This window comes from Ovis aries, chromosome 2 (assembly GCF_016772045.2).
Source record: "Ovis aries strain OAR_USU_Benz2616 breed Rambouillet chromosome 2, ARS-UI_Ramb_v3.0, whole genome shotgun sequence".
NCBI lineage: Eukaryota > Metazoa > Chordata > Mammalia > Artiodactyla > Bovidae > Ovis > Ovis aries.
This window is the reverse complement of record NC_056055.1, coordinates 246,480,342-246,538,672: the sequence shown is the minus strand read 5'-3', so window position 1 is coordinate 246,538,672 and position 58,331 is coordinate 246,480,342. Positions and strand designations below refer to the sequence as shown.

General features: G+C 48.4%; 2 protein-coding genes across 6 annotated transcripts; one reads left to right on the top strand and one right to left on the bottom strand.

Moving 5' to 3' along the window:
- The first annotated feature begins 8,651 nt into the window (after positions 1–8,651).
- OTUD3 (OTU deubiquitinase 3) lies at positions 8,652–43,842 on the top strand. 5 transcript variants are annotated; one of them, XM_027965588.2, is made up of 8 exons: positions 8,652–9,015; positions 18,608–18,756; positions 23,952–24,064; positions 30,112–30,234; positions 34,955–35,086; positions 35,768–35,864; positions 37,856–38,034; positions 38,907–43,842. In XM_027965588.2, exons 1-8 carry the CDS (start codon positions 8,795–8,797, stop codon positions 39,078–39,080), a joined length of 1,188 nt encoding a protein of 395 aa, XP_027821389.1. In that variant the 5' UTR covers positions 8,652–8,794; the 3' UTR covers positions 39,081–43,842. The 5 variants fall into 5 exon arrangements, with proteins under 5 accessions (XP_027821389.1, XP_027821388.2, XP_042100622.1 ...); XM_027965587.2 differs by having other exon boundaries at positions 38,894–43,842; XM_060411485.1 differs by lacking the exon at positions 8,652–9,015 and adding an exon at positions 9,030–9,308 and having other exon boundaries at positions 38,894–43,842.
- A 3,187-nt stretch (positions 43,843–47,029) lies between these two features.
- On the bottom strand, positions 47,030–53,460 carry PLA2G2E (phospholipase A2 group IIE). The gene is made up of 4 exons (XM_027963998.3): positions 53,227–53,460; positions 52,219–52,357; positions 51,918–52,024; positions 47,030–50,112 (listed from the first exon to the last, which is right to left on the bottom strand). The coding sequence occupies exons 1-4, from the start codon at positions 53,264–53,266 to the stop codon at positions 49,970–49,972; spliced, it is 429 nt and encodes a 142-aa protein (XP_027819799.1). The 5' UTR covers positions 53,267–53,460; the 3' UTR covers positions 47,030–49,969.
- Between the last annotated feature and the right edge of the window lie 4,871 nt (positions 53,461–58,331).

The window sequence follows — 58,331 nt, the reverse complement described above, 5'->3', positions numbered from 1 at the left end:
GCAGCAGACACGGGATCGGGACTTAATTCAGCCTGACCACTCCGAAAGTCTTTTCTTCTTCATCTACCCTATGCTGAGGGAGTGAGACAAAGGAGGCGCTGGAGATTCAGAGAAAGATGACGAGAGAGGAAAACAAGAAGGACTGGAGGCACCCAAGGGGAGCAGCCACCACCAAGAACAGGGGCCACAATGGAAAAGAGGCAGAGGGCTGACAAGGCTTCACGCATGTGTGCACACACGCACACCACCACCACCACCAACAGACACAGAGGACGCCCAAAAGAGACAGAGAGAAAAAAAGACAAAACATTGATTTGACTGTATCATGCAGGCCCTTGGTTGTGGCGTGTGGGATCCAGTTCCCTGACCAGAGATCGAACCCAGGCCCCCTGCATTGGGAGCGCAGAGTCTTAGCCACGAGACTGTTGCTGCTGCTGCTAAGTCGCTTCAGTCGTGTCCGACTCTGCACGACCCATAGACGACAGCCCACCAGGCTCCCGTGTCCCTGGGATTCTCCAGGCAAGAACACTGGAGTGGGGCTGTTAGGGACGTTCTAAGACTTTTGCTGAATAACATTCTTCCCTGTGGCCTGCTAAGAGACGGAACAGAAGGCAGTCAAACCGTGCTGCATTGCGACATCAAGCACAAAGGGTGAAATGAAAGACCTGGCCTTGGTGCTCTCTTCCCTGAACTTGTCCTTTGAGACTCTGCCAACCAGCCAACTGCACAGAGCAGCCACCTTGCCCAGGTGAACATGCAGAGTGGTTCCGGGGGCGGGGTGAGGGGCCGTTCTTTGTTCAGAGTATTCGATGTCTACATATCCGCTGTATGCCCATCAAATGGAATGACGTGTCATTAAATTTAATACTAAAAAAAATCTGTTAGTTTGGACATGGCTGAGTTGACACTTGACTTTGCTTAGAAAGCCGTGTCCTGGGACTTCCGCGGTGGTCCTGTGGTCGAGACTCTGCCCTTCCTACACAAGGGGCATGGCTTCTATCCCTGGTTGGGGAACTAAGATGCTGCACGCTATTGAGAGGCAAAAATTAAAAACAAACAAACAAAAAAGCCAGGTCCTCACTGGAAGAGCAAATTAACAATACAATGAGATTGACCTGGGGGTGGTACAATGGGAAAGGCAAGAAACCAAGATGCTAAGAACGCTTAGAAGACTTAGGGAAACGCAATATGCTTATCACCAATTCATCTTACCTGATAGAGCAGGTCCCCCAAAACTCTACTGAGCTTCAGTGTGAAGGAAAGAATAGATTCTATTAGTTCAGTAAAAACAATTTTGTTATATACAAAATATACATCCATATTGCGCTCATTAAAAAAATAACATATCAAGATAAGTACACTACCACTCTTTCCTCCCTCCTCATTCCTGTCAATTTGGTCTTTATCTTTCCAGACCTTTTCCCCACATATTTAAGAAGAGCCAGCATGGACTTCCCTGGCGGTGCAGTGGTTAAGAATCCTCCTGCAATGCAGGGACACGGGTTCCATCCCTGGTCGAGGAGCTAAGATCCCACACATGTCACGGGGCGACTAAGCCTGTGCCTCACTCCCGAGCCCATGCTCTCGGGGCTGTGTGCGGTACCTACTGAAGCCTGTGTTCAGGCTTCTAGAGTAACTACGCTCGAGCCCACGTTCCGTATGAAGAGAAGCTACCGCCAGGAGAAGCAACGAGGGACAGCCCAAGCACAGCAGTAAAGACCCAGCAGAGCCCAAAGTAAATAAATGTAAATGAATAAAATAAAGAGGGAACAGTCAGCCTCTGTATCCGGGCGTTTCCCACCCATGAATTCAGCCAACGGTGGATCCAAGGCTGGTTGGATCTGCGAGTGGGGAGTCCGCGGTTACACGGGAAGGACTGCGTTACAGCCGCGTGATACGATGGAGTCGAGCGCCTGTGGGCTTGGTGCCACGGGGGTCCTGGAGCTGTCTTCCCCATATTCCGAGGAGTGACCGTACACACGTAGAGTAGAAAACATTTAGTTCTTCTGTTTCGTTGTTTTCTGCAAAGATTAGTGGAATGGATTGCTCGGCCACACGCCTTTTCATTCTGCCAGCACTCGGGAAAGCTGCCCATGTGAGCTCATCTAGGCCTACTTCATTTTCCCTTCGCCGTCCTTTTACATGGTTGCCTCGTATTTCACCAATGGCTGCTTCATAGCTGCAGAAGCTCTTTGCCTGCTGATGGGTTTTACTCTATTTCTGATTACTTTCTTTTACTCACTGCTATGCCACCTCCTAGTGCTTGGGTGCGAGATTTGTTCTAGAACAGTTAACGAGACGGGGCATTTCTTAGTCACCAGGCATTTAAATGTTACCAGAGACTGCCCAAATTGCCCTCCCAGTGGCCAGACTAGTTTACCTCCCAAGAGTAGTGTGTGAGATTTCTCATTTCCCCATACTCTCAGTGTATATTCTTGCAAGTCTTAAAACTGCATTTCTTCACTAAAATTCTACTTTCTTGTTAAGTCATTAAGTCATGTCTGACTCTCTGTGACCCCATGGACTGCAGCACACCAGGCTTCCCTGCCCTTCGCCATCTCATGGAGTTTGCTCAAACTCATGTCCATCGAGTCAGTGATGCCATCCAACCATCTCATCCTGTCGTCCCCTTCTCCTCTTGCCCTCAATCTTTCCTGGCATCAGGGGCTTTTCCTATGAGTCAGCTCTTCGCATCAGGTGACCAAAGTATTGGCGCTTCAGCTTCAGCATCAGTCCTTCCAGTGAATATTCAGGGTTGATTTCCTTTAGGACTGACTAGTCACACTAAAATTTTTTTTACAATTAATTTTATTTCGCTGTGCTGGGTCTTAGTTGTAGCACATGGGTTCTTCAATCTTCCTTGTGGCATGAGGGATATTTTCAGTTGCAGGATATGGGATCTAGTTCCCTGACCAGGGATCAAACCTGGGGCCCCTGCATTGACAGCATGGAGGCTTAGCCACAGGACCACCAGGGAAGTCCCTAGTCACACTTAAAAAAAAACTAATTTGGACCAAATGCCAGTCAATGAGGTTCAATGATTCTTTTAATTAATTCTAGAGAAGCTAGAATTAGAACATTCATTTTAATTCACTAGTCCTCCCTTCTTTGGCCTTTAGATACAATTGATAAGCAGTATTGACTTTCACTCAAAGGGAGACATTGTTAAACACAGGCCTGTGATGACAGAGGAAAGACAAGCTCGTTCAAAATTCTAGGCATGGCCTGATAGGTCAAGGGCTTCTGCAAGAAACGATTTTACAAGAAGGGCTGTAATAGGGAAGAACTAACCTGACTGCATATTAGATCTGCTTTTTACTTTAACCTTTGATTCAGTTGCTTTTGCTTCCAGTTAAGAATATTGCCTATAGCCTGAAATACACAAGACAGCCCATTCTCAAGGCTCTGACATTTAAGGGTATACCACTTCTCTACTCATACAGAGAAAAAAAGTCGCAGGACAGAGAATAAGATTTGTCATATGGATGGTTTACAGGAATATTGTGACCTGACCTGTGTGGACAGCCGCAAGAACAAAGGATTTCTACACTAAGAAGTCTGGAAAAACCAACTAAGACCCTCTCTCACCTTGTCTTTGAAAATGGAGTTTGGAGTTTTGGGGGCTCAAATCACCCATCTCCTTGGGGCTTCCCAGGTGGCATTAGCGGCAAAGAACCTGCCTACCAAAGCAGGAGAGGCAAGAGACACTGGGAAGATCCCTGGGAAGATCCCCTGGAATAGGAAGTGGCAATCTGCTCCAGCATTCTTGCCTGGACAATTCCAGGGACAGAACAGCCTGGTGGGCTCTAGTCCATGGGGGTGCAGAGAGCGGGACACGACAGAGTGAGTGTACACGCCCGCGCACATGCACTCGCATCTCCCTGCATGGCCCTCAGTGAAGCTTTCTCTGCTCCAGACTCCGATGCCTTGGTTTGTTTGGCCTCACGATGCATCGGGCGCAGGAACTTGTGCTTGATGCGCAAGTCTTTGCAATTGCCAGTATTTCCACAGGTTCTGCCTTCCCGCGTGTTTGGTGGAACTCTTCTTTTGTGGAAATTCTTCTTTCCTGGTTTCTGAGGTTTGCAGTGTCACTCTTTGCCCTGAGCCCAGGAGTTTTCCACAAACAGAGGGGCAATTCAAACAGCTTAACTATGCTGGTACCTACTGCTGACCTGGGGCTTTACATTTTTATGTCATTTTTACAACGCTTCCTCCCATTCTAACGTTATCTTAGTCGTTTTGCAGACTAGAAAGCTGAGGTTCAGAAGTTAAATAACTCATCTAAAATGAAACCAGGATAGAAACCCAGGCCTACCAGGCCCTAAACCTTTATGCTGCATTTTAATGCAGAGAAAGTGCAGATAGTAGCCTTATCTGACAACAGATACAGTAGAAAGCCAGTATCGACAACAATTATGGGCGGGGTAAGGGAGTTAATAATGAAAGAAATTCAGGTGTTTTGTAGAGCGCTCTCCGTAGTTTAAGGAAAAGTTACATGTGTGGTATAACACCGTGGTTAAGAGCATATACTCTGGAGCGAGGTGGCCTGGCTTCAAATCCTACCTCTGCCACTTCCTGGCTGTGTGACTTTGGGCAAGTTACTCGACCTCTCTGTGCCTCAGTTTTCTCACCTACAAGGTGGGGATTAAAAATAACACACGTTTCATTAGGTCAGACAGAGAAAGATAAATATCAGATGATATCACTTACACGTGGAATCTAAAAAAAGGGTACGAATGAATTTCTCTACAAAACAGAAACAGAGTTACAGATGGAGAAAACACATTTATAGTTATCAGGGAGTCAGGCAGGAGAGGGATACACTGGAAGACTGCGGTTGGTACATACGCACCGCAAAATATACGGCAGACAACGTGAGGACATGCGGCATAGCACATGGAACTCTACTCCACACTAATGGCCTAAACGGGCGAGGAACCTAAGAAAGAGTGCACAGACATATATGGATAACAGACTCACTGTGCTGGGTACCTGAAGCTAACACGACATCGTAAATCAGCTCTCAGTTCAGTTCACTTCAGTCGCTCAGTCCTGTTCTGACTGTATGAAACCCCATGGACTGTAGCCCGCCAGCCTGCTCTCTCCATGGGGATTCTCCAGGCAAGAATACTGGAGTGGGTTGCCATGCCCTCCTCCAGATGAGGAATACTCGGTCGGTTCAGTCTAGTCGCTCAGTTGTGTCCGACTCTTTGCGACCTCAGGGACTGCAGCACACCAGGCTTTACTGTCCATCACCAACTCTTGGAACTTCCTCAGACTCATGTCCATCAAGTCGCTGATGCCATCCGACCATCTCATCCTCTGTCGTCCCTTACTCTTCCTGCCTGCAGTCTTGCCCAGCATCGGGGTCTTTTCCAGTGAGTCAGTTCTTCGCATCAGGTGGCCAAAGTATTGCTTTTTCAGCTTCAGCATCAGACCTTCCAATGAATATTGGTGTATGTACTGCTTTCTCAATTTGGAACCAGTCTGTTGTTCCACGTCCGGCTCTAACTGTTGCTTCTTGACCTGCATACAGATTTCTCAGGAGGCAGGTCAGGCGGTCTGGTATTCCCATCTCTTGATGAATTTTCCACAGTTTGCTGTGATCCACACAGTCAAAGACTTTAGTGTAATCAATGAAGCAGAAGTAGATGTTTTTCTGGAATTCTTTTGCTTTTTCTGTGATTCAGCGGATGTTGGCAATTGGATCTCTGGTTCCTCTGCTTTTCCTAAATCCAGCTTGAACATCTGGGAGTTCTTGGTTCATGTACTGTTGAAGCCTAGCTTGGAGAATTTTGAGCATTAGTTTGCTAGTGTGTGAAATTAGCTATACTCCAATACAATTTTTTAAAAAAGTCCAGTTTCAAAAAACCCCCCCCACATTTCACTGGGTTGTTGTAATGATTAAATAAGGTACTATTTGGAAAGCAATAGAATAATGCCTTATATATGGTAAACACTATAAAAGTTTATCATTACTATCATTATGATTGTATGTGGTCTTCACTGTTACTCCCATTTTATAGGTGAGGAAAATGTTAAGCAACTCACCCACGATCATGGAGTGAGTCAGTGATAGACTTGGACCACAATCTGGGTCTCTACCATCCTGTCCAGGGGTTTCCAACTCCTAGCACTGCCTCCCAACTTAACTAAATGTAAGCAGAGGGGTTGCTGCAGGCCTTGGAATGTCTGTTGCAATTAAAGACAGGGCCAGGCATAATTCACGTTCTCTCTGAGAATGAAAGGGGGATCCGTAGAGGAGCAATTTCAGGAACTTCAGAGAAGCATGTGAAACATTCCGCAACAGTTCAGTCCCACTCTGTTTCACGAGCTTTTCCCAGCACGTGAATCCGTCTTCCCAGGCTACCACTCCTCTTTCTCTCCATCCCAGGCTCAGCATCGCATCACCACCACCTGTCTTTGCGCAGCCACAGGAACTTTCTGCCTGGCATCCTACCTTCAACACATTCTCCTAACTAAAGCCAAAGATGTATTTTAAAGGTAAGCCCACTCATGTCAGTTCTGGATGAAGATGCTTCAGCGTCTCCCCACGGCTCTAAGGTCTTGGACTAAACCCTTTCCTCTAGCCTGCAAGACTGGGCTCAGAACGGACCCTTCCTTTCATTTCCTATCTCATAACTCAAGTTCTGGGCTCCTTGGTCAAACTGAACTTCCCTCAGTTCCTCAAAATAGAGCTCTGGTGTTGGACACACAATCCTCTCTCTTTTAACCGTCTTAGTCTGGCCAAGTCCTACTGATCCTCTGAGCTTCAGCCCAGAACGCAGCTCTTCTGGGAAAACTTTTTGCATTTTTCACTCCACTTTTTGCACTCTTGATAACATATGTCATGCAGCATGGAAACTGCTGTATCCTTGCCTATATATCTCACTGGAATCTGGGCTCCTTGAGGACAACAGCCGCGCCTCTTTGATTCATTGCTATACCTGCATCTAACACAAGAGCTGAAGATAAATACGCTAGTTGAAACTGAGGAAACGGAGGCTATTCCCAAAGGGGAACTTGTAGGCAGAGTGCGAAAATAAAATGATTAAGGCCAGAAACTTTAGGAACATTTCCAGAAATGGTGAAAGAGGCTGTTTGGAGGGTCAAGAGGTAGGCAACACCATGGCAACACCTGTGGGAAGAGACAGCGTTAAGAAAGAGAGCCCGGAACGAGGCAGAAGAGGGGTTCTGCAGGGGGGAGAGAGTGTTAAGAAAGAGGGCCCAGAATGAGGCAGAAGAGAGGTTCTGCAGGGGAGAGGTGATTACTGATGGAATTAGCTTTTAGGGGAGCTTGGAAAATCCCATGGATGGAGGAGCCTGGTAGGCTGTAGTCTATGGTGTCACTAAGAGTTGGACATGACTGAGTGACTTCACTTTCACTTTTCACTTTCATGCATTGGAGAAGGAAATGGCAACCCACTCCAGTGTTCTTGCCTGGAGAATCCCAGGGATGGGGGAGCCTGGTGGGCTGCTGTCTATGGGGTTGCACAGAGTCGGACACGACTGAAGCGACTTAGCAGCAGCAGCAGCAGCAGCAGCAGCAGCAGCAGCAGCAGCAGCAGCAGCAGCAGATGTGGATTAGGATTACCCAGCTACTTTGGTTTGCCTGGTGCTGTCCCCGTTTTAAAATCGAAAGTCCTGTGTCCAATGAAAACCCTTGGTTCAGGCAAACCTAGGTTGGTGGTGTTAGGGTGGAATCCAGATTATTAGAGGAGCTAGTGGTTCTGGACAAGGGCTACTTCTCTCTGAGTTATGAGAGAAGGCAGAGAAGGAGAGAAGGGCAGGATTAAATAAAGGGTGTGGGCTGAGCCATCAGGCTTCCCTGGTGGCTCAGATAGCAAAGAGTTCAGTCGCTCAGTCGTGTCCAACTCTTTGGGACCCCATGGACTGCAGCACGCCAGGCCTCCTTGTCCATCACCAAATCCCAGAGTTTAGGCAAACTCATGTCCATTGAGTCGGTGATGCCATCCAACCATCTCATCCTCTGTAGTCCCCTTCTCCTCCCTCCTTCGATCTTTCCCAGCATCAGCGTCTTTTCAAATGAGTCAGTTTTTCCCATCAGGTGGCCAAAGTATTGGAGTTCAGCTTCAACATCAGCCCTTTCAATGAACACCCAGGACTGATCTCCTTTAGGATGGACTGGTTGGATCTCCTTGCAGTCCACGGGACTCTCAAGAGTCTTCTCCAACACCACAGCTCAAAAGCATCAATTTTTCGGCATTCAGCTTTAAGATAGTAAAGAATCAGCCTGCAATGTGGGAGAACCAGGTTCCCTCTCTGGGTTGGGAAGATCCCCCTGGAGAAAGGAATGGCAACCCACTCCAGTACTCTTGCCTGGAGAATCCCACGGACGGAGGAGCCGGGTAGACTACAGTCCATGAAGTCGCGAAGAGTAGGACACGGCTGAGCAACTCCTCAGCGGCTTTGGAATCTTTCCCTGTTCTGTTCCCTCCGGTCCTAGCGGCGCCGCAGTTGGCAGGACCGCTCACCGCTAGGGGGAGGAGCGGCGCAAACGACACGGCTGCCCCTCTAGCTCTCCCCGACGAGCTCTCTGTGGCGCTCGTCAGCCCGGCCAGGCCGAGGGGGGCGGGGTCCCGCCACGTGACCGAGGCGCCCCTCCCCCCGCCCCCCCGCCGCCCGCCCTCAGGCCGGCGCAGGCGCGGTGGTCGCGTCGCCGTCGCCGGGCTCCGTAGCCCGCGCCGCTTCGCCTCCTTCGGCCCCTGAGGCGGCCGCCCGGGCGGTCCTGCGGCTCTTCCTCCTGCGGCTGCGGGCCGCGGGGGCCGAGGCCATGTCCCGGAAGCAGGCCGCCAAGGGCCGGCCGGGCAGCGGCAGCCGCAAAGCCGAGGCCGAGCGCAAGCGGGACGAGCGGGCGGCGCGCCGGGCCCTGGCCAGGGAGCGGCGGAACCGGCCGGAGTCCGGCGGCGGCGGGGGCTGCGAGGAGGAGTTCGTCAGCTTCGCCAACCAGCTGCAGGCCCTGGGGCTGAAGCTGCGGGAGGTGCCGGGGGACGGGTGAGGCGCGCCCGGGAGCGCGGGGGCGGGCGGCGCCGCGGTTCGCGCCGGGGCTTGGCGGCCGTCTCCCTGCGCCGGCGGAGCGCGGGGCCGCGAGCCGCCGGCGCCCCCCCTCGAGACGCGCGCGGCCTCCCCCGTGGCCCTCGTGCTGGCGAACTGTCGGGGGTCCCGACAGAAGGTCTCCCCGAGATCGGTGCCCCGGAAGCACCTCCTCCCCGGGCAAAAATAGGGTGACTCTCAAGCCGAGACCTGAGGGGATGAGACGGGGCCAGTCGGGCCCCCCCCAAAAAAAGGTGACTTTAAGCCAAGACCTGAGGGGATGAGATGGAGCCAGTCCCGCCCCCCCCCAAAAAAGGTGACTTTAAGCCAAGACCTGAGGGGATGAGATGGAGCCGGCCTCCCCCCAAAAAGGTGACTTTAAGCCAAGACCTGAGGGAATGAAATGGAGCCGCCCCCCCCCAGCAAAAAAAAGGTGACTTTAAGCCGAGACCTGAGGGGATGAGATGGAGCCGCCCCCCCCAAAAAAAAGGTGACTTTAAGCCAAGACCTGAGGGGATGAGATGGAGCCAGTCGCCCCCCCCCCAAAAAGGTGACTTTAAGCCAAGACCTGAGGGGATGAGATGGAGCCAGTCGCCCCCCCCCAAAAAAGGTGACTTTAAGCCAAGACCTGAGGGGATGAGATGGAGCCAGTCCCGCCCCCCCCCAAAAAAAGGTGACTTTAAGCCAAGACCTGAGGGGATGAGATGGAGCCAGTCCCGCCCCCCCCAAAAAAGTGACTTTAAGCCAAGACCTGAGGGAATGAGATGGAGCCAGTCGCCCCCCGCCCCCCAAAAAGGTGACTTTAAGCCAAGACCTGAGGGGATGAGATGGAGCCGGCCGCCCCCCCCCCCCAAAAAGGTGACTTTAAGCCAAGACCTGAGGGGATGAGATGGAGCCGGCCTCCCCCCAAAAAGGTGACTTTAAGCCAAGACCTGAGGGAATGAAATGGAGCCGCCCCCCCCCAGCAAAAAAAAGGTGACTTTAAGCCGAGACCTGAGGGGATGAGATGGAGCCGCCCCCCCCAAAAAAAAGGTGACTTTAAGCCAAGACCTGAGGGAATGAGATGGAGCCAGTCGCCCCCCCCCAAAAAAGGTGACTTTAAGCCAAGACCTGAGGGGATGAGATGGAGCCAGTCGCCCCCCCCCAAAAAAGGTGACTTTAAGCCAAGACCTGAGGGGATGAGATGGAGCCAGTCCCGCCCCCCCCCAAAAAAGGTGACTTTAAGCCAAGACCTGAGGGGATGAGATGGAGCCAGTCCCGCCCCCCCCAAAAAAGTGACTTTAAGCCAAGACCTGAGGGAATGAGATGGAGCCAGTCGCCCCCCCCCCCCCAAAAAAGGTGACTTTAAGCCAAGACCTGAGGGGATGAGATGGAGCCGCCCCCCCCCCAAAAAAAGGTGACTTTAAGCCAAGACCTGAGGGGATGAGATGGAGCCGGCCTCCCCCCAAAAAGGTGACTTTAAGCCAAGACCTGAGGGAATGAAATGGAGCCGCCCCCCCCCCAGCAAAAAAAAGGTGACTTTAAGCCGAGACCTGAGGGGATGAGATGGAGCCGTCCCCCCCCTAAAAAAAGGTGACTTTAAGCCAAGACCTGAGGGAATGAGATGGAGCCAGTCGCCCCCCCCCAAAAAAGGTGACTTTAAGCCAAGACCTGAGGGGATGAGATGGAGCCAGTCGCCCCCCCCCAAAAAAAGGTGACTTTAAGCCAAGACCTGAGGGAATGAGATGGAGCCAGTCCCGCCCCCCCCAAAAAAGGTGACTTTAAGCCAAGACCTGAGGGAATGAGATGGAGCCAGTCCCGCCCCCCCCCAAAAAAGGTGACTTTAAGCCAAGACCTGAGGGGATGAGATGGAGCGGGCCGCCCCCCCCCCCAAAAAGGTGACTTTAAGCCAAGACCTGAGGGAATGAAATGGAGCCGCCCCCCCCCCCAGCAAAAAAAAGGTGACTTTAAGCCGAGACCTGAGGGGATGAGATGGAGCCAGTCGCCCCCCCCCTAAAAAAGGTGACTTTAAGCCAAGACCTGAGGGAATGAGATGGAGCCGGCCCCGCCCCCCCCCAAAAAAAGGTGACTTTAAGCCAAGACCTGAGGGAATGAGATGGAGCCAGTCGCCCCCCGCCCCCCAAAAAAGGTGACTTTAAGCCAAGACCTGAGGGGATGAGATGGAGCCAGTCCCGCCCCCCCCCCAAAAAAAGGTGACTTTAAGCCAAGACCTGAGGGGATGAGATGGAGCCGGACCCCCCCCCCCAAAAAAAAAGGTGACTTTAAGCCAAGACCTGAGGGGATGAGATGGAGCCAGTCGCCCCCCGCCCCCAAAAAAAGGTGACTTTAAGCCAAGACCTGAGGAAATGAGATGGAGCCAGTCAGTCAGAGAGCAGGGCCATATGAAGAGCAGTCAGACAGGCGCAAGGAGGTGTAAGCCCCACTTGACAGGATGCTTGGACTCCTTTGATCCCTTACTGTTGGGTATTGCCCTCCTGCCACACTCAGGAAATTAGGCCTGAGAGGGCCTGTCGTTTGCTAAGTTGAAGGCAGTTTCTCTTTAATTCTTCCTTGCATGGACTTCAGTTTCTCCTCTGTAAGCAGTGGCGCTTACCTAGCATTGCTTGGGGGGTTTAGACAGAAATCTAAGTCCAGCTTTGTAGGTCTAGCTTTTTGAAAGAACACGGGGTAAACACTTGGGATAGTAGAAGAGAGAGAGTGGATGATGGGAAGGAAAAATGACCCCAGGAAGAGGGATATGGATCCAGGAGTGTGGAGGAAAGAATAAAAAGGGTAGGGAGAGGTGAGGAGATCAGTTAGCATCCCCATTGTGGGGGTAGGTAAAAGGGAGTCTGGTTGCAAGAGTGTGGCACTGTGGAAGAGGCAGTATTAATAACAGCCTGGCTATTGTTTCTTCCTTCATTTGGGGGCTCAGCTAGGCAAAGAGGCAAGAATAAGATGAAGCTGAAGACCACACAGAATTGCCTTAGCCTTAACTGTGGAAGAGGGGCAAGAAAATGTTGTTTGGTTTCCATTATGTTGCACCTTATTAATCAAGACTGTGTATGACCTGGCCTTGATTTACCTTTCCCAGTTTTCCTACATATGTGCAGTGTTTTAGGCAGATTGGATTTAGAGCTTGATTGCAATTTGTTCGCCACCACCTAACACAGTGCCTGGTACATTAAAGGCATTCAGTGCATTTTTGTTGAATAAATGATGATAAGAATATCATAGAGGAAGGCTAGCTAGGCCCTTAGCAGGGCCCCTCAAAGAGGTGTTTTCTTAGTGGAGTCGCTACAGTTCAAAGGTTGCTTTGCTGGGTCTTGATTTTAGCCTAATACTTGATTTTTGTCGAATATAGTTTATTAAATATTCTGGGCATTAGCCACTCATAAGCACAAGACATTGGTTTATAAACCGAAGTATCAGTTGAATTTGGTGGGTCTGAGCTGGTGTCTGGTTCTTCCTTGCAGATGATTGGATTGCTTCTGTCTGCTATACTGGGGTTGGTATTCCCACTGTCAGTGTGTCCAGGAAACTGACATACTCAACAGAAGGTTGCTTGTGAGCAGGAATTGCAGCGCAGGGAGCTGTGAAGTCTTGAGCTAGTTCTCATAATGCCGTGGGGACTTCGGGAGTGCTACTTCTGCTCCCCTGCCCCTGAAGAGAGCGTATTTCTTTAGTTAATTCAGGAAACATTGGTTGAGGAAGGTGCTGGGAATACATTGCCTAGTAAGAAAGAAACAGGACAGCAGGTCTCACACATTCTGGTCTTAGGATCCCTTTACCCTCTTAAAAATGAATGAGGGCTCCAAAGAGCTTTGGCTTATGTGGATTATGGTTATCAATGTTTACTATATGAGAAAGTAAAGTAAAGTAAAAACATGGTACGCAAACGTTATATTAGCTTTCAGAGTGATAACAGATATCGTATATCAAGTAGCCTCTAGAAAACTCCATTGTACACTTGTGAGAGAATTAGAGTGAAAAGGATAACTAACATTAGTTTCGGAGTCAGAACTCTGAAAAGGTCTCAGAGACACCCTCCCTTCCCAAACTGGGTCATGCTTTAAGAGTGAATGGTATAAATACTTAAAGTACAAGTTGATAGATTCTTTACAGTGACTGATTATAGCATACTATTGAGAAGAAAGCGGCCAACACTCCCTGAAGTGGCCAGGGAAACCGCGTTCATTCAGCACATGTTCATCGAAACCTACTCTGTGCTAGGTGCCTCTCAGAGAAGGTCATTCTCAGACTGGGCCATGAAGGGCCAATAAAAATACGCTAAGAGAGCATTCCGGACTGAGGGGTAAAATGTGTAAAGGCACAGGAGCACTTTATTTTTGAGAGATCTGCAAATTGTTGAGTCTGACAAGGCTGGAGGCCAGCTTGACTGCAGTGCTTATGTCACTCCCTTCTGACATCCCTGTTCTTTGGACAGTGTTAGGTCAAATGGTAATGGTAATTCCTCCTCTGTGGGCTGCATGAAGCGAACCCCTTTCCGTTCACAAGTTCTTCCCATGGGTGCCATGCGGTGGGCTGTTAGTCCTCTGTAGTATTGTGTCACTTTTGGATATGGTGAAGACAGGCTTTATCACTGTGCAGTGGATGGTGCTTCCTGTTTGTTACGGGTTAGTAGATATCAGTGGATTATTTTGTTTGTTGATATTTCTTGAGTACTCTTGGTGAAATATGAAGTTAGGTAATGAAAAAATAATCAAGTCTCCACTCTTCTGACTTTCCATTCTGGTCTGATAAGAATATTGAATAGCCTGAGATAGCGTCTCGCTATATAAATGTATTCATTGTTGGCAGTGTGGCATTTGTAGCATGCTAGAGCCTTTGGGTGCTTGGGAATAAACCAGCTGGTATTCTGTAACGTAGCCTTTATGTGAGCTGGATCAGTGTAGCATGGGTTAATCAGGGAGCCGCTTATAGGGTGTTGTAATGCTTCATGGGCCACCTTCATATTTACTGTGTTGTCTGAAGGTGAAAAGTGAAAGTGAAGTCACTCAGTCACGTCTGACTCTTTGCGGCCCATGAACTGTAGCCCGCCAAGCTCCTCCATCCATGGGATTCTCCAGGCAAGAATACTGGAGTGGGTTGCCATTTCCTTCTCCAGGGGATGGACCCACATAAATTGGATTCAGTTTCAAAACAGGAAATATTTTAACCTTGATGTGGTCCTTAAAAACATGATTGAATGTAGCATGAATAGAATCTCTAATTGGATTAAGCAGTACAATATTAACATTTCTCTGAGCTCTATCCGGTTGTGTCTTCCTAAATGTAGCCTCAAATTACAGGACTAACTAGTAGTGTTCTAATATCAGAGCATTGAAGAATCATTAACTTTAGCTACTTATTTCTGTCTCAGACAAGTTGTTTTATTTTTAAAGTTTTACCTTGCTTTTATAATGGTAGGATTTTAATGACAGAAGGGCATCTACAATATCCATTAGTTCCTGCCTCACGTGTGTAGCAGCCTCATCTTTTGGGTCTTGCTCAGTGGTTTTCCACCTTGGTGGCACAGTAGAATCACCTGGGGAGCTTTAGAAAAAAAAAACAATGAATGGGCTTTGCCCCAGATCAGCCGCACCAGAACCTTGGGCCTTGGGGCTTGGTTGTGAATAATTGGAAAAAAAAAAAAGTCCGCATGGATTCTAAAGTGCAGTTTTATTGAGTACTGCTGATTTAGAGTCTAGATCCTGGTGTTGCTCAAACTTTACCATAAAACAGAATCACCTGGAGGGCTAATTAAATCCTTAGTGAGACTAGATTGCTGGGTCCCAACCCCAGAGAGTTTGACTCAGCAGACCTCGGGCGGAGGGCTCAGAATTTTCATTTTGAACAAGTTCTCAGGTGATGCTCAAGTTGCTAGTCAGAGATCACACTTTTGAGAGTCAGTGATTGAGCCCATCGCTGCCTGATCGAAGTCAGAACCACATGTATAATTTGAAAATTTTTCAATAGCCATATTAAAAACGTAAAATGAAACAGATGAAATTAATTTTAGTATATACGGCAAGCCACTGTATCTAAAATGTCATTTCAGCCTATAGTCAATGTAACAAATTTTAATGAGATACTTTACATTTAAAAAATGCTGTTCAAAATCCAGTATTCAACACTTAAACACACATGAATTTGGATTAACCACATTTCAAGTGGTTAGTAATCACGTGTGGATAGTGGCAACCATATTGTATAGCACATAGGTGGACAGTTCCTGAGGCTTGACAATAGAAATGTACAGAAACCTTAGTCTGTGCAGTCTGTCTGTGTAAAACTAACACAAAGTTGCCTTTTGTTTGTCCTTGTCTCTGTAGCTTCCTTGTTTTGGTTTTAGTTTTATTGTACAAGGATAATATCCCTTTCACCATAACAGTTGGAGGCAGCATTCATGTCCCCTGGAGCCTTCTTCAGGCTGAAGGTCACCAGGTTTAAAGCCACATCACCTCACTTGAACATACCTTAAAATGTACCGATCAGAATTACATCTAGTACTCTAGCAGTGGTCTGACCTCCAAAGTGAAAGTCACTCAGTCGTGTCCAACTTTTTGCAACCTCATAGACTATAAAGTCTGTGAAATTCTTTAGGCCGGAATACTGGAGTGGGTAGCCATTCCCTTTTCCAAGGGATCTTTCCAAACCAGGGATTGAACCCAGGTCTCCCACATTGCAGGCAGATTCTTTACCAGCTGAGCCACCATGGAAGCCCAAGAATACTGGAGTGGGTAGCCTATCCCTTCTCCAGCGGATCTTCCCGCCCCAGGAATTGGACCAGGGTTTCCTGCATTGGAGGTGGATTCTTTACCAGCTGAGCTACAAGGGAACAAAACCTGACCCGCCGCCCATTTTTCTGCGTATTGTACTATTACTGCCCCCTGTTTGTGTTTTAAGTCACTTCAGTCATGTCCAACTCTTCAACCCTATAGACAGTAGCCCACCAGGCTCCTCTGTCCTTGGGATTCTCCAGGCAAGAACACTGGAGTGGGCTGCCATTGCCTCCTCCAGGGGCTTTTCCCAACCTGGGGAAGGAACCCAGCCCTCTTCTGTCTCCTGCATTGGCAGGCGGGTTCTTTGCCACTAGTGCCACTTGGGAAGCCCAACTGCACCCTAAGAGCCCGTCAATTATTTTCATGTCTGTGTTGCAGTATTGTCTCATGCTAAATTATTGAGCACCCAAAGCCCTTGGGTGCTACTTGTGTGATTGATGACTTTTGTATGTGCATCTGTGGGGATAGTGGCGTGGCTCTGCAGTGGGGAGGACAGCGGCTAGGCCTGTTGCTGGCCGTCACAGCTGGCAGGGAGAGCAGTGGCAGTGCTGCTACCGGCCTCTAGTCGGCCGAGGCCAGAGATGCTGCTGAACACCATCCCGTGCGTGGGACAGAGGATTGTCCAGAGTATCAGCAGTGTGAGGGTGGAGAGGCGCTGCTCTAGCGTAGTAGGCGAGGCGTGGGCCCAGAAAGCAGCGGGGGTCTCCTTGAGGCCCTCGGGCACTGGCCGCACTGTTCTCATGAGGATGGTGAGTGCTCTTCCTGGGCTCCCTGAGGGAACCCAGGTCATTTGCAGTGTTGTTCACATTTCCTGTGTCATTGCCTTATAACTGTTAGAAAAGGAAGTGATTCATCTATCTTGATTTTTCATTTTGACTATTTTTAGTGAGCTCGAGGAAGTTTTTTTTAAATATAGAAAAGTATATTTAACATTTTAAGTAAGTTTGACACATACTCCTAACTACCCAGGGATAACTTCACTAACATTTTGGTGCCTGGCATTGAATCCTGGTTGCACCACCTCCTGATTTTGTGACCTTGGGCACTTTACCATAGGGGGATAGTAACTGTGTCTGTCTCATAGAGTTAACTGTAAGGACTAAATGCTTTTAGTATGAATAAAGTGTTTGGAACAGCCCCTGGCACGTTGTCAGAGCTGCTTAAGTGGCGCTTCCAGTGCTCTTCCTCCGCGCGCGTTTGTGTGCGTTTCTGCATGCGCGTACACGGTGTGCAGGTGAAGGCGGTGGCGCTTCTGCAGTGTACGGTTTCACGCCTGCTTTTTTGACTCGTGTGTGGAATATCCGCCCCTGTTACTGAAAGTTCTTAGGAAACATGTTACTTTCTTAGAATACCATGAATTTTGAGATATCAAATGTAAAATAACTTTGTATGTAATTTTTTGCCAAATCGTACCTCTTAAATGGAATTTAGGAGTAAACTAGTGGTAGCAGTTGGTAAAGGTTTAAGAACAGTTTGAGAGAGAAGCTTAAAATTGAGAACATGTTATCCATTGGCTTCCTTTTTCCCCCTGTGGTTGAAAAAAGACCACCATTGTTAGATTTTAGCAACAGACCCCTCATTCTAGTGTGTAGAACTCTTATGTTCTAGTTCCTTCTAGAATGTTGCCCTAGATAGATGCAGAGTTTCTTGGATTCTTTTGTTTATAGAATCTGTTGCCTTTTAAATCTCCCTTCTTACCTGCCAAAAAAAGAAGTATAAATCCTTATATGTTTGAAGAGATTCCTGCCTCTCCAACTTTCTGTTGAAAACTCACTTTTCTAAGTTGAAAATAAAAAAAACCTCTGTCGCCAAACACTTAGGTCTAAAGTCCTTTGAGAAGTGATGAGTTTATATTTTGGAATTAGAATGTCATAGATTTTCATTTGGAAGAGTGAACAGTCTGATGTGAAAGTGGGCATCTTCAGAAGGGCTCTTTCCTTAGTTTTGAGGATGCCAGCTTGTGTTTCAGTCTCTGTGTATCTGGGCTCTGTGTTTGTGATGTAGTTTGGAATTTTAGAAGCTGTTAAGGGGTGTGAAAGTAAACTCTTAAGATTTATTACCAGCATTTTAATTCTAGGAAGAAAACAAAAGGAAAGCTAGGAGAATTTTCATCTGGCAGAAGTAGAAACATCACTGTGGCTCCTTGAGTGAGAGGAGAGGCACCGGGAGGGAGAGTGAGCTGTGAGCTGCACCTGCGGGCGGCCCCAGTGCTTTCCTTCCCACGCCTTTCTCCACTGTGTCCTCAGGACTCAAAACAGGATGGAAAGTTTGATTGCTTCTATTGGGAGCTTGACAAATTGCTGTGTTTGTGATACTTGTTAGGTGAATGATTAGTTAGCTGTGCAGCCATAGTGGAAGGGCTTTCAGAAAAGAGATAGTAGATACGATTTACCATTTTGGAAGGAGATCTGGGCATCATAGAGAGCCCTTAGATGTGGAGTGGCCGTGGTGTCTGGGCCCTGTCTTCAGGTGGTTAGTAAATCACCAACTCCACTTGTTGAGGCAGTGGAGGCTCAGAGAAGTTCAGTATCTTTCCTGAGTCAGCCAGCTCTTAAATGGGGAGTAGGATTCTTGTTTGTTGCCTCTCAAAAAGGGAAGGTGGTTGAATATCTTCCCTGGTGCTCTCCTGCCCCTGGTATCTGGGAAGAATCCTGGACAGTCGGAGAGCTGAAGCTTTATCTCTTCTCTGTGTGAAAGATTACCTTGGATGGCCTGCCATGAAGCATCATTGTTTTAGATGAACTAAGTTCATTTTTAAAAGGTCTTGACCAGCATTTTTGTTTTGATAGCAACTGCCTATTCAGAGCTCTTGGTGATCAGTTGGAAGGACACTCACGAAATCATCTCAAGCACCGACAGGAGACAGTGGACTACATGATAAAGCAGCGAGAAGATTTTGAACCCTTTGTGGAAGATGACATTCCTTTTGAGAAACATGGTAGGTTCACCGTGGGACACTGGATCCTCCAGGAGTGACGCATTGGGTAATCCGCTAGCATCCCCGACCCTCCCAGCTAGGGGTTTGATTACGTAAATTATGACATTTTTTTATTCAAAAAATATTTGTTTGTCTGTTCTGTAACAGGCAGCATGTCAGGCTGCTAAGAATCAGTACGTTTAGATGTAGGTGCCATTAGTAAAAGTGATGATAATTAACTTGAAAAGTGACTCTCTATTTGGGGTGGAGGGGAAGGGAGAAGGGGGGAGCAGGTTATGAAACTGTGTTTAGATTGATTCTGTTTTTCAAAAAGTTTTATTTTTGGCTGTGCTTTGTCTTCGTTGCTGCACACGGGCTTTCTCTGGTTTCAGTGAGGGGGCTACTCTTCACTGCAGCATGTGGCTTTCTCACTGCAGGGCCTTCTCTTGTTGCGGAGCGCGGGCTCTGGACGCACAGGCTTCAGTGGCCGCAGCGTGCAGGCTTGGTAGTTGCGGCTCGAGGGCTTTGGAGTGCAGGCTCAGTAGTTGTGGTGCACGGACTTAGTTGCCCCGCAGTATGTGGGATCTTCCCAGAATAGGGATTGAACCTCTGTCCCCTGCATTGGCAGGTGGATTCCCATCTACTGCGCCCCTCGCGCAGTCCAAGATTGACCCTATTTTTAAAAGGTGTCTTTATACAAAACAAATTAGGAAAGGTCTGTCGTTGTTGTCTGATCCTTGCGACCCCGTGGACTGCAGCATGCCAGGCTTCCCTGTCTTTCACTACCTCCCAGAACTTACTCAACCTCATGTCCATTGAGTCGGTGTTGCCCTCCAACCATCTCATCCCCTGTCGTCCCCTTCTCCTCCCACTTTCAGTCTTTCCCAGCATCAGGGTCTTTTCCAGTGCGCTGGCTCTTTGTATCAGGTGGCCAAAATATTGAAGCTTCAGCATCAGTCCTTCCAATGAATATTCAGGGTTGATTTCCTTTAGGTTTGACTGGTTTGATTTTGTAGTCCAAGGGACTCTCAAGAGTCTTCTCCAGCATCACAGTTTGAAAGCCTCAATTCTTTGGTGCTCAGCCTTCTTTATGGTTCACCTCTCACATCCATACATGACTACTGGAAAAACCATAGCTTTAACTCTAAGGATCTTTGTTGGCAAAGGGATGTCTTTGCTTTTTAATACACTGTCTACATTTGTCATAGTGTTTCTTCTAGGAAGCAAGTGTCTTTGAATTTCAAGGCTGCAGTTTCATGGCTTAATTTCATGGCTGCAGTCACCACCTGCAGTGATTTTGGAGCCCAGGAAAATATAATCTGTCACTATTTCCCCTTTCCTACCCTTCTATTTGCCTCAAAATAATGGGACCGGTTGCCATGATCTTAGTTTTTTGAATGTTGAGTTTTAAGCCACGTTTTTCACTCTCCTCTTTCACCCTCATCAAGAGGTTCTTTAGTTCCTCTCTGCTTTCTGCCGTTAGAGTGATATCATCTGCAAGTTTGGAAAGATGCTCACAGTTTATGGTTGTTTAGTTCAGTTCAGTTGCTCAGTTGTGTCCGATTCTTTGTGACCCCATGAATCGCAGCATGCCAGGCCTCCCTGTCCATCACCAACTCCCGGAGTTTACTCAGACTCATGTCCATCGAGTCAGTGATGCCATCCAGCCATCGGTTGTTAGTTATGGTTTATAACTCTTGGCTCCAGTTATTTTTCAGAAACCACTCTCTGTCTTTCAACAACTTCTATTAAGGGGAGATAATAGGACCTAATTTCTAGGGAGTTTTGGTAAAGAGTAAACTAGATTATGCAATTAAAATAAGTTCTTAGTGCCAGCCATCTGGGGATCCTGGGACTACTGAGTATTTAAATTATCTTCTGTAGATTTTCTGAGTTTTAAGTGATCATGAATTACTTTTATAATCAGAAAAATCAGTAAGGTCATTTTAATTTCTCCCCCAAACCCAAACACAATCTGATTTCTTTGAGGCAAGTCAGGGATTTAAATTAGTACTTTAATAGGCTCAAATCTAGTAAGAAAATACTTATGAGTTTTAAGCTTTGATTCTGACAATTATTTACTGAGACTGCTGTGCTAGGTGCTAATATATCTATGTTTTCATTGCAGGGCTCAGTCTTATCTGTCTCAGGAAAGAGAATCATTCTGTGTTTTGGAGTGCTGACTCTGGGAACCAGTCAGGAGTGGGTGGGGGGAGAGACTGTGAAGGGGCTGAGGTGGAGGGCTCTGCACATTGGTGAAGGGATGAGCACGTTTCCACCAGGGCTGTTCTGGGGATGATGAGTGAGTCCAGACCAGCCCCCAGTTTGGTAGTGTAATTGACAGGCCTCACTGGAGGTGGCGGGGGCCAGGGCCAGTGTTGGTAGAGACAAAGATGATTTTGAAGTTGTGCTTGAGGAATGGCTAGCGTAGCTGTGCTTTAATAAAGTAAAAGGCAGCAGAAGGAACACATTGAGCAGGGAGCTTTTCCCATTCATCACTGGGAAAGCACTCATTCATTAGGGACAAGCAGCAAGAGAGACACAGCAGTGAAACTCCACTGAGTAGTTTATTCTAGTCACTGAGTTCTCACGGTCCTCTTCCTGGATCATTTTTTGTCCGGCAGGCACCAGTTAATTAGATGGTCACCAGTTTATAGATTAAATATGGATATATGGAGCGAGTTTTGTTGTTTAATGATATATTAAATGAGTTGAGTCATTGATTCAATAAATGTTTTATGTGAAGAGAATCTTTGGTTTGTGAGTAGGAATTCTGCTTTGACCCTCTTCAGTGAAGACCACGTGGTAGGTTTAGGGGTGTGGCAGGACCTTAGATGTGCAGGTGCTGTGTCATGGTTTGAGTGTCCCAGTGGGTAGTGGCTCTGATTGCCACAGCAGACAGAAATGACACCTGGAATTCTGCACGTTCTCCTTGTGTGTCACTGGAAGCCTAGACGTGCTACATTTCCTGCTCTTATAGTTATGTGTTTTTAATGTCTCCCTCGTTACACTGTGAGATTCTTGAGGGCAGGGACTGTGTCTGTTCCCCACTGTGGCAATGGCTGGCACATAGTCGACACTAATATTTGTTGATAGAATAGTTGAGTGCTCACTTAACTTTTCAGGACCTGGTTATCCTTGCCTCTGACTGTGTCTTTTCTTTGGTCTATGGCTTTGGAGAATCAGCATCATCTTTTCCCTAACTAAACAGATACCCACCAGAAACCTGAACGTTCTCAATGCCTTCTCATACTACTTACTTGTGAAGTCTAGTCACTTTTCCTCCAATGTATTTTTCCTCATTTCTACCGCCTCATAGAATCAGGCCTCTTTGACCGTTTGTCTAGATTTCGCCAGTACTTTGGATTGGTCTTATTGCCTCCTGACCCCTTCACTTTGCTTTCCATGTGGAATCCAGAGAGGTGATCTAAACATATATCAGATAGGTCTTCCCCTGTCTAACACTTGTAGGCAGCTCCCCATTGACCTCAAGAACGTTCCAACTCTTTAGCCTTTACGATCTGTGATTTTCTTGTTTGCCTGGCTTCTTGATATTTCCCAGTATATTTTCTTGCTCCCCTGCCCTGCCATCTCAGCATTCTAAGTTCCTGCCAATACTGTGCAGTCCGTAAACTCACCGTGTTCTGTTTCTTGCTTCTGCTTGGAACATCATCCATTCCTCTTCTGTTTGTCTTTTACCTGCCCTTTGAGAAGCACTGTAGTTGTCTCAGCTGAGAAGCTTATCTGGTACACGTCCCTTCCCCTCCCCTCCCTCTGTTCAGACTGGCTTATGTTCCCCACCTGGAGTTAGCCAAGCTGCAAGGTTTGAAGACACAGTCTTACTTGAGACTCCCCTGACTTCTGACACGAGCTGCAAATTTGTGGTTTCTCAGAACCATTCTCAGGTTTGATAATTTGCTAGAAGGACTCACAGAGCTCATTGAAGTCTGTTATACTCACAGTTACATAGTGTATTACAAGGAAAAGATCCAGGTCAAGTTAGCCAAAGGGTAGAATCATTGGAGAAGACTCTTGAGAGTCCCTTGGACTGCAAGGAGATCCAACCAGTCCATCCTAAAGGAGATCAGTCCTGGGTGTTCTTTGAAAGGACTGATATTGAAGCTGAAACTCCAAACTTTGGCCACCTGATGTGAAGAGCTGACTCATTTGAAAAGACCCTGATAACTGGGAAAGATTAAGGGCAGGAGGAGAAGGGGACGACAGAGGATGAGATGGTTGGATGGCATCACCGACTCCATGGACACGGGTTTGGGTGGACTCCGGGAGTTGGTGATGGACAGGGAGGCCTGGCGTGCTGCGATTCATGGGGTCGGGAAGAGTCGGACACGACTGAGCGCCTGGACTGAGAATCTTGGAAGGTTGTACAGTGGTAAAATATCGGAAGGTTACACAAAACACGGTATTGTCAACCAGGGAGCCTCACCCAGACATCAGTGTCCAGCATTTTTATTAGGGTGTCATCATGTAGATGTTATTGATTGATGGCCTAAGTGGTTGAAGTCATTCTCTAGTCCCTGAGGTCTTTCTAGGGTCACTTGACCAGAGAGGTCCACCGAAAGTCACCTCATGCATAAACTTAGCATAAACAGTTAGATGTGGCTGAGGGGCCCACTGTGAATAATAGAGACACCCCTGTCACTTGGGAAATGCCAGGGTTTTAGAGGTTCTCTCCCAGGAGCCAGGGGCAAAGGTCAGACTTCTCTCTGTGTAAGGCCAGATGCTTTACTGCGTGTTTCTTTCCTGAAGCGCCTGCATATCAGCAGTGTCTGTCTTCTTGTTGTTTGTCCCCCACTGGTTGTAAACTCCTTGAGGGCAGATTGTGACAGGCTGTATGATGGAGTGGCCAAGAGCCACGATCTTGGAGTCAGGGTGCCTGGGATAAAACTGAGCTCCGCTGTATACTGACTGGTGACCTAGGACCCAGTTACAAACTGCCCCCTGCTTTAGTTTCCTCATCTGTAAGATGGTGTGTGTGACAATACCTCTTTCACTTCTTTCAGATGGCTGTTTTGAGGGTTAAAGGTGATCTATGAGATAGACTTAGAGAACGAACTGTGGACATGTACAGACTGCTAGACTCTGACAAAGCTATTGGACTTCTCCAGGCATATACCCTGATTTCTCATTTTTGGAACTAAATAAATACCAAAGCATTATAAGGACTTTGTTTTTCTTTCCTATTTCCTTCCGTACAGTGGCCAGTTTGGCAAAGCCTGGAACATTTGCTGGCAATGATGCAATTGTAGCGTTTGCAAGAAATCATCAGTTGAATGTGGTGATTCATCAACTTAATGCCCCTTTGTGGCAGGTAGGTCATCTGCTGAGGAATTTATGTGAAACCTTTATTTAAAAATTATCTTTGGGGATATCCTAAGATAATGGGGCTTGACTGATGATATTGAACTATGCAGGGTAGCTTGGACTGTGAACCTCACCAAGCTTGTGGTGGCTTGGAATTAAACCCTGCATTACAAATGGAGTCTGAAGTATAATTCAGAGACTTAAAATGCCAGAAATATTACTCAACAGTTAGTTAATTGGGTGATTTGGGGCAGAGACCCTAATGTGGAAATAGCATAGAAAATTTTGTAAAAATCTCTGAATGAGAATTCAGAGGATTTGCATACAGATTCTAGTTTGAATATACCTGTTCCATGTGTATATTTTTGTTTTTTAGATGGAGAGAAACAAAGACCAAATTGACTATAATAAACTGTTGCTAAAAAAGAACTTTTGAACAACAAAATTTCATGGCCTAGGGCGTCAAGCTCTGTCTGTGCTCTCCCCAGCTAGCCATAGCATTCTGATGGTGTTTCTGCAGCAAGTAAGACTTCTCAAGTGTTCAGTCTGTGCTGTGGGATGGCAGAGCATCATGTTGAGCCGCTTAGGCCTCCCTTCCCCTCCTCATACTCCTTCGCCCTTGCCGTTGGTATTCTAAGTTACCATTGCTGTTCTAAATTAACCCCATCTCCCAAACAGTCCATCAAACCAAACATTCTGGAGCATGGAAGGTCAAAGGTCAGGATGAAAATATACACAGACCACCCCTTGCTTGCCCTCCTTGCACTTTTCATCCTGTCGCTCAGCTCCTGGAGACTGGTCAGGTGGTTCCTATCAGACCTCCTCCTTCCCCTTCTCTTCTACTTCACCATTTCTAGCTCTTTTTACATTAGAAAGTAAAACATAATGATTATAGAACAATTTGAAAATTCAGAAAAGCCCATAAAGGCAAATAAAAATCACCCAATCACACTTCCTAGAGATAATTGTTGTTAACATTTTAGTGTGTATCTGTTATTCACACTCTTCAATATAAAAACATTCGTATATAACTGCGAAGAGGCATATCATGGTGTCACATTTTAAGAACTGGTTCAGTGGTAAAGAATATGCCTGCAACATGGGAGCTACAGGAGACTCTGGTTCTATCCCTTGGTCGCGAAGATCCCTTGGAGGAGGAAATGGCAGCGCACTCCAGTACTCTTACCTGGGAAATCCCATGGACAGAGGAGCCTGACAGCTACAGTCCATGGAGTTGGAAAGAGTCAGACACGCCTGAGTGACTGAGCATGCACACACACATAGATAGATACATCGTACATATATACCTACACACACTACATATCCCTATATATCATATTATTACACAGGTAACAGTGACCTTTTTTCCTTCATTGTTTTCCTGTGAAAAGTGAAAGTTTTAGTTGCTCAGTCATGGCCGACTCTTTGGGACTCCATGGACTATAGCCCGTCAGGCTCCTCTGTCCAAGGGATTCTCCAGGCAAGAATAGTGGAGTGGGTTGCCATTTCCTTCTCCAAGGGTACTTCCCAACCCAGGGATCAAACCTGTGTCTCCTGCACTGCAGGCAATTTCTTTTTTGTCTGAGCCACCAGGGAACCCCATTTTCCTGTACCACCTGCATATATATGCCTTTGTAAATTGCTTATTCCTTTGCCTAGCTGTTGCTCTTTAAAAATAAAGTCAATCATAGAGATATAACTTACATATATCAAAATTCACCCTTCTCTGGTGTATAGTTTGTTTTTTGGACATAGTCATGTAAATGTTACACTACCTCAGTTCAGTTCAGTTCAGTTGCTCAGTCATGTCCGACTCTTTGCGACCCCATGAACCGCAGCACACCAGGCCTCCCTGTTGATCACCAACGCCCGGAGTTCACCCAAACTCATGTCCATTGAGTTGGTGATGCCACCCAACCATCTAATCCTCTTGTCATCCCTTTCTCCTCCCACCTTCAATCTTTCCCAGCATCAGGGTCTTTTCAAATGAGTCAGCTCTTCACATCAGGTGGCCAAAGTATTGGAGTTTCAGCTTCAACATCAGTCCTTCCAATGAACACCCAGGACTGATCTCCTTTAGGATGGACTAGTTGGATCTCCTTGCAGTCCATGGGACTCTCAAGAGTCTTCTCCAACACCACAGTTCAAAAGCATCAATTCTTTGGTGCTCAGCCTTCTTCACAGTCCAACTCTCACATCCATACATGACTACTGGAAAAATCATAGCCTTGACTAGACGGACCTTTGCCAAAAAAGTAACAGCTCTGCTTTTTAATATGCTATCTAGGTTGGTCGTAACTTTCCTTCCAAGGAGTAAGCGTCTTTTAATTTCATGGCTGCAATCACCATCTGCAGTGATTTTGGAGCCCAAAAAATAAAGTCTGACACTGTTTCCGCATCTATTTGCCATGAAGTGTTGGGACCAGATGCCATGATCTTCGTTTTCTGAATGTTGAGCTTTAAGCCAACTTTGTCACTGTCCTCTTTCACTTTCATCAAGAGGCTTTTTAGTTGCTCTTCACTCTCTGCCATAAGGGTGGTGTCATCTGCATATCTGAGGTTATTGATATTTCTCCCAGCAATCTTGATTCCCGCTTGTGCTTCTTCCAGCCCAGTATTTCTCATGATGTACTCTGCATATAAGTTAAATAAGCACAGTGACAATATACAGCCTTGACGTACTCCTTTTCCTATTTGGAACCAGTCTGTTGTTCCATGTCCAGTTTTAACTGTTGCTTCGTGACCTGCATACAGGTTTCTCAAGAGGCAGGTCAGGTGGTCTGGTATTCCCATCTGTTTCAGAATTTTCCACAGTTGATTGTGATCCACACAGTCAAAGGCTTTGGCATAGTCAGTAAAGCAGAAATAGATGTTTTTCTGGAACTCTGTTGCTTTTTCGATGATCCAGCAGATGTTGGCAGTTTGATCTCTGGTTCCTCTGCCTTTTCTAAAACCAACTTGAACATCTGGAAATTCACAGTTCATATATTGCTGAAACCTGGTTTGGAGAATTTTGAGCATTACTTTACTAGTGTGTGAGATGAGTGCAGTTGTGAGGTAGTTTGAGCATTTTTTGGCATTGCCTTTCTTTGGGATTGGAATGAAAACTGACCTTTTCCAGTCCTGTGGCCACTGCTGAGTTTTCCAAATTTGCTGGCATATTGAGCGCAGCACTTTCATAGCATCATCTTTTAGGATTTGAAATAGCTCCACTGGAATTCCATCACCTCCCCTAGCTTTGTTCATAGTGATGCTTCCTAAGGCCCACTTGACTTCGCATTCCAGTATGTCTGCTACCTACATATAGAATATACCACTACTTATATATTGAATATTTCCACTGCCCCATGAAGTGCCTCATGCCTCTTTGTAGTCACTGGTCCCTTCTCTTCTTCCCCAGATTCTTATAACCACTAATCTCATTTGTCTCTTGTAGCTTTGCCTCTGGGTTTTCCCTGGTAGCTCAGCTAGTAAAGAATCCGCCTGTAATTCAGGAGACCCTGGTTTGATTCCTGGGTCTGGAAGATCCCCTGGAGAAGGGGTAGGCTACCCACTCCAGTCTTCTTGGGCTTCCCCGGTGGCTTGGACAGTAAAGAATCCACCTGCGATGCGGGAGTCCTGGGTTCGATCCCTGGGTTGGGAAGATCTGCTGGAGGAGGGCATGGCAGCCCACTCCAGTATTCTTGTCTGGAGAATCCCCAGGAGAAAGGAACCTGGCGGGCTAACGTCCATGGTGTTGCAGAGCTGGACACGACTGAGCAACTAAGCACAGCACGGCACGGTTTTGCCTTTTCGGAATGCCATATAAGCAGAAATATATCACTGTTTGTGTCTGGCATAGTGTCCTTCTGACAGTCACACTCCAACAGGGTAAAGTAGCTACTGCCTGACAGGTGAGGACTCTCACGTCCCAGGGACGAGGCGAGCTGGAGGAGACGGGATCTGCGCGTGCTGCTCGCTCTCTGGGGCAGTGTTGTCGCGCGTGCTCCCAGGAGAGCCATCGTGTTTACTGAGGCACGCTCTTCCTCCGGATGCCTTTGAGTGAGGAAGACTGGTTACCTCCTTCATTGTCCCAGTTTTTTGTCCTTAAATCTTTACTGCTTAGCAGAAGTCATCAAAATCATTTGAATATACAGCATAACGATCCTATTCTTGAAGGAGTATACTCTGTGCCAACTTAGTAACTACAGCTTGCCTATTGCTCCATCAATAGCTTTTTTAAAGTTTCTTAATTTTCTAGGTAGTTGTGGAAGATACTCTTCATAGTTAGACTTTTTTTTTTCTCTTAAATCCATGTATTTCTATAGTGTTCCCTGTTATGAATTGCTTAATAGTCAAAGTATGTGTTTTCAAAATAAATACATTTTCTGTATATTGGAACTATCCACTAGGTTTCCCCCATCACCCCATACCCCTGTGAAGCATCTTATAAAATTTGAGAGTTAAAACTGAATTGGTTGCTACTCTCATGAGTAGGCAGCTTCCCTGGTGGCCCAGAGGGTGAAGCGTCTGCCTGCAATGCAGGAGACAGGGGTTCGATTCCTGGATCAGGAAGATCCCCTGGAGGAGGAAATGGCACCCCACTCCAGTACTCTTGCCTGGAAAATCCCATAGACTGAGAAGCCTGGTAGGCTACAGTCCATGGGGTGGCAAAGAGTCGGACATGACTGAGCGACTTCACTTCATGAAGTCATGAGTAGGAGCTCTTATATCAATAATGAGGAGGTTTATACTCAGCCTACTTTTTCTTTTTTTTGGCTGCAGATAGAATATATGCTTCTGTAAACAGTATAGTCACGTGTAAGGTAGAAAATGAAAGTCCTCTGTGATCTTCCGCACCTTGAGCAGCACCGTTAACAATTTGGTGACTGGTGCTCAAGTTATTTTTTCCTCTGGATAATACATAGTGTGTTGTTATTTAAATATGTAAGTGCTGTAGGGATGATGTCACTCACAGATTCTGTTGGCTAATTTCCTTTCCAGTAGTCTTCCTGGGAGATGAGCAGTGCTCTCTATTTTGTATGTGTCAAAACCAGACTCTGCACTTTGAGACCTAGATACTCTACCTGGAGAAAACTTCTGTGATTCTGACTTCTAGACCTTTGTGGTTCCTGTTTGTTCCATGGTTTTGCTCTGTTTTTAGACCACAGATACTATTTAGTAATAATGTCTTAACTGCCTATGACTTTGCACAAAGATAAGGAGGTGCTGATATTTGGGGGATTTAACAGACAGTCTCAGCTTTCTAAAGGACAGAGTGAGGATTACTGTGGAGTTTGTGTGGAGGTGGTGGTTTGGGGGAAGTGCCCAGGCTCCATCGCTGGGCGTGTGTTTCGCATGACTCCTGGGAGCACTGTTCCGGCTGGGTGGTGCTCCAGGGGCACGGTCACCCAGCACTCTGTGAGCAGTACCTCTGGGGTGTGCAGTGCAATAGTGCTGCTCGACTGTGCGTAGTTTTGTTTTGAAATTGATACAGATGGGACGTTTGTGTGTTTCTCAGTATGTGTTTGGTGAAAAATCCTGTTTTTGTTTTAAAGACAGGGTGGATTTTCTGTGAAGCCTAAGTATCAGGTCCTTCAATTTTATGGCCCCCTTTCAAGGTCTTGGGAAGGGTGATAGCAGTTTTATGTTTGTAATTTTTTATTTTTTTTCCCTCAAAGAGTCCCCCAGTTGTCTGAGATGCAAGGCTCACACATCTGCATCTGCCTTTGAGCCTTCCTTCTTGGAAGGAGCCTGAGCATTTGAGGGGCTGAGGGGTCCTGACCCTCCTGAAACTTAGACTTACTTAACTTTGTGGTGAATTTGCCCCTGGTGTTTGAACATGCCTTTTCAAATGGCTTTATTTCCATTTAGTTGCATATTAAGTACATGCAGTCATACACACATGAGTGGGAGAGAGATAATTCAGACCTTGCTTAGGATACATCACAGTGATGCTCCCAGGCGCTGTTACAGAGAGCCTGTGGACTGGGCGTCCTGGGAGCCAGGTGGCCTTGCTCTTCCAACGTGGACACTGCAGATCCTCGCTGGCATCTCCTCTCCCTCTGCCTGCAGATCCGAGGAACAGACAAAAGCAACGGGCGGGAGCTGCACATCGCGTACCGACACGGCGAGCACTACGACAGCGTGCGCAGGATCAACGACGACTCGGAGGCGCCCGCTCGCCTGCGGACGGAGGTGGGCGGGGCCGGCGCCCTCTGCTCCCAGCCCTGCAGGGGCCCGGCCGGGGCTGTGCCCTGGAGCCAGAAGCCAGTCAGGTTTTCATAGAAAGGGGCCTCTAAGAATCTGTGGGCTTGGTTTTTATTTTTAAACTTTGTTCATTTGGGGGAAGGCAGCGGATAAAATTGTCATTCTTCTGCTTTCCCTCACAGTGATGGCTTATAATTTATATATAAATTATAATATAATTTATTATAATATAATTTATATAAACATTTAAAGTTATTTCCATGTTTTGAAATTGATTCATGCTTTATATCTAAAATTTGGAAACTATAGAAAAAGTAAAGAAGAAAATAAAACATAACACAGAATCAACATTTTGTTACTGTTTTCATATTATATAGCTTTTTCCTATTATCTCATGTGTCTTTCCTCACATGATTAGACACTTTCTTTGTAATTTAAAAAAATAAAGTGAAAGTCACTCTGTCACCCTGGTTTACCTCTGGTAAACAGTGGATGCACCCACTGTTATTAGTCTATCATAAAACTACCTAGAGATGTTTACGTATCAAGCATTGTGTGGGTTTGTGCGTGTAGTCTCGCTTTGCTGGAATGCACTCTCCTCACCCACAGTTGTAGCATCCTCTACATAGCATTCTGCACTGCAACAATGGAACATATCTCAAGAGTTTAATTCATAGCAGGACATAAGAAACTTCCTACATCTTTTTAAATGGCTCCATAGTTATTTAGTGTGTGGATGCATTATAATGTGCTTAAATAGGCCCTTCGATGGACTTTTAGATGACTTTCAAACTTCGTTTTTACAAGCAACATACAGTGCCTTACATGCATGTCCCTTCACACATGCGCGGGTGTATTTGTGGAGTAAGTTCTGGAAGAGTCTTGCCGCATCAGGGGCTGTGTGCATCTGTAACTTGGTAGGTGTCGCCAGGTTGTTCTCTGTAGCAGTCCTGCCAGTTCACACTCCCACTTGCAATGTGTCTCTTCTGTACCTTTGCCAGCGCAGTGTGTTATCCAGTTTTTAAATCTGTGTCACTTAGGGAAAAAATCTTAACATAATTTTAATTTCTGTGTTTCTTATTAATGAGCTTATGTATCTTTTCTTGTGTTTAAAACCAGTTTGTACTTTGCTGTGTGTGAACTGTATGCTTGTTCTTTATTTTTTTCTGTTCAGTCTTCTTAATGATTTTTGGGAAATCCTTTATGTACTAGGGAAATTAGCCTCTATTTGTGGTATGAGTTGCAAAATTTTTTCAGTCTGTTATCTGTCTTTTTATTCTTTCTCATATTGTCTTTCCTATGAAGGAATTTTAGAGTTTTATGTGGTTAAATTTATCTCATTTTCAAGACATCAGGTAAATGTCTTCTGAGTTTTGGGTCATAATTAGGTAGCTCTTTCCCATTCTGAGTTTAAAAGAATTCTTGCATAGTTTATTTTAGTACTTCTGTATGTTCATTTTTTAAAAGAAAATTAGGTCATGTCTCTATTTGGTACTTAAATTGATATACAGATGTGAGTGTATGGATTCAACTATATTTTTCCTTGTTGTTACTTACTTGAACCCAAACTGTTTGTTTTTATAATTATACATCTTTTTCTCCATTGATTTAGTTTGCTGATTTTTTCATATACTAAATTCCCATATGTAGTTGGGTCTGTTTCTAGACATTGATTCTAGTCCACTGTTTTTTTCTGTTCAGATGTTCATGTGTTCATTGTTTTAATTAAGAAAGTATATTTTAAAAAATCTAGTAGAATTTTTCACCCATCATTACTTTCTCTTTTTATGGTTGCCTGTATATTTTTGCTTTTTTGTTTTATATATGAATGTTAGAATAAGTTTGTGTAGCTAAAAAGTCCTGGTAATATTTCCTTTTATTGTAATCTCATTAAATTAATAAGCAAAAGTTGACATCTGTATGATGTTGAATCTTGCTAGCCAGGAACCTGCTAATCTTTTTGTTTGTTTAATTGACTGTTTTCGGTTATCTGCAGGAGCGTTTTTTCATATAGTTCTATCCCATTGTTTGCTGACTTTATTCTTAGATGTTTTGTGTTTTCTGTTCCTTTTGTAAGGAAAGGGTCTTTTTTTCCCTTTACATTTGTATTTATGAAATTTGATAACAAAATTATGTTATGTATATGCTCAGCTATCCTACAGAGTTTTCTTTCTTTTTAATTGAGGGAAAGTTCACATAATGTAAAATTCACCATTTTCAAGTGTACGATTCAGTGGCACTGAATACACCCACAAAGCTGAGTAAACACTTCATCCAGTTCTAAATAATTTTCAACACCCTGAAAGAAAGCCTGGTGCCCATTAAGCAGTTACCGCCCATTCCTTTTCAGCCCCAGCCCCAACCAGTCTACTTTCTGTCTCTCTGGATTTACTTTTTCTGGACTTTTTTTATAAAGGGAGTCACACACTGTGTGGCTTTTCATGTCTGGCTTTCCTTAGCGTGATGTTTTTAGGTTCATCCATGTTGTAGCACATACCATTTCTTAGCTCCTTTGCAGGGTCGAGCAGTACTCCATTTTACTGATACACCGCATTTTGTTTATCCTTTCATTTGATGGGCCTTTGAATTGTTTCTATTCTTTGGCTTTTGTGAATAGTGCTGCTGTGATTATTTGGGTGTAGTATTTGTTTGAATACCTGTTCTCAACGTTTTGGGTGTACAGTTGACCTGTGAACAAGGGGTCAGGGTACCAGTGATGCACAGCTGAAACTCTGTGTGTAACTTACAGTCCACTTGCAGATCTGAGCTTCTGTATCTACAGTTCTGCGTCCTTAGGTTTGGCCAGTCGTGAATCATGTAGTGCTAAGGCATTACTCCTGGGAGCGTCTGTGTCAGTGGGCCTGCGCAGTCCCGGTCTGTCAGCTGTGTATGGGAGGTGCTGGGTCCTGTGGTGACTCTGTCTTTAGCTTTTTGAGAAACTACGGCACTGTTTTCCACAGTGTGTAGCTGTTTGGTTTCATGTTCCCACTAGCGGTATATGGAGGACTTCACTTTCTCTCCATCCTCACCAGCACTTGTTGTTTTTCCTTCTTTCTTTTTAAAATCACAGCCAACCTACAAGATGTGGAGTGGCACCTTGTAGTTCTGGTCTCCATTCCATAGTGATTAATGGCGTTTCGCACCTTTTCGTGTGCTCATTGGCCGTTTGCTTGTCTTAGAAGAGATGTCTGTTCAAGTCCTTTGCCCGTGTTTTAACTGGACTTCTTGTGACTTGGTTGTTGAGTTCTAAAGAGCTCTTTATTCTGGACACTAGACCCTTATATGACTTTCCAGAATTATTCTTGTTTGAAGTAGTGTTTTTTTGTTTGTTTTCTCTCTCTTTTAAAGGTGTAGAATTATCTGCAAATGGTGATAACTTTTCTTCCTTTCCAGTTTTGTACTTCTAATTTTTCTTTATTGGGGGGCTAATTGTATTGCTGTTCTCCAAGACATTGTTAAATAATCAAGGTGGTAGTGAAAATCCTTGTTGTGTTCCTTACTTGAGTGGGAATGAAGCTCTGTTCTGTAGGTAATTTAACTACACCCACACTCAGAAACCTGTAGTTGTTTCCAGTTATTCACCACCCTTCATGGCAGTGGAATGAACACTTTTACGTAAATTCTTTCTATCTGTGACATTATTTCCTTTGGATAAATTTCAAAGAATCTTGATACACATAGCCAAACTGTTAGGGTAAAATTTTAGAATAGGTTTTGCTTTTTATTACACATTCCATGGAATATACTGCACGTTGCTGGCTTCCACTTGCCCTTTTATAGACAGAAAGCAAAAGTGTCCTTGCTTATGTTCCACTCACTGCATTAATAATAGCAAGCAGAGAGATAAAGTGATTGGAAGCCATGGACGGATGACTTTAGCTTTTCTGAAATGGGCTAACGTCATACAGTCCTGTGGATACCAAGTGAGCAGCTCTTGGTGGCTTTAGAATTGGGCCTACGGGCTCCCGGGAGTGTGGTGGTAGCACGGGAAGTTTCCGGAGTCATGCTCATCTGTGATGATCTGGTCTGGACGGGAGCTCCAGCATGCCACAGCTTGCTGGTGAACAGACAGGGCCTCGGGAATCAGGTGAGAGTTGGGTGTGTATCTCTTCAAGGTGAGCTGTCCTGCTGGAAGAGCTCTTTGGGTGCTCCTGTAGAAGACTGATTCTGTTACTAGGCTCACAGCTCTGGAATCCAGCTGAGACAGGTGTGTGCTGCCCGAGTCAGCACTCATTGCCAAAATGTTGGTCTCTAATGCCATACTGAACAGTTTATCCCATATCCTGGGCCTTCTTTTAAAAAAACAGATTTATTTGTGCAGGTCTTCGCTGTGGCACGTGGGATGTTTGATCTTCACCGCGCCTTGCAGGATCTTCAGTTGTGGCTGTGAACTCTTGAGCTGTGGCATGTGGGATCTAGTTCTCTGACCAGGGGTCAGGCCTGGGCCTGCTGCATTTAGAGTGCGGGGTCTTAGCCACAGGACCAATAAGGAAGTCCCTGGGCCTTTCTTCTTAAATACTTCAAGTTGTGGCCTGGAATCTCTGTGTGAATGAAATTTAGCTTAGTGCTTGCTGTTCCTTTAAGATTGTTTCTGAATGTTTTTTCATATATTTGAATGTTTTGAGATGATGGAGTGTTTTCCTGTATTCAAGATTCTGAAGATAGTGTGCTAGAGTTCCATGATTATCACTCTTTCTGTGTCCTTCAGTTTCAGATGCTTCATCAAGATGAATCAAATAAAAGAGAGAAGAGCAAGGCAAAGGGAGTCGACTTTGAAGATGACCTTCGAGATGAAGTAGAAGATGCTGTCCAGAAAGTTTGCAGCGCAACTGGGTGTTCCGTTAGTATTTGTCATGTGGTGACTGTGATTTAGCAGCAGTCCCTGACCTTTTTGGCACCAGGAAGTGGTTTCGTGGAAGACAGTTTTTCCACAGATCCAGGGGACCTGGGGGATGGTGGTTCTGGGATGATTCAAGTTCATTACATTTATTGTGTACTTTATTTCTAATCTAACACCACCGCCGATCTGATAGGAGGGACTGGTCCGTGGCCTGGAGGTTGGTGATCCCAGGTTTATAGACAGGCATTGTTGAAAACCCGTCTGTACAGGTTTAACTTATTGAGAAACTGCCACACTATTATGGCCTCACTCTAGCATGCCAACACCCGCTGAACCAAAGCAGGCCCATGGATATTTGTAGTTTGATTTAGTTATGTAGTGTAACTTACTGAGAGCTGTTCATTCATTTCTCTCTTGTTTTCCCCACTTTACCCAGTATTGTTCAAAATCCTAAGAAAGTGTGTGGATTTATTATTTTCTGACTAGTGCAGTTTTGTATGAATTCACTTTATTAAACAATTATTTCAGGTGTTCACCTTACTGAGAATATTAAGACATTTTCTAGATGGAAAGTCTTGAAACCTTGCCTCAGTTACATCGTTTTGTGTATCAAATTGTTGATGTAGAGATGGACAGGAAAGTATACCCAGATTCTGACGTGTTCCTTTGTTTCTTTCATAGGATTTTAATTTGATAGTTCAGAACCTGGAAGCTGAAAATTATAATATTGAATCTGCGATAATTGCCATGCTGCAGATGAACCAGGGGAGAAGAAATAGTAAGTCTGTGATTGATATTCTTAAGCTTTCAAGATGATTATGTTGGTGATTTTTCAAATATTTGATTTTAATATTTTTATTAATAATTGGAGAATAATTGCCTTATAATGTTGTGTTGGTTTCTGCTGCACAACAGCATGACTAAACTGTAAGTATGCATATATCCTTCCCTTGTGGGGCCTCTCCTCCGCAGCCCCACCCCTCTAGGTCATAGGTCATCATAGGCCACCAGGCCGAGCTCTCTGTGCTGTGCAGCAGCTTCCCGCTAGCCGTCTCTTTACACAGCTAGTGTGTATACATCAGTGTCACTCTCTGTTTGCCCCACCGCCCTTCCACAAGTCGATTCTCTGTGTCTGTGTCTCGATTCCTGCCCTGCAACTAGGTCATCAGTGCCATTTTTCTAGATTCCATGCATGTGCATTAATAGATGGTATCGAGTTTTCATCTTTAATCAACTGGCAGGGAGTTAACTGTATTGTCATTTACTCATTTAGCAGTTGCTTACTGAGTACCTTGTGTTTGCAGGTGGGTTTTACTGGGTGCTAGCTCTGCATCAGGGAGCGTGTAGTCTGGGGGTGGAGGGGCATGGTGGAGGCAGGTGAGTAGATTGGCGTAATCATATGTGATGAAGTTGGGGTACAGGGTGCTAGGGGGTGCGTGGGAAGGCCACTTAGCCAGTTTTGGAGGAGTGGACAGTGTCAGGGAAGACCTATCCTTTTAGAAAGAAGATTCCATTATAATGCCAAAATGATAAATGGAGAGAAAAATTACTTTTCTGGTGGAAATATCTACATTACTAGCATCAGTCAACTGGTGATAATTCAGAATTTTTCTTTGCTTAGTTCAGTTCAGTCACTCAGTCGTGTCCGACTCTTTGTGACCCCATGAATTGCAGCACTCTAGGCCTCCCTGTCCATCACCAACTCCCAGAGTTCACTCAAATTCACTTTGTCCATCGAGTCGGTGATGCCATCCAGCCATCTCATCCTCTGTTGTCCCCTTCTCCTCCTGCCCCCAATCCCTCCCAACATCAGAGTCTTTTCCAATGTGTCAGCTCTTTGCATGAGGTGGCCAAAGTACTGGAGTTTCAGCTTTAGCATCATTCCTTCCAAAGAACACCTAAGGCTGATGTCCTTTAGAATGGACTGGTTGGATCTCCTTGCAGTCCAAGGGACTCTCAAGAGTCTTCTCCAACACCACAGTTCAAAAGCATCAATTCTTCGGCGCTCAGCTTTCTTCACAGTCCAACTCTCGCATCCATACATGATCTTAAACTGAGTTTTAATTCTGTGATTCAGAGGAAGGAAAAAAAAATGTTAATATCTGTTTTTGCAAGTTATTTATTTTGAATGATTTCAGTACTCATTGCCAGACATTTTATGCCAGATACTGTTCCTGGCATTATATTAATAGTTTTCTGATTGGGTATTTTATTATCTTCCTTATATGTATGTTGTACCTTCTTAGAAAGCTAATCCATGTGATTTTAAAGCTGCGCTATATAGAGTCTGTGCTGTTCTGTATGGAATATACTTGACAGGTGGCTAAGTGAGACTGAGGAACTAAATTTAAAATTTTATTTAACTTTATTTTTAATTTAAACAGCCACATGTGGCTAGTAACCACTGTACTGGAGAGTACAGTTTTAGAGCTTATTTCCTTTCTATTTTAGGGGTACAAATGAAAGATTTCCCCCTAAAAATTAATGTTAAAAAGTGGCTTAAACTGATGAATCAAAGCACTCAGCTGGTAGGAAGCTGATGAGAGGACTAGTCAACGGGTTATTTTAAAATTTATCTTCCAAATTTTACCAGTAATTTTTTCCTTATGTTCCCCACTGTATTGACTTGATACTGGAATTTTGCCTCAAGGAAACTTGCTCTCTGAATGACAATGATATAGGGAGCCAGGTACTTTGAGTCTTTTAACACTTGTCACAGTGTGTAACTATCTTAGGTTTTTAGTTTAACAAACCGTCTTTCTTTGAAAGATGCAGAGGAGAACCTTGAGTCCAGTGGTGGAGTGCTGACGCAGTGTGGTCCTTTATGGGAAGAGGGTGGCAGTGGCACCAGAATCTTCGGAAATCAGGGTGTAAATGAAGGCAGGACTGAGAACAGTAAGGCCAGCCCTACTGAGGAAAACAAAGCAAATAAAAACCAGCTCCCAAAGGTAGGCATGATGGGGTTGCCAGGGTAAATGGGGAGTGAGTGAGTGAGTGAAGTCGGGGCTCTGTAATTTGGCAGCAATGGCGGGAACTTGGAGCTCGTGTTCGTATGTGATTTTATTTTGATTTTATAAAGTGGTTATTGTAGGAAATATGGGGAGTCATGGGAGTATATGATGAAGTGGAATGAACACCCCACTTGTCCCGTTTGGACTTTGCAGTGACGCTTGGAAGGAAGTATACTCAGTTCCTGCTCTGTAAACACAGATCGGCTCCTCCTCCTGCCTGATGTCAGAGCATGTGGGTGGCTTTCTTGGCTGATCGTGTGACTGTGTCCCATTTGTTGTAGATGCCGTCACCTTCAGTGAACACCTTGTGTATAAATCTTTGTCTTTTGCATTATTTGCTTGGCTAGAGTCCCAGAAGGAGAATTAACAGGGTTAAAGGGCATGGGTATGTGGATCTTTTTAAGATCTTCTGGAAAGTTGTAAGATGCTTCCAAGAAAGGTTGTGCTTCTCCCTTCCCAGCCCAACTCTCACAGGCAATATATGACACCATGGCTTTTACTGGCCTTGGGACTTCTTGTTAAGATTTTTACCAGGAAGTTCTGAGCTCAGAATGTAACGTAATGTAAAAAGTCACAGGCAGAGGGTGAGATGCAGTAAGCTTGTATGGATTCTGTTAGGATTCCCTGGGGCATTACGCACAGAAAGGCATCCTGTGGCATTTTTGAGCATTATCTCCAGCTGGCCTAGGGTTCATGTTTCTTTAGGTTATTTTGAATGACTTTATGAGGAGAATGGAATTGGCTTTATCTGCTAGCCTAGCACGGGGATATACATCTGTACTGACTCACACGGCAGTCTCCTTTCTCAGGTCACGAACAAACAGAGACGAGAACAGCAGCGACTGGAGAAGAAGAAACGACAGGAGGAGAGGCACCGGCACAAGGCCCTGGAGAGCAGGGGCCACAGGGACAGCAGCAGGGGCGGCGCGGACGCGGGCGCCCAGGTCACCTTGGTGAGGACCTTCGCGGCTCTCAGCATCTGAGTCTGGCCCCCTGGGAGCTGCGCGCAGCGAGTGGGAAGTGCAGGGCTGTGTGCCAGGCTTCCCAGTGAGGCCGTCCTTTACAGAACAGAACCCAACCCACAGAGTCACTCACTGAGTTAGTTTCCTTCGGCTGCCTCTTTTTTGTTCAGAGTTTTGTCCAGTGATGTGTTTTATTTAATGAAAGTGCAGTGAAGCCGTTCATGTTCTGTGTTTAAAATCCGAGTTTGAGGGGTGGATAGTTAGGTAAAAAACAAACAAAAACCTTTTAAGTGTGGTTTTATTTGCCCTGAGAATTTAGAGTTTGGGGACCCTGGGATCTTTCCGTAACACTTGGGGTGCGTTTTGCTCTAATTGTGGATGAGATAGTTTAGATTAACTGCTAGACATTCAGAGGACAAGCTTCCTTTGTTTCTGTTTCATTTTCAGACAGACATTAATATGCAGGATAGTTTATAAATGATCTCCAACTCAGGTACATGTTTAGAATTAACTTTCTTCTACTCCAGGTTAATCAGAGAATAATTCAGGAATTGTTTTTCCAAAGTAATGTGATAGGGAGGTTGTGGCCTGTAGTCAGGGTGGCAACTAAACAACCACATTTCTCTTTCTGATCGTGGTGTTCAGATGGGATTGCAGGTACTGCTGGTTCATTTGTACTCAAGCCATATGATAAATAGGCCTGACTGTTAATTAGGCCTGGGCCTTGCTGGAAAATCGGTAGTGTTGCTGAGTGTTTGATACTTGTTTCTTGATGGCAAGAAGGTGTTGCATGACTGCTTATGATTCAGGTCTGGGATTCTGGAAGCATGCAGTCCAGAATCCGTAGTTGTGAAGGGAAAGATCACGAGAGTCTCAGGTTTTGCACAGGAGGAGTCTGAAGAGTTCTTTTGTTTTGTACGGAGAGAGTGGAAGACTTGCTAAGGTTTTTCATGTTCACATTTTAAGTGAGTGTCTTTCTTTCTTGCTATTCTAGATTTAGAGAGATTCCTTCAGAGGAAAAGTATCTTGAGCTGTTGCTTAATTTGTTAGTATTGTGGAAATGAAATCCCATAAAATGCTGCACTTTCTTCTTTCTAGTTAAGCCCTGTTTGGGATTTTGCTCTTGGAAAAACTCTCCAGCACCCTCTAGAAGTCGTTAGGGACTTAGGTTAGACCAGCTGGGCCGAGGAAGCACTGTGGCTGAGGCCCTGCAGTGGCTGCGCAGTGCTGAAATAGTCAGGTTTGGGCAGTGGGAGGCATCATTCCTCAAACTGAGTTAGATGGATGTGAACTTTAAAATTAACCCTTGAAGTGGCCAATCTTGGACCGTTTTTGCCTTTCGAGGACCAAATATTGGAAGAAATAATATATGCTGAACTGAAAGGTGAACTACTGGTTTTCTCCTCCATCTCAGATTTCAAAATTACAAGAGTTCCAAGGCAAAAAGAAAGCAATAGGAAGGTTTTGACATGTGTAGACACATCATTGTGTGGGCTGCCTTTGGATTCAGTGGGTTGTCTTTATCAGCAGGTGGTTTGCTTTCTTCGGTTTTGATTATGTATTTTAATTCTCTGTTTGTTGGCTTTGGTAACTTTTTGTGCTTGGAGCCTCAGTAGCCTCTTGGGGGTGCCCCCAGAACATGCTGGTATAGTACATCAACGAAGCAGGTCTAGAAACGGCATAGCATTTTTTCTTTGCATGCCGCAGGGTCCTGAGTTAGAGCTTCTGGCGCTCAGTGTGAGAAGGTGAGCCGTCTCTGTTGCCTCGCTGTCTCCAAGGGAGCGCGGGCCAATGCTTCAGGCTCTGTTCTCCTGGCTTTCCGCTGTGGCCGAGCATCTGAGTGAGCACTGTTTCTTGAATGTTTGTACTGTGAGGATTCAGGAGACCAGATCCTCTCACACGATTAAGCAGTTAGGAGTCTGAAATAGCTGAGGGAGACCCATGGTCAGGAGTGGTAGGATTGCTTTAGTTCACATGGTTAAAGAACGTGGCCTTGGGCTCTGTTGGGTTTTAGAAGTTGCTAAAGAGTTACTATAGAATATTGGGTGCATTTATTTATGAATTACATAATTCTGAGAATGGGCTTCACTTTTTCTTGGGTAAAGTAACTGGTTTTAAAAACTAATCTAGTGGCTTCAGTTACTATTTCACAGTTTTTCAGTTATAATTGGTCTGTGTTCAGTATGTTAATTATTAGGGATGGGGTACATGTATCCAGCTTTAGTGATATCTTCTAGCTAAGGGTTTAAATTTAAACTTCACTGCCTCCGTCCCACCAAAGTATGAGGTAGATGGAATCCATGTGTTAGTTGGTTCCGTGAGAGGCTCTGGAGAACCATGTTATTGGCAGCCAAGTGGGGGCCTGGTGTGTTGATTGGTCCTGGCCGCCTGGTGGTGGTTACCTGGTGCCGTTGCTCAGGGCACTGCATAGTAAGGAGTGAAGCGTTCTTAGCCTCTGCGGCTGTTAGATGTTTGTTCTGTGGGATTATCTCGGTAGCTTTGGTCAGGAGAAAGGGGATGGGGTGGTGGTCCATAGCTGCTTACTTGTCTTAGAAGCTGTACATAAAAGTTGTATGAATTTTTTTTAAAGGTCAAAATAAGAAATAAAATTTTAGTGGCAACAGCTTTGTACTCGAGAGGTAGATGTATTAGAACAGCACAGAGCCACAACTTCTAAATTAACATAGTTGCCACCAGGAGGTGTTAGAAGTTGTGTGTGTATATTTGATTTTTCAATAATAGTATATGCTTTTAGGAGTGAAGTCTGGCTGAAGAATTGTGGCAGAAAGGAGTCTCAAGGGTCGAGCTTGTCTGTGGTTCCCCCTATAAGCTCTGAACACACTTCCACACCCCGTGTGATTCCGAGGGCTGGTGAAGTGGGAGCTCTGCTGTGGGGCAGCCGGGGCCGGGCTCCGAGGGGGTGGGTTCTGATGAGCCGCCGCCTCGCCCAGGGAGCTCTGCTGGCAGGAGATGCTGACTGCGGGAGCCGCGCCTGTGTTCCGTAGGTGGGGATCAGGCAGACTTGGCGTGAGGCCGTGCTCGCCTTGTAGGAGTCCCTGTCGTCAGTGTGCAATTTCTCTCTTTCTGGGAAACTCTCAGACTGCCTGGGTTTTACCGGGTCCACATGGAACGCTGTCAGTTTACCTCTGTGAGACGTTCAGCTCAGCACGCGCAGTCGGTTGACGGAAACTCGGCTTCCTCGTCAGGGCTGACTCACTCAGCCTGGCCAGAAGGGCCAGTGTGGGCAGCGTGACGGTGGAGCTTGGTTTCGGTGCCGTGGCCGTGGGCCTCTGACTCCGCTTGGGGTAGACGCGTAGCTCTTCACCTTTTTACCTCAAGGCTCTGTCTCTCTGTGGCAAACCTTTAGACTCAGAGTCTGATGCAGTTTGTTTATTTTTGTTTGTTTTGATGTTTTCATTGTTCACTGTTTTGTTCATCTTAGCTTTCAGAACAAGTGTTGCTCAAACTCTGGGGCCTTCTGACAGTTGTTCTGAGGTGATTTGATAATGGCACTTTCTACAAGATATGTCTTTCTGACTGTAAAGCAAATCGTATGTTTCGTTAAGTTGAAGATCTCGGTTTTAAATGATAGCCAGTCTTCTGCCGTCGCCTACGAGAGAGGGGACGGACAGTTGGTTTGCAGCAGAGACACTGACACCAGTCACAGAGTGCGTGCCCAGTACTGAACTCAGCAGGCGCCCAGAGCCCGGCCCTGGGCAGGACTGGGGCCCTGTCCACTGCCTGGCCCCGTGTGTCCAGGGTAACGTGCCCTGTGAAAACCTCAGGCTCTTACCATTTCCTCGGAGGGATTACCTTCTAGAGTCCTGCTCTCGTAGTGCAGACTACTTTGTAACTCGATTAAAGTGTTCAGCATCCTTGCAAAGTTACTCAAGAAGGAGCTGATACCAGTGAAGAATAATTTCTGTGAAAGCATGAACGGGTGTGTGGTGACCTTGCTGTGAGCAGGGCGTCCCCCGGTCCAGAACCGCTGGTGCTCACTGTGCCGCAGCGCTGGGCAGTCACGACCACTGGGCGAAAGCTCGGCGGCCCACCCTCCCTCTCCCAGCTCGGCATCCACCGGGGCACCGTTGCCTGTCTTCTGTGATGGGGTTTGCGTGTGGCCCCAGACCTCGGCCTGCGTGCCGACCCCTCAGCCGCAGCGGAGGAGTGCGGCTGTGGGCTCCTCCCATGGTTCATCTTCTGGGGGGAACGGCGCTCGGCCTCCCCGGAGCGACCCTTCCAGCATCCACCAGCAGCGAGCTCTGTGAGGAGGAGGGAGGGGCTGGGAGCCTAACGGCAGACCTCTGTGTTCCCTGTGCCAACGGGGAGGCGCTGGTGGGCGTTAGTCCCTTGACGAGGGAGGGCAGGTGGGTCTGTGGAGAATACTGGAGCCCCTGTGGCTCAGCCACCTTCCCTTTTTCCCCTAATTGCACTATACTTGCTCTCGCTGCAGTCCGGAGATACCCAAGACCTCCGTGGGGTCATGACCCAGAGACTTAGCAAGTCTCGCCTTATCCATGGAGCTTGACAGGGAGAAGCGTGGCCGTTGTCTGGCATCCGCAGCTCATTTCTTCCTCCTTTCCTCGCGTTGTGTTACTCTGAACCATTCTGTTTTTTATTTACCAAAGTACTGTACTTGGCTATTTGCAGTGTTTCCAAAACCAAATGTTTTCTTTTGTTGTGTCTTTAACCTTCAATACTTGGTGCAATAGAAGCTGCAGAGATGTGCCACTTTATCTATGAACTGGAGTTTTGTATACCAATAAATTCTAGTTTAAAGACAGTTTCGAGTCGTCTATGTCACTGTCTGACTGCCGTTTGGTGGCACGAGATGGAGAGCCTGCCGGTCCTTCTCAGAGACTTTGCAGGAAACTGGGCCTGTTCTGCCCAGGGACAGTCGTTTGGGGTCTCACTGAGCTCCAGTAGCTGATTGCAGCTTCTGTCCAGGTGAGTGTGGCCGCGCACCTGGGAGGCCTCCTCCACTTTCTGCCTGGTGTCTTAAGAACATCTCTCATAGTTAGCAGTTGTCTAAATACAGAGCAGCTGTCTTTTGGCAGCCCTGAGGGTTTCTCTAGAGCTCTGGGGCTTGGTTTGACCCCATTCCAGGAGGGATCGCCTTCCCGCAGACACACGTGGGCAGCAGTGACTGCACAGGTTACCTGGAAGAGGTGCTCGGGACGGGGAGGGGCAGATGGCCACAGAGCGCCAGAGGCACGGGCCCTGGGCGAGACCGTCGGGGCCGGTCCCGAGGCCAAGGCCGCGGCCGTGCGGCCGGTGGTTTTGGCCTCTGGGTTCCCGCCTGATCTTGTCCTGTGTGCTCGTCCAGCAGCCTGTGGGTGGGCCCCACGGTACTTTGACACCGAAAGGGCTCTGCTGCCACCCTGGGTGGGTGAAGACCGCAGCAGCTGGCGAGCCGTCCCTTCCCTCTTGATCACTGTCCTCCCTGTGTGATGTTTGCCTCGTCCCATGACCTGGGGACCTTGGGGTACACAGATGCTATCCAGTTCCTGAGCCCGCGAGGCCCAGACGCCAGACCCTGCTCACCCGACTGAGAATCTCTCTGAAAGATCTGCTAGGACCTGAGTGCTGCCCCAGTGTAGGGTACTGCCCCCCCAACCCTGGGCGGAGAACGTCCATGGCCTCCTTGGTGGTGTCCTGTGGTTTGCTGGGGGCCGGGGGCCGCCTGCTGGGCTGCATGGTGGTCCTGGGGCTTCCTGCCTGGGTCTTGGTGACCTGTGAGGTCGGGTGAGTCTGCAAGGGCGGAAGTGTCCTCAGGCCTCAGAGGGGACAATTAAAGGGATACAGTTTGCTGTTTGTGTTTTCCTCCAGGCTGTTGCTTACTCCGCGTGAGGGACAGTGTATGGTGTCAAAGGCTGAGATGCCATAAGGGGAAAGTGGCTGTTCCCCTGTCCCCTCTTGGCAACTGGTCATGGTTGTCTAGAGGAAAGCAGGGTTGAAAAACCCAGCATTAAAGTTACCTGTTCCCCAGATAGGCAGAAAGTGTGTGTCAACCTTGAGATACAGCCACAATTTGTCATAAATGCTCTGCTCCAGTATGGGTTTAGCTAGACTGCTGGACCGAGCGGGCACTCAGACCGCAGTGTTGCAGTGATTTAGAACTTTGTATATTAAATAGGATCGAGACCAATCCTGCTGATTCATGGATTCTGGTTTGGCAGCAGAAAAACTTCTCTGTCTTGGCGAAACTTGTCTGAAATTCCCTGTGTAGAGGGACTTAGGTGTATCAAGATATTCGGTTTTTGTTCAGTTTATTCACCAATCCGAACATCCAGGAATTTATCGTTTACTGAACCTGTGCTGTGTTGGAATCTTTATTTCTGGGCATTGAATCAGACATGGACCTTGTCCTCAAAAACCTTTCAGCCCAGCAGTGAAAGTGGACACAACTATGACCCAAGAGAAGACAGGCCATGATAGGAGGTACTGATAGGAAAAGGCTGCGAGTTCAGAAGGGATGGGAGGAAGTGTCGTTTAGATGAGGGATGAAAAGGGAAATAGGAGGTGTAAATGGGGAGTGAGGTTTTTGGGATCGAAGGGCCAGCATCATCAAACCCCTCGAGTGGGAGAGTGGGATGTCCCATGAGTTTGGGACAGAGTTTACTAAGGAGGGACAATTCATTTGGAGGCAGACTGGGGACTCCTTTCTTCAAACGCTTGTCACATGTCTTTTGCTACCAGAAAACTATTGCTGCGCTTGCTGAATGAATTCCAAACATCAGGCATTCCCAGTGCCTCCTGACCACCTGCAATCGGTGTTCCAAGTCCGCCTCCGTGTGTGTTTTTGACCTTGGCACACATCATAGGTAGCGGCCCTCCAGGAAGAGGCTGCGCACCACCTCTCAAGCCAATTTTGCCTCACTGCCTCTGTAGGACATATGTTCAGGGCACAAAAGGTTAATGATTTCTAAACACATGTCCACTGAAGATAAATGAGCACTCAGAGTAGTGAGCCAAGGGGCTGTTCAAATAAATTAGTACAGTGTTTATCATGTGTATGACTCCACTTCTGTAAAATCACCGTGATCATGTATCTGTGGATTCAGTTGAACAGATACTTAGCATCCGTCATGTGATGGATTAAATAGAGGAGAAAAAAATGCAAAGTGACCTAGCACAGATGGCGCTCTCTGAGGCTCCAGGCACTTTGGATAAGTTGTCTCATTTAAACCTTATACCACCCGGTGAGGTTGATGGTCACGTCCCCGTCTTACACAGGAGGGAATAAATGATGGGTCCAAGATCACAGATTTGAATTCAGGGCAGTCTGCCCGCACCATGGAGGAACCCAAAGTGAGAGCCCAAATAACTGGGGTGAGTATCCCTAGGAAAGGTAAGAACACATTGCTTGGTCCTTCAGAGGAGGGCAAGACCTCCTCCAAGTGGAAAAAGATGGAAGAGGCAGCATTTGAGATGTGCCTCCAAGCGTGCGGATGTGAACGTGGCGATAAGGAGTCTGGGAAGAGGGAGCCTTCTAGGTTGAAGGAAGCTACTGCGGAGCTACAGAGGGAGGTGGGCCTGTTCTGGCAGTGGTGAGGAGCATAGAGAAATACATGTGGCTGGATAAAGCTCCTGAAACCAAGCTTGAATGCCAGGGGTTGGTGGACAATGGGGAGCCATAGATGGTTCAGGGCGGAAGAGTAATGTGATAGAAATCAAACTGGGAAATGAAGCTGGGCTTGGTGGACTGGATGGGAAATGAAGGGCTGAGGAACATTTGGTTCTGAGAGCCCGATTTTGGCTCCATTGCAACACTCGCCAGTGAAGAGTGACTGGTGTTGTCTGTCTGGAGGTTGGCCACGGCAGACTTGTCTCTGCCTCCTGCATTCAGTGCGGGGCCAGGGGCATAGTTTGTATGAAAGTGTATTGAGGGAGAGAATGAGATTTAATACAGTATTCAGTTCTCCAGATACTACAAGGGACCCTAAGGAAGCAGACAAATGTCCATGAAATCATAATTGAACTCTTTAATTTGGAAATTCCAATGTGATTTGATTTCTAACCACTTATTCAGCAAGTTATTTGATTGAACACTTGGTTCATAGCTTATGCTAGGGGCTCCCTTATGGCAGAAAGTGAAGAGGAACTAAAAAGCCTCTTGATGAAACTGAAAGAAGAGAGTGAAAAAGTTGGCTTAAAGCTCAACATTCAGAAAACTAAGATCATGGCATCTGGTCCCATCACTTCATGGGAAATAGATGGGGAAACAGTGTCAGACTTTATTTTTTTGGGGCTCCAAAATCACTGCAGATGGTGATTGCAGCCATGAAATTAAAAGACACTTACTCCTTGGAAGGAAAGTTATGACCAACCTAGATAGCATATTCAAAAGCAGAGACATTACTTTGCCAACAAAGGTCCGTCTAGTCAAGGCTATGGTTTTTCCTGTGGTCATGTATGGATGTGAGAGTTGGACTGTGAAGAAAGCTGAGAGCCGAAGATTGATGCTTTTGAACTGTGGTGTTGGAGAAGACACTTGAGAGTCCCTTGGATTGCAAGGAGATCCAACCAGTCCATTCTGAAGGAGACCAGTCCTGGGTGTTCATTGGAAGGACTGATGCTGAGGCTGAAACTCCAGTACTTTGGCCACCTCACGTGAAGAGCTGACTCATTGGAAAAGACTCTGATGCTGGGAGGGATTGGGGGGCAGGAGAAGGGGACGACAGAGGATGAGATGGCTGGATGGCATCACCGATGTGATGGACGTGAGTCTGAGTGAACTCCGGGAGTTGGTGATGGACAGGCAGGCCTGGAGTGCTGCAATTCATGGGGTCACAAAGAGTCGGACACGACTGAGCGACTGAACTGAACTGAACTGATGAACCACCTGGGGGTCTTGTTAACCAGCAGGTCTGGGATCAGGTCCACGATCCTGCATTTCTAATAAGCTTCCTGAGCGGTGAGGTCTTGAATGACACACTGCTGCTAACTGGCAAAGCAGAGGGCTCTACCTGGAACCTCCAACAACATCAAGTTCAGGGTTCTGCTTTCCTCTTTTCAGTCCTTCCTACCAAGTCTACAGCTGGAAATCAAGGGTATGGGCTGTAGAGGCACACGAACAGGATTTAGATGGAATCATCGACTCGTTCACCAAATATTTATTGATTCCTGGGAAAACGGGCTGCGCCGAGGCTGGTCCTCAAGTTCTAATTTCCACCCCGTCAGATGGTTAAACAACTGTGACTTCACCGGGGCCTCCTCCCAGCGATAGGTCCCGCCCAGAGCACCGCCCAAGTCAGACCCTTCATCCTGTGCTCGTGTGTGCAGTGGCACCGTCATTCTGAGATGTCTTTAAGGGCTTAGTATTTCTCAGCTTGTTTATTACTGAAAATATGGGAGGACTGATTTCACCAGCCCTGAAGCACACTTTGCCCTCCCTGACAAAGGGAAATCCAGGTTTAAACCAAATTTGTTTCCTCCTGGCAGCCTGAACAAAATGGACACCAGAGGGCGCCTCAGGACCACTCTGCCTAACAAACGCGGTCCTCTCTTCCCCACCCACCCGCGTTGCGCTTGAAGACCTCATCTCCTGGTGATTTTTCACACAGGATTCGAGTCAGTCACAGTAGCAAAGCACAGACATCTGCTCCTCTCTTGTGTGGCCAGCTCAGAACTTCTTCACCTTTTAAAATTTATGGTGATTATCCTTTCGGTGGCATCAGGCTCTTTCCTGCCCTCAAAGCCCTGGGTGTTGCACACACGGCAAGAAATGGAGAGAGGGAGTGAACGTTTATTCCCTGTCCGCCGTGAGCTTTGCCTGTGCAGTGCATTTTTACATGCTTTATCTCATTGAGTAGGCTTATCCCAACCCTGGAAGATTTTATCAGCATCTTACAGTGGAGTATCATGTCTATATTTAGCAGTAGAATCTGCTGAAGTTTATTTCTTCCCAGGGAGGCTGCATTCCAATTTGATGGGAATCCTTTGGTGCATTGAATTGGCTCCAAAGTCAGCCTCAGGATGCCAGATGTAGGATGTAGAAATCTTTCCTCGTCCCCTCCCCGTATCTGGAGCCGGGCCTGGCATGGGTATCCTCACAGCTGACCTTCCCTGGGCACTCTGGGTTGTTCATGCTGACAAGCAGAGGGGCAGAGGGGCAGTGACTGATACCGACTCATGAAGAAGAAGGGCCACTGGCTTGGGAGTGAGGACATCCCTCCAGGTAGAACCTTCCCTCTCTGACCTCTGGGGTGCCCCTCTGCCAAGGGAGGGCTTTGAATAAGCCAATTTGAGAGCCTCTTTTCCCTCTAAGCCAGAATTCTAATGGGAGGGATTTGAAGCCTGATGACATGGTGGGGACAATATTTTTAGGCTGGTATTTTGCGTGCTTTTCACATTACGCCATATGGCCAGAAATATTTCTGCTAGAGACTGCCATTATTATCTTGGATAAGACAGTAACACGTTAGAAAAAAAGAGAATCACAGAAACTCACTGTAATGGAAAACTCAAAGGACAGAGTGTTGGAACTGTCTGCAGGGGCCACCCGAGCCAGACCCATGCTGTGTCCCCGTGCTTAGCACATTGCTGGGCGCTCAGGAAACACCGGAGCCAATGAAGCCGGAGACTGGTGAAACCCTAGGACAGAATCTGAGGGCCAGTGTTAGGATCCTGGGCAAACATTATCCACATGTTCAGAAGAGGGGACTGAGATCCCAGGGGATGGGTTGTAGAATCTTCTGGGTGTTCCAGGGGCCCCTCTGCCCCCGGTGTGGCTCTTTTTGAGGGCACTGTGGCCAGGGAGGCCAGGGATGGTCCAGGGCTGAGTCTGGGGCCTCTCAGGGAAGGATGGGCTTATGGGAAAGGAGTTTTCCGGTGGGGAGAGCCTTTGGTGCTAACCCTCCCGAGGCCTGGGGGCCCTGGCAGGCCTCAGTGGGAGGCAGACCGCACCCTTAGCAGGGGGGGGTGGGCCCGGTGCACAGCTTGTTGGGGTAATGGGCGTATTTGCGGTCGTAGGTGCCCAGGTTGCGGCGAAAGCAGAGCGCAGCCTTCTTGTCACACTCGCAGGTCCGTCGCTGGCAGCTGGTTCTGCCGGCTGGATGGGACGTGGGCAGTCAGGGCCCGGGAACTTTGGGCCCGCCACTCCCAGCCACATGCAGGGGAGCGCGCTGGGGTCCACATTCTCCACCTGGAAGCCCACGCTCCCTGGGGGGATGCTCCAGGGTTGGGTGAGGGAACGGGCAGGGTGCTGAGGCCCTTCTGGGGCCAGGGACGCTAGAAGCCTGGAGATTTATCTTTGCTGTTCCTTCCTTTCCCAAACCCACTCCACTGCCCTGAGCCCCTTCCGCACGGGGAGACCACCTGTCCCAGCCCTGGGACGGCTGTGTTTCTGGGCAACCCTTCTCCCACGTAATGGACTGCGTATGGTACCGGCAGCCGTGAACCAGAGAGGAAAACTACTGAACGGCAGCAGCCCGATCCCGGGTGACCTGGGTGTGCCCAGAGGGCCTGGAGCTGGGGCCTGCGCCTGCCGCCCTCAGTGGGGATGGAGCCCGCTTTCCCAGCATGTATCTCAGGGCGCCCCCTCCACGTGCGCCCACACCCAGCCTGGGGAGTGGTGCGGACATCAGCTCTGTGGGCTCCAGGGGCCCCAAAGCCTCCTCTTGCCTCTACCACCTCTGTCTGCCCTCAGGGTCTCTGGTTCCTTTTTGTCCCCACGAAGACGTCCCCCAGCTCAGACATGTCCAGCTTCCTCAGGATCTCTCGCGAAGGTCAGCCTCATTTCCCATCCAGGTTCTCCTCTCACCTGCTCTTTCAGCAGAACTCAGATTTGGCAGGGGCTTAACAGCTATGTCAGCTCCCAGGAGCTGGGCTAAGCTGGCAAGTGCTAGGTTAGGTCTCCCTTTTACAGATGAAGAAATAGGAGCTTTTGAGGGGCTCTATCGCTTGCCCAGAGCCACATGGCAAGGGCTCGGGGAGGGGGCTCCCCGAACCTGTGTCCCATTCACCTGACCCCTCCCTTCACTCACCCTCTCAGCGCTGTCCCTAACAGGTGGCTTCCAGCCTTGCATGAGCTCCCTGTGACTGGGAGCTCATTACCTACCAAAGCCTCTTTGCTGAGTGGATTGCGGTGGGAACAGGAAACTGGGAGCCCCGCCTGCCTCCCGCAGCTCTGCTTCTGGTCCCGCCCCGCCCCCAGGACAGACCCCAGAGATCTGAGTCCTTGCTGGCCCTCCCAGCCCCCTGTGCTGTGTGCCCCCAGCTCTGGGCCTGCCCTCTGCCTTCCAGGCTACTCCTGGCTTTGCGGCAGGAAGAAGGAGGTTTGGTTCTCCGATGTGAGTTCCCTCCATGGGGCTGGGCTGCGTGGAGCCCTTGACACTCTGATTCGGGTCCAGCTGTTTCCCCAGGCCAGGGAGCAGAGGAGAAGGCTAACTGGTCCAAGTGGGCATGGGGTCTGGCAAGGAGGCGCGCTGGTGCGGTGGGTCAGCCTTTGGGAGCGGGGTCTGTGGCCCTGCGTCCGAGCTCCAGCCTCTGGGTCTGGGGACCTGTCCCTAGCAGCTGCCCAGGCCCTGGGGAGGGCTGTCTGGGCGCAGCTTCTCTGGGTGGGGCTCAGTGCTGGCCCTTTGCTCCTCCCCTCAGAGGCTGAAGCTGGTGGGGGGGGGGGCGCCTCTGAATGGGGGGCTTGTTCCTGGGGTCCCAGGGCAGGAGCTGATGGGTCCTGGGCTCTCCAGACCGAGTGCCATGGGAGCAGGGACACGCCTCTCCCTAGCGCTGTGATGATGGAAGACCCACCTCTCCCACCCAGGTGACCAGGCTCATGGGTCTCCATCAGGAGAGGGGTTCCTGGCTGACCCCTTCCCTCTCCAGGGGCCTGGGGGACCCCCAGGTCCGCTCACTCACCGCAGAAGATGCTGTGCCTGGTGGCGGAGAAGAGGTACCTTTCCATCTTGGGTTCGCAGCCAAGCTTCTCCAGGCGCCCGTAGCAGCAGTCGTGGGCGTGGCAGCACCTGTGAAGATCGAGGTCGGCCTGAAGGGGCCAGCTGGGCTGGACGGGGGGCCGCTTGGGGGGGCTCAGGGCCCAAAGGGGCTCGCAAGTGTGGTGGTCACGCCTCAGCTTCCTAGGTACCCCCAGCTCCCCGCAGGATGCTCCCCCCGGCGCCTCCACCCTCCAGGCAGGACCCTGGCTGGGCCGCCTGCTCACCAGTCTGTCTCGTCCACCGGCCAGCGGGCGCCGCCGACCCCGCAGTAGCAGCCGTAGTCATTGTACTGCAGCGCGGGCTTCCCCGTCGTCCTCTCGATCATCACCCCGAACTGGACCAGGTTCCCGCCAGCCAGGGCCACTGCAGGGACGGAGCGGGAGGGCATCAGCTCCCTCAGGGCCCCACTCTCTGCGGCCAGCTGCAGTCCCCACATCTGAGCGCGGGCGTCTCTCGGATCGTCTCGGGAGCCTCCACCGCCCCGAGCACCTCACTCCCGACGGTAACAGTGCTAATGGGTGATACGACAGATGACAGAGATGGGTGGGCGGCATCACACACTCAACGGACATGAGTGTGAGTGAGCTCCGGGAGTTGGTGATGGACAGGGAGGCCTGGCGCGCTGCGGTCCACGGGGTCGCAAAGACTGAGCGACTGAGTGCCAGCGCCAGTCAGTAGTGACGTCCCTGTGACGCTGCTGCACCTGGGTCTCCTGGTCCTCACCTGCGTCGTGTCCCCACCTGACCTCCCACCCCGCTCTCCTTCCAAACCACCCCCTCACTCATCCTCTAGGCTCCCATCCCGGTTTCCTGATCCTTTCCCCTGGCGTCAGCCCCCACGCCCGCCCCCAGGAGCACTCTGTCCGCATCGAGTCCCATCAGATGTCGCTGGATAAACTTCCTGACCACCCGGACTTCCCCGAGTTCCTCCAGGTCCTGCTGCTGCAGCATTGGGGGCCCGCCCACCTGGCAGGTTAAAGGCAGAAAGGGACACTCAGGTGGGCGGTGGAGCTCGGGCAGCAGCAGCTGTTGGGGGGCCCCTGCCGCTTCCTCCCCTCTGTCCCCCCAGGCCGTTCAGGCTGCAGCCATGCCCCCTTTCCACTGGCCAGTTCTTCCTGGGCCAGGGCTGGTCTCAGGGTGACCGATGACACCCTCCCTGGGGGCTGGCTCAGGAGCCCCCCGGAGTGTTCCCAGCTGGGGCAGAGCAGGAGTGCAGGCATGAAGGTCACTTACCCAGGAGGCATAGGAAGGTCAGAAGAGGGGGCCGCTTCATCCTGGGGGGCGGGGAGGGGAGCAGGGGGCAGAGAAGCTGGGCTGCAGGAGACGGAAGCCAGCAGGGGCACCTCTGATCTCCAGACACCTCCCCGATTAGTTAAATACCCGGGTCCTGTCCACTCCCCATCATTAACCCCCGAGCACCCAGTGATGCAACGATACTTCCAGCTCTGACACTCTGGCCAAGTCCCCAGGGGAGGGGCCAGGCTGGGGCCCGCGGCTCTGCTTCCAGAGCCAGGCGGTGGGGCCAGCCTCTGGGCCTTCTCCTCCCCGCCCTTCCCATCACTGCCCTCTGCCCCAGAATCCCTGCGCTCGCCCCCAGCGCAGAGCTGGGAGCCTGGGGCGTGCCAGGGGCTTTTCCTTCGTGGGGTCTTTTTCTCACCCTCATTTTATGGACGCTGCTCCTGAGACTCAGAGAGGCTGAACTCAGATGTCCTGGGAGCAGTAAGGGCGAGCCTGTACTGTGTCCACGCCACTGGCTAGTTCAGCTTGGCTCCAGCTCCCCGCCCTGTCCCTCAACCAGCCCCCGTTGGACCCAGACAGGGACTGTAGCTTGGCTAAATGACAAGGCTCTGGGCATCTGGGGGCTGTGTGTCCAAGAACCTAGAGTCGAAAGGCTGGGAGCTGAGCCAGCTGGGCTCAGGGATTTATCTTTATTGTTCTTTCTTAGGACTGCTCCTGCTTGCTTGATGGGTAGTGAAAATCCTCCCAGTTGTGAACTCTGTCTCCCCAAAACCCTTGAGCGGTGGTGTAGCGTGGCTCCTGTAGAAACAGGCTCTGTCTGAGTCAGCTGGAAAACCCACATTCCAGCAGGGACTGGAAGCTTCCATCCTTTTGATGTCATCTTGGGGCCCGCATGGTGGAGACAGCAGCTTCCTACTGTGGCTTGACTCTGAGAGAGACTGCTGTCCCTGGAGTCAGGTCAGCACATGGAGGCTGGGCTTCAGAGCGTGGCTGGAAGTCAGCAGGACAGAGGAGGGGACCCGGCTCTGCTGTGATCAGAAATATCGGAGTCCCACCAGCCTCAGCCTCACCATGGGCTCATTTGCTGGCTGGAGTCCACTCAGGCAGAACCGGATGCAAGATGCCAGGACCTGGCCTGCGACATCCCCCTGCCTTCCGTGTTCCTGGTCTGCTGGGATAACCAGATCGGCCACTTCCATCAACGTCTGGGGCCTGGGAGTTGCTTAGTCTGTGCCCCTGGAGTCCCGCTTCCACTATTCGTTACGTTTCCTTGTGAGGAATCTCGGTTTTTCCTGTTTCTATTATGGGGATAGAAGCCATCTCCTTCACGGGAAAGAAGGAAGGCTCACAGCCAGCTCAGCAGTCCCCGCACCACTGTTTACTCTGTGGCAGGACCATGCCAAGCTCTTCTCCAGCAGGATCTCCAGGAACCTTCAAACAGCCTCATAACTCGATCGCAGTGATCATCCCCATTTTACAGAGGAGCAAACTGAGACCCACGCCTAAGTAGCTGGTGAGCCAGAACGGGGGCCCCAGACAGTTCAAAGGGCTTACAGGAGGCAATACCAACAGCAGGCAGGCCGCCAGGCACCCGTGATATCTTTGAAAAAAGTGAAAGTGTTAGTTGCTCAGTCGTGTCCAACTCCTTCGTGACCCCATGGACTGTAGCCCACCAGGCTCCTCTGTCCACGGAATTCTCCAGGCAAAAATAATAGAATGTGTTGCCCTTTCCTTCTCCAGGGGATCTTCCCCATCCAGGGATTGAACCCGGCTTTCCTGCATTGCAAGCGGATTCTTTACGATCTTAACCACCAGGGAAAGGGGCCCTCAAGATCTTCTCCCTTCTTTAAAGTTAGAGTGACTATAATCCAGGTTGGGTTATATTTAGCTTCATATCATTGTAGTCACAGCATTTACTTTCCATTTTTTTTTTTTTTTTTAGTGAGGAGAGGGTCCGTGAAAGGGAGAGTAGCCAGGGCCCACAGTAAAAATCGTCCTGTAGCCTCAAGCTGAGACACCCAGTGTAGGGCCTCCTCTTCAGGAGCTGACTGGGGGTCTGGCTTCAGCATCCTTTCCAGGGGAAGAGGCTGGGCCTCAGCCCGCAGATGAGGAGGACTCCCAACTCAAATTCCCTGGCCCAACTTGATATTCCCTATCCTGTCAGGGATAGAGTCCCTGGGGAGGTGTCACCTTGGGGTGGGGTGGGGAGGGCTGGTGGCAGGGATCTCAGGCAGTGATTTGGGATTAAAGGTTTTTTGACCCTGGACAGTAAAGCTGGGTAAACACTGACATACATTCTGCTGCGGCCCTTCCTCCGGCCCCTCCCATTTCCTGCTCGGGACTTCTCCTGGAACCCTTTCCATGCTGGGCTGTGCTCACCCCCTGGGAGACTTGGGGGGAAAGAAGCCAGAGAGGTGGGTGCCCTTGGCCAGGGTCACCTAGCTGTGCTGAGTTGCTGTCTCCGGGGGGAGGGGGCATCCCCTTCTCACTTTTGCCTTTTGATTTTAACGAGGGTGCTCCTGGCAGCCCCGGGCTCCTGGCCTAGGTCATTATATCCCAAACAGTGACTCACAGGGGAGCTACCTCCTAAATAACTGAAAATTAGCTTTGATTCCTGGGGAGGTTTGCCACACAGCCCTTCCTCCAGCAGCATAAAGGGTGTTTCTCAGGAAGGGCTGGGTTTCTGAGACAGTCCCTTTATTGAGCCATTTTGAGTCCTGGCCTGACCAGGACTGGGGCCCCTGTGAGCTCTGCCAGAGTGCACCTGTGGCAGAAACCTAAGGACTGTGGGGCCAGTCAGGCAGGGAAATCTAGGCAGGCTTCCAGGAGGCAGTGTCCCCAGCTGAGGTGTGAAGTGGGGACGTTTGGGAGGAGACGTTTAGGCATTCAGGAAATGTGTTTGGTTTTATGGTTTTCTCACTAGTAGCACAAAGTAGTTGAAAGCTCTGCATCTCTGCATCACCAAGACAGGGACTTGAGTGTTCACCTAAGCCCCACCATATACAGGCTGCGTGACCTTGGCCAGTTCCATCGCCACCCAAGCTCAGTTTCGTCATCTGTGTTGTTGTTCAGTCGCCAAATCGTGTCCAGCTCTTTGCGACCTCATGGACTGCAGCACGCCAGGCTTCTCTGCTTTTCACTGTCTTCCAGGGTTTGCTCAGATTCATGTCCACTGAGTTGGTGATACTATCTAACCATCCCATCCTCCGCTGCATCATCACTAATGGGGGATAATTAGGCCTCCTTTTCAGAGTTTGGGGCCAGATGAAAAGGAAATGAAATGTGGAAAGCTCTTTGCAGGGTGCCATGCCCACTGGAGGAATCCATAAACACTGGGTCCCTCCTTAACCTGGTCACGGGGGAGGCAGCTACTGGCCTAGGAGCTCAAAGCCCTCATCCCTGCTGGAGGCCAGCATGCAGCTGGGCCGGGTCTCCCCGCATTTCAGTGGGGTTATTGCCCCCACTTGCAGATCCTAACTTCCATGATGGGGGAACAGGAAACAGTCCCACCTCTCAGCAATGGCTTCTTTCTTTTGGTGTAAAGCTGTCCCTGTAATGAGAAGTCACCATCCTCCTCCTTCTCGACATTGTCATCCTCATCGCAATAAAAAAAGGCAAAACAACCACCATTTATTAAGTTCCTACAGTGTTGCAAGCACTTTGCAGAGAGCTCGTCATCTGCTCAATCTCTTCACTTCCATGCTTACCCCGGAGCCCGAAGGATCCTACAGCCTCTCCCAGCAAAGTGCAATCCCCTTCATCCGAAAGAATTCATTGCTCTTCAGTCAATAAACTAGACTGAGGATCTTCTAGGTGCTGCGGCTCCATGGGAGAGCAAAGCCAGACCTGGTCTCTGCCCCCATGGAGCTGGCAGTGCAGCAGGGAGACTGACATTAGTCATCGTGTACTGAATGGAAGCTTTCAAATAGGAATAAGCAGCCCAACCAAATGTTCCTTGGGTTTATGAGAGCATTTAGTGGGGAGGTCTGATCTGGGCAGGGCTCCCTGTGGAAGAAATGATTTAGCAGGGATCTCAAGATGTTCATAAGGAAGTGGGGAGAGTTTAAATGGAAGGATAGTCTGTGCAAAGGCCCTGTGGTCTGAAGGACATGGCCCCTGGGGGGCTGAAAGGAGCCTGGGGAGTTGGGCTGGTGGTGCTTGGGTCTTGAAGGGCATGATTCACTGGGAAGCTGATCCCGGGATCTTGACCTCCCATTCACCTCACAGCTTGAGTCTGATGGACAAGCGGCCTAGAGCTTGCATGATGCAGGAGAAGGCCTGAGGTCCCCCATGAGAATAAGGCCCCTCTCTGCAAGACCTCAGCCTGGACAATCCCGTGGGTGGAGAAGCCTGATAGGCTTCAATCCATGGGGTCGCAAAGAGGCGGACACTACTGAGCGACTTCACTTTCTTTCTTTCTGAAAGACCTGGTGATATTTTCATCCCAACGGGAAAACCTCCCTCTGGTGGGAACGGGCTTTGCACAACTGTCAGCACAGAGTTGGGTCTTCCCATTTGTGATGGAGGGTAAAGAACAAGACTCCTTGGCCTGGGCCGGTTGTCTATAAGGTCGCCAGCATCCTTGTAAAGTGGCTCTGCTGAGCCTTGCTGAGCTCTGTCCAGGGAACGGTGGAATGGCATAAGGGTTTGAAACAAGTGACCTGCTTGTGTGTTTGGACAAAGTGACTTTGGCTGCTGAGAAGTGAATGAATGGGAGAGACAGCAGCCAGGAAGAGAAGCAGGCAGGAGAGTGGGGTACCGTGGACTCCAGGGCGGGCCCATGCTTCAGTGGACACCTGGTTCAGCGCAGGTGGGTGGTGGAGCCAAGGAGGAAAGGTGATGAATGCGCCGGGCGCCACCCCTTGCCAGACAGGTGCAGGGCCACGGGAGGGAGCGGAAGCCGAGAGTCTCCGTCCCAGATGGCTTCATTGCCCCCGCTGGTCCAAGAAGGGCACAGGGAGCAGGGCCGCCCACACAGGAACGGGCCGGGGTGCTGCATGAGCTCCTGTGTGATGCTGGCGGGGGGGTGTCTGTAAGTGCCTGTACATGGTGGTGGTGGAGGGGGATGTTCAGGCCCGCCCGCTGGGAGGGGCCCCTTT

Bases quoted from the DNA above. Each gene is read 5' to 3' on its own strand.
- OTUD3 (XM_027965587.2), top strand. From the start codon at position 8,795: ATGTCCCGGAAGCAGGCCGCCAAGGGCCGGCCGGGCAGCGGCAGCCGC. The intron at 35,087-35,767 runs GTTAGTATTTGT...TTTCTTTCATAG, and splicing joins GCAGCGCAACTGGGTGTTCC to GATTTTAATTTGATAGTTCA. The intron at 35,865-37,855 runs GTAAGTCTGTGA...TTTCTTTGAAAG, and splicing joins GAACCAGGGGAGAAGAAATA to ATGCAGAGGAGAACCTTGAG.
- PLA2G2E (XM_027963998.3), bottom strand. From the start codon at position 53,266: ATGAAGCGGCCCCCTCTTCTGACCTTCCTATGCCTCCTGG. The intron at 52,358-53,226 runs GTAAGTGACCTT...CCGTCCCTGCAG, and splicing joins GACCTTCCTATGCCTCCTGG to TGGCCCTGGCTGGCGGGAAC. The intron at 50,113-51,917 runs GTGAGTGAGCGG...CGTCCCATCCAG, and splicing joins CAGGCACAGCATCTTCTGCG to CCGGCAGAACCAGCTGCCAG.